Raw genomic sequence first — 71,300 nt, 5'->3', positions numbered from 1 at the left:
CGCAGACTAGTATTTTTTTATGCCACAGGTGCGCGCGAAGCACGCTTTCCCCGCTAGTTAGAATACTTGAAACCTCCTCGAAATAGAGGCTTCTCCTGCGTTCGGACTGGCGTGGCCACCAGGAGATGCCGACGCGTCACCAGGCGGGAGCTAGAGCAAATTTCACAATTTTGCATAAAAGCACTCATGTTTATTCGTATTTTGTTATAGGTCTCTCATGGAACTTTTTCTGGTTTTGTGCTCTTGTGTTTAGGCCCCCGACTTCCTACAATATCCTATGTGAAGAAGAAAAAATTCGTAAAATAGGGCCGTGCTCTAAAAAATGGAAAGCCAGAGCCCTTTTCGAAAAATAGAGACTCCTCATGCTTTGCCGCTCTATGCCTTTTTGCCTGCTCTGTGCTTTGCCATTGGCGTGGCCTGCTCTATGCTTTTTTGCGTTTACGTTTTACTACTATGTTCCCAGATTCACGCTCTCATGATTTCAAGCTTTTACTGTTCAAATTTGCTCATATTAATCAATTTAGTGTATCGTTAATATTCTACTAGAAATTCAATTTTGATTAACTTGTGTATCATAGATACATCATAAATGTCTATATACAAATATTTCAGTAAAAAAACTTAGAATGCATCTCAGTCAACATTTTAACACCTAATAAAATTGATCTTCTGTTATTGAATATTCTTTATTTTTCTTTGCCAAGTCCGAAACAATTATCATGATACATTAATCTAATAAATCTTTCATACAACATACTACTATGTTCAAATTAGTGCCTTAATTATAGATAGTTAGGCCTAGGAACGTGAAATCTTTATCCCAGCTTACAACGTTTTTATTCTTCATACTGCTTAATTTCATGCTGTAAATTAGCCCATATATCTTGCACAACTATTAACTTATAGATCATAACAGAATATTTCTTTCTTCACCACATTAAAAAGAATAATTACGATGGCAAATTCTCCCAATGAACGTAAAACAAAAAACATTGTTTAAGCTTAAACTGTGAAAGAAACAATGTGATCTTATAGTATCTCTAGCAGATACTTCATCCCATCCTAAACAAATAGATGATCATCTATATTGGAAAGAAACTTCAAATATGGATGTTCTCTTTTCTTCCTTCATATCTCAACATCTAATTATAGGAGTAGAGAGCAATAACAACACGAAAGTAGATGGTTATAAAATATTAAGAAAATATATATGAATGATGAATATGGATGTTCCATTAGAGTGATTAAAGAGTCTATTTTAGATGGTCGTTCAAACTTTGATATTAATGATCAAATTTAGATGAGCAGTTGAAAATGCTCTCGGTCCACATAGCACTTGAGACCACTCAGTTCTTTGCTACCATAAAACAGCGGTCCGACCGTCCGTTCACCCTAATCAATAAAGCAAACCAAAAGAACACAAAAGGAGAACGTAAAAGAAATACGCATCGCACGACCGCCGCCGCATAGCCCCGGTGTTGAAGCGAGATTCGCTCAAGATGAAAAAAAAAAGGTTTTGTCTTACAGTATGAGCAACATGTGGAAGAAAGAAGGTTGCTAGAGGTATATGCATGCACTGAGGCATTTCTCCAACATCTATTTGTGATTTTAACAACATATTAGTAATGATTGTGCAAGTATTGTTTCTAAAATTTAAAGTCACAAACATATATTATTCCTTCTACAGCAAACAAAAGGGTATCACAAAGTTAATCCTGTGAGCATCAAAAATATATTTTTATGGAACAAAAGATATTCCAAAGTCAGCCCAGCGAGCATTAAAAAAGATCGTAAGTGTCATTTACAGGCAAGACAACAACTGCCTAGCTATAACAACAAAATATCTTACTCTAACCTCAAGATAGAAAGGGCAGAATAGAAACTGAGTGTGTGCTAGCCGCTTCTGAATTTGTCGAAGCAATCCAGTTGTGTGTAGCTTAATTTGTTTGATGTATCAATATCAAATGTTTTATATGTTATTATTTCTTGTTACATGTTTTAGTTATTATTTCTAAATCTTATTTCTTGTTTATATACTGGAAATAAAATTTATGCTTTCTGCTTACTATTTTCTTATCAAATATTTTTCACACTGATGTACATAGCTAGTCGAATATAATAGTACGTGTCGCGAGAGCAAGTTTAATAATATAGCTAACTATTAGTTCTAATTTATCTATAGTTAATCTAATAGTCAATAATGATTATTTATAAAACATATACTACTATGTCCCACCTTTTATACACATGCGTTGTCTTAAAGTTCGTGCTGAAACTAGCTACACATCTTTTCTCTCTCACCTACTTAAAATATATATATAACAGGACTATATTCTGTTATTTCAGCTGCTGTGAAGAAGGACGACCAATTATGCCGAACCATGTCCCCACCACCCACTACCCGACACGGAAAAATGCAAAAGGGAAAAAAATAAGAAGAAAAGAAGAGCCGCATCGGCAGACAGACGGACAGCTACCCCGGCCCGGCCGGAACGCCGTGGATTAATATGGTACTATATTCATCCACCGACGAGCGGGCCCCACCCGCTCACCTCAGCCCCAGCTCCCCACTATTCCCACTCCACCTCACTTCACTCACTCACTAGTACAAAGCCTAGCGCCGCCGCAGCCGGAGCCGGAGCTCGCCGCCGGAGCATTTGGCCAGATGGCCGGATTCGCCACCTCCCGCCCGGCCTCCCTCGCCTTCGCCGCGCTGCTCTCCTTCCTCAGCCTCTTCGCCTTCCTCCTCGCCGTCGGCGCTGAGCGCCGCCGGAGCACGGTACGCGCCCCCGCCCCTCCCCTCCCCTCCCGCGCGCACGCCCTTCCTCTTCCGGTGTGGTGGTGTCTGACTAGCTAGCGGCGCGGCCCGGCCCGGCCGTGGGGATCTTCCTGTGATGGTTTGTGTTGGCAGGGGAAGGTGGTGCCCGACGAGTACGACCTGCGCTCCTACTGCCTCTACGACACCGACGCCTCCACCGTCTACGGCGTCACCGCCTTCTTCGTGCTCCTCCTCGCGCAGCTGCTCGTCACCGCCGTCACGCGCTGCCTCTGCCTCGGCCCCGCGCTCTCCTCCCGCGGATGCGCCGTCGCCTCCTTCATCCTCTCCTGGTGCGTGCGCCCGTTAGAACCCTACTTAGCCCCCTCCCCCCCCCCCCCCCCCCCTCACACGCACACTTCCTTGATGTTTTGGCCTCGTGATTGCATGTCCAATATCAGTTAAATTTGTCAGATTCAGTTCAATTTTGAGTCTTTTTGTTAGCTGCGATTGCGAGTGCACGCTTGCAGATTAGAGCGTACGGAATTCTCAAATCTGTGCTTCTTTTGAGTTTGTGGAGGAGGTGAGGTGAGAAACTCGCCATGGTTGCTTTGTACGAGCATGATTTGGGGATGGTAAATCCGTTGGGATGATGACAAATACATGGGGACACAGCGTTTTGGGTGTTTCCTGTAGTCCTTATTCTTGCTTCATGTCAGATAAAAAATTTTCATGTCAGATTGATACAAAACTAGAAGCCATTGCTTTCAGTAATTTTATTTTGTGCCATCAGAGGCTTTTTACAAAACAGTTATTACTTCCGAGATTGGAACTTACTGTCGTAAATAGACATTAATTACTTTACTTGTTTGGGATCTTGCATTGGGAATGGTTCTACTTTTATATAAGAACGGTTAATTTACTGCCTGGCCTCCATGAACAGAGTGAAAATTTTAAGTTCACTGTCATCAATCCTGCTCTGAATTTGACAGGACTAAGGCTTATCCATTCATAACATCTGATTCCCGGTGATGTCTGAATCCAGTTTTTCTGGGAAAATCATAGCTTTCTGGTTGAATTGTATAAAGAATTTTCTGATTTGGAACATTACCTTGATGAAGTCATCCAGTTGTTCTGGACATACCAAATTTGTTCTTTCATTCATATTGTGAAGAGCAGAATGCCATGATTTGATCGAATATAGTACAACATTTGTGTGATGACTTGTGCTATTAGAGTGAAGTATGGTATTACCAACCCTCAAGTTAATCTTTAGTAAGCAGATGATTTACAGATTACCTCCATTATCAAATAAAATCTTCTAGCACCTGCCTGCAGTGATGCTTGCTTGGTGCTGCTTAATTGGTGGCTTTGTTGAGAATTTTTCGTTAGCTTCATATTTTGTTACATCGACACCATTTCTTAATCCAAGGGTTACATATTTAATTAATAGTACTGGGGTTGTCGTGTGTTTGGTTCCAACAGCTAACCAAACTGTTGTTTCCTCCAGAATTACAAACAAATCTTCCTTCCATCAATATGATCTCATGAAAAAGAAGAGAAAATTACAATGTATTAACAGTAAAACTTTAGTGTTAATTGTGGAAGTAGTCTTTTCCACAAAAATGCTGAACCCCCTTTGCTTTGTTGTAGTGCTGATTCCTGCTCATTAGAGATAGCCTTTTCTTTTCTTTTATTTATTGCATAACATTTCTGGAATTGAACAAGAAGGCAAGCAAAGGGGGATTTCTTGCTCCAGAAATTCTGCATTCAAGATTAGGATTTAGAACTGTTTACAGTTCGGCAGATCCAAAATAGCATGTGGTGACTTTTTAAATTGCACTCGTTTTGTTGTGTTATGCACAAAGCGAAAGATACACAAGGGCTCTCTGATTGCATATATAATCTTACCAAGTTACCATATTCTAGCATTTGCTAATTCTGTTAGGACTAGGCTATATGGTACTCCCACCATCCACTCTTTGGAGAGCAACACTAACTCTCCAAGTTAAAATTTTGTTAGAGTTTTACTTTTATATGTTGTCTTCAGCATGTGATGTTAGCAATAAATCATGTCTATTGTCTGCTATAGCTGAATATAGTTCAAATTCCTATACTTGATTGTAGTAATACCATCAGCAATTGACGTAATCTTGGGAAAACAATAATGTTGGATCAAATATGGTTCTTAATTTAATTCCATTATTTTGTCGGTTGGGCGCTTGGGCTTTTTAAGATATGATTAATTGCCAGGAGCACAGGGTCCTATGCTATGTATCTGTCTGGCATATCGAGGTTCTCATTGTGATAACCATTGACATCTAGATCATCTGAACAACCTTCTCAGTGTGTCCTGGGTTTTCTTGTTCGCAGGATAACATTTCTCACTGCAGAAGCTTGCCTTATTGGTGGATCTGTGAGGAATGCATACCACACCAAGTACCTTGGTTACTACATGAAGCATGACTTGGTCACATGCGCCACGCTTCGCAAGGGGGTCTTTGCAGCAGCCGCTGCAATGATGCTCATCAACCTGGTGGCATCTCTAATGTACTACTGGAGTTACTCAAAAGCCGCAACAGGTGGGTTCATCAAGCACCAAAACGAAGTTGGCATGGGCATGACGGATTACGGCCTTGACAAGGGTGGTTCTGGGCCCTGAGTACTGAGTATATCATGTGCTTTGTTCACCTGGCGGCTACGACGACTTAAACAATGTCTCGGATTATCAGTGTTCTGTGCCAGAAGCTCAGTTCTTGCTGTGCACAGTGATACGATGGGTTACACAAGAATGATGATGTCATGCGGTTGATATATATAGTGGTAGTTTTATCATGTCTCTAAATTATTACAGTGTTAAACTCTTTAGGTCCTGGTTGTATTATGGCATGTGCCTGCGTGGCATTGGGTATCACCACGTATTTCAGTGCAAATACAGGTGTAGATTGTTTGTGCTGGACAATTGAATTGACCAGTTCTTAACAAGGGTTGTTCACACCAAGAACCACTCAAATGTACCGAAAAAGGAAAACCAGGGACCAACCATTCGCTTTAACTGAGCTGCGGGAAAGATCCTAGAACATACTACCTCTGTCCTAAAAATAAACAATTTCTGGTGAATTTAAACCCCCAGTAGTCCAAATTCATTCTTGAAAGTTGTTTCTTTTCCTGGATGGAGAGTGTATGCACTAATAATTTCTATCTAAAGTACTTTTTTTTACCACTCCTTGTTTTATACTGAACTGAACTTTGTTTTAAAGTCCATGTTTTATCCTGAACTGGTTCTTTTCACCCTCAACTTTTAAAATCAGATAAAAAAAACACGACAAGGTCTTTTTTAATGGTCTTGTTTGGAATTGAGGTGTTTTTTGCTGGTTTGTACTCTTACTAATTTGCGTACTTGTTGATGCAATGTCAATTAATTAGGTCCATAACTACGACATACTAGCAAAAAAACCATTCTCGTATTGATCAAAACCACCATAAATATGGTTTAAGGTGTCGAGTGTCCGGCTTTGAAAGTTCTAATGTAACTAATCTGATATATAAAAAAAATAGTCTAGTAATTCAGAATGAAAAATAGACTTCGAGCAATGCTCAATGACAAAAAAGGACTTTACCTGTAATAATAGTTAGTTAGAAAATTCAGATATTTACAAGGAAGCATACACTACATGTTATCTTAATATTTTGTGTACACGCTCTATTATTGTTTTTTTTTCTAATTATCTATACTCCTATAAAGACTCCTATAAAGAGTAGTAGTGGTGGTGGGTGATGAATCTGCCGGCTATCCTACTACTAACTCCCTCCTATTTTTTAAAACTAATACCTATATATATCAAACCACTTTTATTAGCTCTACTTTAATGCTAATGATATTTTTTAACAAAATCCCGTTCCATCTCATGGGCAACACCGCAATATACTAGTAAATGATAATTAGATAAAAGTATTTTTTATGAAAACACTACTATAATCAATTTTACCTTTGCAATATTAATATTTTTTGTGTTTACTGGCAATTTACTATTTCTAGGTTTGACTTCACACATTTTAAAAGCCAAGAGATTGTTGCTGGGATTACTATAGCTTTATACAGATCTAACTATGGCATAATCAATATGTGAAACAGTCTCTCCACGCTTATGTAGCTGGATTGCAATGCGTGAAGAACTTTTTATTCTTTATGATCCATATGCCAGGGCTCCATATTAAAGAAGGCAAAAACTATTTTGGGTGGATTGATAAGACTGAAGTTTCTTTCTGACGAAAAATTCCAAAATTTGACAGAATTCGAACAAATCTTGTTGGGGAGGGAGAGTGCGCGAGGGGGTCAAAAGACCCAAAACTTTGGAAATCTTGGACCGAAATACAACTTGGAATTCTGAACTTGTTCTTGAGATCTTCAATGGCTTCTTCATGTACTGACCCAACTGATCACTAGAAGATCGGTCCAGTAAATACATTTCGGTAAGTTGGTAATGGCCATTAATGCAGCACATAAATGGTGAAGGACAGGAACATAAATCGCCATCAAAGTGTCATCACCAAACTTTATCAAGGTTTGTACAGCGTATGTGTGTTTGTCTTTGCAGTGCCGTGCGGCCATACCTGGTAGGGTATTCAACAGTCTTTTCAGGACATAAATTTTTAATCTTTTCTTTTTGTCCAAAACCGAATAAACTGGTCCTGCTCCATGGAGTTCAGAGAAATTCATTGAGTAATTATAATTCAAACTCGAGAAGTAGTGAAGAATTGCTTTTAAATTCTAGTACGTCCATGATCCTATTATACTTTATACCAAGTGTGAATTATGAGAGGACTAGATAGTACAAGTATCTGAGACACTTTATGTGGGTTTTGACAACGGTAATTTTGAAAATCTACTGTAAATTAAGTTGTAAGTTGTAACATGCCATCATGTATTTTATTACATCCGAAAAAACGAGACATTCATTTCTAAGAAGAGTTAGTTTATTTGGCGAGAGTAAATGGGGAAGAAAAATATAAAATAAATGTATACATATCCAAAACCATTTATATTTTAAAAAAGCTGGAAAAGATAATACTCCCTCCGTATGGATGCTAATGAACCTAGAATCATACATAAAACATATACATTCATCTATAGATAAATCTAGATAAAACTAAAAAGTCTTACAATAGGATTTTAGCTAAGAGTATGTCCGTCTAAGAATTCTCATATACAATTCAGTAAATTCATTTTAGCAAATAGGTAATAATCGTAAAATTGACAACATAGTTCAATATATATGCACTAAGTAACACATATTCTATTAAGATGAGCTTTTTCAGAAATATGTATATACAACAATATATTCCATGTATGGAATGCATGGTAGCTCCGCCCCTGCTTATGGAGGAGGGAGTGCTATTTACATTTTGAATCGATCCAAGCACAATTTGCTTCACTGTCTATTAACGATTTTGCCTTAACATTTGTGAACTGTTCCAAGAGACAGCAGACTGAGGAAGACAGAGCCAGACTGCATATCGTCGAGCCTTTTGGGATAAAGGTTGGTAGCTGCCTTGGTAGGAAGCAAACTTCTCAAATTGCTTTTACAGTGGGATCACTAGAAGTAACTATATATTAACACGAAGGTACTACTACTACTAAAAAAAATGAAATCAAACTAAATTGAGAAAATTGCCCTCGGCATTTTTTTTGGTTGTGCAATATGAGACATGCTTAACCTCATGCATAGAGTAGGCGGAAGAGGTGGTTATGGAATTTAACTCGCCTTGATTTAACGCAAGTTCATGACAGAGATGTGAGTTAGCCTTCCCATTCTGGCACTTTCTTGTAAATTTGCCCTGAAATTAGCATGTAAGTTCCAAAAATATACCTCCTTTAAGGATGAGAGAAACTTGATACCGTCAGAAACATCGGCCAATTGTTTGAGACCGTCAAGTTTTAGATACTCAAGCCTGACCAATGTTCCCTGTTCCATGTAAATCTTGCAAACTTCAACCATGTCTTTCAAGGTCATCCCCTTCAACTTCTGCAATAAGCCTGTATGGAATCTTAGTTGATGCCCATGGTCCTTGAAAATGTAAGCTTGTTAAATTTGATAATTTGGAGATATATGGGATTGGGTTTTCTGTAAGATCAGACCAGCATAAGCTTAGTCTGACAAGCGAATTTCCATTAGCTGAGAATAATGATTGAGATTTCAGCATTTTTCATGACAACTTTCTTGTCAATTGAAGTTCAGGAGGTAATATCAACGCTTTCAGCCTAAGCAACTCATCTTGGTTGCTTGCCTACACATGCAATCTCAAGAGATGTTGCATCCTTGATAAAACAAGAACACAATTCTGCGCAGTAGTTACTCCTTACATCCGAAATGTAAAGGCTCCTTAGAGCATCTTCAAGAGAGACCCTATCCCGCTCTCTAAGCCAAAATTTGGTCATTTTAATCAAAAATAGCACTCCAATAGACTTATTAGCCAGATAGCTGGCCAAACTAGCCTCCAAACTTGCCAAATTTAGCCATCCAAGCTGACTTGCCATCTGTGGGCCCCACGCGTGACCACCTCTCCATCCCTCCCCCTCCTCCCAGCCGCCCCAGCGGTCGGATCGGCCGCCCCCGCCGCCATCCGGCTCACCACCCCTCGCCACCGTCCGGCCGGCCTCCCTCGCCGCCGTCCAAGGCCGCTGCCGCCGCCCGCCAAGACCGCCGCCCTCGTCGCCGCCGTCTGCATCCTCCCCGTCGCCGCTGTCTGCACTTGGGTCGTCGCCGTCGTCGGTTCGTCGTCCGCTGCAGCCGCCGCTGCCGCCCGCGCCCGGCGCCGTCCCCGGTCGACGCGCCATCCCCTTGAGCCCATGACGTCCCCGGTCACTGCGCCGTCCACGCCCGACGCTTCCCCAGCCGACCGCCATCGTCGCTCGGGTCGTCGTTGTCGTCGATTTGTCGTCTGTCGCGGCCGCCGCTACCGCCCGCGCCCGGCGCCATCCCCAGCTGGCCGTCATCGCCGCTCGGGTTGTCGTCGTCGTCGATTTGTCGTTCGCCGTAGCCGCCGTTGCCGCCCACGCCCGGCGCCGTCCCCAGCCAACCGCCATCGCCGCTTGTGCCTTCCCCAGCCGACGCGCCCCCAGCCGGCCGCCAGCGCCGCTCACGTCGTCCGCGCCCGGCGCGCCCCTAGCCGGCCGCCGCCTACGCCATCCACCACCGCCGGCCTCTGTTGCCGCCGTGGAGAGAGAATGAGAAAGAAAGAGAAAAGGAAAGAAGGAGAGATAGATTGAGGGAGAGGGAGAGAAAAAAAAAAGAAAGAGAGGAGGATGACATGTGGGACCCAATTATCATGGACTTGGAATCGAGATCGTGAATAGAGATACTATTGAAGTAAAAAACAAATTTGAATGACTAAATGAGATGGGAAGTGGCCAAATAGATATTTGGAGAGTCTGATTTGGGCTGTCTATTAGAGATGCTCTTAGTTGGGCTAAATTTCTTAGCCTGCTAAGAAATTTTTTATTTGCCTGAATTTCATCCAAAGTTATCAATTCCTTCAAATTACAGAGGCCTTCACTTGTTGCCAAACCCAAGGAGTTACTGAAACTTGAGTGCTCATTGTACAGCAATTTCCAGACAAGTATATGCCGCAGTTTCCTCAATTCTGCAAACCCAGCTGGGAAACTTGTCACCTGAGTCCTTTCAAGACTTAAGTCTCCAAATTATGAAGCCTGGTGATAGTTTTTGGGAGTGACTTCAAATCAGTATCATTGAGGCACAAATATTTAAGATTAAACAATTCCCCAATCGAACTGCTGATGGTCTCAATTGGCAAGCCTGACAAGTCCAGCACTGCAAGATATTTCGATTTGGGTGGAGCAAAAGAAGACCATGAAGATTGCGGCATAGCTGTGTCAAATGCCAAAATAGTGCGAAGCCTTGACGAAGCTAGGCTTGATGTGATCTAAGTCTTGCACCGGATCACTGACACTCGGCGAGAATCTGACACAACCTCTCCAACTCCTGAATTATCATCATAGATTGAACAAAACTCTCCTTTTTCAAACAGTTTAATAGCCTTTTATTTTATTGAAACTTTGAGAACTTAACCCAAGTAGGAGATCTAGTCTCTCAAATATCCAATCTGAAATTTATGCTCTTATGGAGATTTGAACTTATGACCTTGGATGCTACTCAGGTCACTGTAACCACTAGGCTACGTGTCCTTTCATAGACAGTTTAATGGCTAGTTCGCGTAGAAGATCATGCATATGAAAACGTCGAATTCTGCCAAAACTGTTCTTCTCTACCACTGAAGCATGCTCCGATGGACAAGTTCTCTGAGAAGACTTTCAGCAACCTCTTCTAGGCTGCTTGATCCTCTGTGTTCAACAAAACCTTCTGCAACCCACAGTCTGATCAGCTTCTTCCTACGAAGGAGATGATCTTCTGGGAACATTGCACAGTATAAGAAACAGTTTTTCAAATAATTTGGTAGATTCCTATAACTTAAATTCAAAATCCACTCCACATGATTTATCTCTGGATTGTTTTGTAGCTCCCACATTATTTGGTCATGAAAACACTTCCATACTGCCTCAGTTTTATCTCTCAGTGATAATAAGCTCCCCAGAGCAACAATAGCTAATGGTAAACCTTCACATTTATTAACTATATTTTCACCCCACTTCTGCAATTCTGGGGGGAAAGCATGATTTTCTGTTCTCCAGAACACCTTTTTGCAAAATAAAATCCATGAGTCATGCTTGCTCAGAGGCTCAAGCTTGATCTTACAAGCATCTTCAGCAATCGCAGCTACTTCATCGATTCTAGTTGTGATGATTAATCTACTTCCCTTGCCAGTGTTAAAAAGGATGTCTCTAATTTCCAAAAGAACTGCAACTCTCCATGAGCCGACTCCGATACATATTACTTGTAGTATAATTTAATCCAGACTATTGATCTAATTTTGTTAGACGGTTGTGATTAAATTATACTACCAACAATTTTAGGTGTAGTAGAATTCTGAGAGGGCAATATCGTCTTTTTTACTGTGACAGTAAGTGGGCTTTGCTGGACTTTTTTTTGATCCGTGCATAATGTGATAAAAAAATAATAAATACAAATCTAATATTAATCAAAGTACGAAAATACCCTTTTAAATTAATGGACGAGATTAGTTCTACTGGCACAGTATTATACTATAAGTAATATGCACCGAAGCGTTGCCCGCTCTCCATACATCATGCAATGCAATTATGCACATCTTGTCCTGTAGAAACATCTTCAACTCTGCTTTTAATACCTCAATGCCCATCTTTGAAACATCAAGGGTTGCTTCGCTACGTTTGCCGCGCAGTTGATTCAACATGTTTCTCAATATATCATCCATTTTGTATGATTGTGATACAGAAATCCATGAAGAGCAATCAAAATGAGTCCTCTCTCTCTTGAAGACATTGTAAACTAGACAACTTTTGCCCAAGCCACCCATACCACAAACAGCGATGATACGCGAAGAACAATGTTCAGAGTACAACCACTCTGTGAGGGTATCTCTGTATTTATCAACACCACAAGTTCATCATCATCATCATAGTATGGCAGGCTGTGCCTGAATTGGTACTCTCCTTGTTTATCATCATAGTTTGGTATATCAACATCCAGTCCACGGACGGTTGATTGTATACAGGAGATTTGTTTCGGTCCAACAAAAAGTATCTCGAGGTACCAAATCGTTTTTCACCATTGGATCTAGCTAAGTAGGATGTGCACGATGGTACCAGTACCTCGAGATACTTTTTGTTACTTTTTATCGGACTGAAACAAATATCTGTATCCAGCGATCTCTCCTACCTGACAGTTCCTTGACCTTCTATTTTTCCTTGTCAACCTCCATAGCAATCCCATCCAATGAAAACAAGGACTTGGGTTTCTTGACAACCTTTTTAAAATTACTCCAGAATCCCTTGCCCTGATGTTCACCAACAACATAGATGAACTGATCCACAATGTCCTCAATGTCATATGCCAACCTCCTAACTTGGCTCATCCATGTTTCTAAAATTTCATCCTTGTAACCACGAGTGTTAACACTCTTGAGAAATGCATTTATAATCTCAAGTTCATCCTTCACCAATTCCATGTTAGTCGGAAGTGCTATGACTAATTCAGCATTGTTAGCAAGCATGGGTTTTGACAGGCTTAGTATTTCTCCTGCCACAGCTATGCTTATCTTCTTTATGGCTAGCAGAATCGCAGTCTCTGCCATTTTCTCGCTGTGTTTCTGCATAGGTAGTTCAAAATCAGATCATTAGAAATAACTTTCAATTATTTCCTGATAGTCACATGCATAAAATAATGTGATAGTGGAAATCTGAGGGAGAAAAAATTAGTGGTAACCTGAAAAATGGTATAGATTGAATAAATTTGTAGATAAAACATCCACGCAATCTGTTGATGATATTCAATAACCAAAACAATTTATTTTGAAGCAAACCAGACAATCTAAATCTTTCACCCACACATAGTCCATTCATGACCACAAAATAAAATGATGTTAATGTCATACAGCAGATAAAAGTATAAATGAGAAAAGGAAAATACCTCTGCCTGTGGTAGGCTTGATCAAACTGGAAATCCTGCAACGTTTGCCCGGTTGATTTGGAGTTCTGGAGCGTTTTCTCCAGAAAGAAGGGCAAGATGATATTATGCAAATTCAGCTAAGGTGAAGTCAACTCATTGGGAGAATCGTCAAAAAATAAAAAAAACTCAACGCACATAGCTCGAGGAGATTAAGAAAATGCAATGCAGAGTTGAAGAGTTTAGAACTTGCACGGTGAAGTAACCTAAATATGCGCTACTTTCAATTTCACCGAAACAAATTCCCCCGAAGAAAGAAAAGAGAAAAATTGGACCAAGTTTAATTCCTCGTATTAAAACCTTGGGGTTTGTATCGTCTGCCTTTGGGCTTGACGGCAACCTTTGGCGTTGAATCCATCCCTGCCACATATCTTACGATCAGCAATTGCATGTATTGGTCCCACCATATAGATTAATTAGGGGCCAACTGATTAGTGCAAGTACAATAAGTGACGTAAGTAAACTCTAAAAATTATCACGTTATGTTTATGCTTATGAAAAAGCGGGCTACAGATTTACAACCAGCTGCAGCACAAGTTCTAAGCCATGTTTGGTCCCCCATCTTAGTTAACTTATCTCCCTTGTTTTCTACACGTACCTTCCCGAACTGCTAAACGGTGTATTTTTTGCAAAAATTTTCTATAGAAAAGTTGTTTTAAAAAATAATATTAATCTATTTTATAATAATTAATAATTAATTAATTATATACTAATCTATTACTATGTTTTTCGCGCCGAGGTAAGTTAACTTATCGGCGCTCAATAAACGCGGCCTAAAACATTGTCTGTATATGATAGGTAAACTATTCATTAATGATGTAGCATATGGTTGTGTGTAACTATTATATATAATAAGTTAGCTCTATGTTAGCTACATGAAAAGATTTTGGAGCTAGTAATTAGGTCTTCTATTGGACTTGCTCTTAGCAGAATCAATTGTTTCTCACAAAAAAATCAATAAAATAAAATATACGGTGGCCAAGCATGCGGGAACAAAAATAGAGGGACCAAATAGAACAGAGCAAACCTGAATCACAGTATGAATTCAGAGAACAACTAGTAGCACTGAAGTACTTGAACATTAGTGTATATATTGTGCAAAAAATGAAACAAATTCATGTGACATACAAAACATTGCCATTATGCCGTACTACTACTATGTATATCCCAGATAGATAGAGTACTGTCATCCAAGAACTAGCAGCAAAACAAGGCTACAAGGTAAATCCTTTGGGATACGACTCACAGCCATCTGAATTGCCCTGAAAATGCAGAAACTGGTATAAGAGAATGTTGGTGGAACCGGACTTCCTCCCTGGAGGAGATGTACAGGGCCGGCAGTAGGGTCATCGTGTCGGAGTCCTGAACGTGGGAGGCTCCTGGGGCCTCAAGCCTCGACAATTCTCCACCATTTTTCCAAAGGAAAAGTATCAATACTCATGAAGAGGACCTAGGTAAGGCCCCCAGGGATTCCCCGATCCTAAGGGCTTGGCATCTCCCGGAGGTCACTTAAAGCACCTTGTCTAGGGAAAGGCATCACATGTAAGACAGACACCACTTAGGTTCTCAAGAAGGTGCGTCCGGTGTCGGCATCCATTTCAACGCTACGTCAGTTATGAATTCCTTAGGGTATGTACAACGGTACAGGCAACCGTTATCTATTTGATATACACAAACAACTAAACAGATAAGTTATACAATGGATAGCCTACTTACTTGACTGTACAACATTTAATACACTATTTTTTATGTCTTATATTTGTTGTATGCAACCAATGCATGATGTTTTTCTCTAGGAAATATAGTATACAACTTGGGAGCACGTACCCAAACCGTAGACGAACAAAAAGACAGTGTCAAGTTTTTCTTGAGTTAATGATGCTACGTAGGATTATTAATCTGACGTGGATGTATATAGATGGCTATCGTCTCACTGTTGTACATGTCCTTATATACAAGGTGTCATTTTCAAGGTCACGTCTATCATGAACTTTTTTATTATAAAATGGGTTCCTTGGTTGTAACATCCCGAGTTTTCCCTAGCCAAGAACTCAATTTTCTAAATTGAAATAAAAGAAATCATGTGGGTTTAGTTGAGAGTTAATTAAATAAAAGAATTTGTTTAATTAATTTGATCTAAAGGTCGAAATACACGTTTTTGTATTCGTCGTGTCAAATTCGACTAATCGGATGTACAATTGAAATTTCAAAAAAACGCATCCCTCCTTTATTTAGAGTGAGTGGATTCTTAGATGGGTTAGATTTATCTCCAAGCTACCACTATAAATAGAGGGTCCCTCCCCCTAAAATTTGCACCCCAGCCAGCCCTCCTCCCTCCTTGCGCTTGCGCGTGCCCCTGCGAAGCTCATGTTTGCACGCAGCTGCCCAGTTGAGCAGCCCTTCGACGTCAATCGCTCGCTGGCCGGCTGTTTGCCGCCGCTACAGGTGCATGCGCCGCTGCTCGCCTCCCGCTACCACTCAAAGCTCCTGTCCACAAATATAGCTGCTGGCTACTGCTAGCTGCTAAGTCACATATATATATATATCGGTGTATGTACTGCTGTTTCGTGTAGCCGTAGTTCACGTGAATCAATCTAATCTAGTATAACGCCGTTGCCGCTAAACTTCACGCGAGTCGTTAGCGGATCATCCATCTACGTTGCGAATCCTCCGTTTCGTACGAGTAAGTTGATCGTTCGTTACAAACAGAGCAAACAAAAATAGAGGGACCAAATAGAACAGAGTAACCCAGTGGGTATAGTTATGGGCAGAGATTTGCACCCATAGGTTTGCAGGCATGGAGCCTGTGAAGCTATGGGTTAGGTACGGGTTTTAGATTTAACCCGTGGGTGTCCACTGGGGCCCCAAAAAATCTAGCGACACCTTGAAATACTCGGCGGTGAGCATGCTTATTGTTTATTATTATAAGCCAGGAGCACAAGACTATTAAAACCAAGTGTGCAGACCGAGAGCAGGCTCTATCGACTCACCGTGGACCAGCACCTTGACTCTGCAACCATCATTGTGCTTTTCAATAGGGCCCAATAGCTATCAACCCAGAAGGGGAGGACCCCAGATCTGCGCACCCCTAAGCCCACTCTATCATTGCCCTTTACGCATGGCCAACTATCATCGTCCATGGGAGAGAGAAGACGAGGAAGGGTATAAAGTGAAGCGAGGATGTTTTTGGAACCTTTCTGGTGTCGTTGCCGTTGCATCTGCCTGTTTATATGGCTATGAGGAGATGGGCAAAGGAGGAGTGGTGGAGGAGCTTAGTATCAGCAACCACAATGCTCACCCCTCCTCTAAGGCCCGTTGTTGTCCTTTAGCCCTCTCCATAACCATCGTCCTCTAGTCTCTATTGTTGTCTCCAATACCTACGCTGGGGCCACCGCTGTGTAGGTACTCTCTCCCCTTATACCCAGGGTGGAGACTGGGGAGAAGCTCGCCACCAGTCCAAGGGTTGAGACCAATAGAGACACCATATTATGGTAAAGGCATTAGCCGGTAAAGAGAAGAGGGGGAGGCGGAGAAGAGTGGACACCCACTGATATATTAACCATATATATTTATTTTTATTTTTGCTCTTCATTTTTACCTAAACACCACATCAACACCATACATAGATCGAAGACTAAGTCACATGCAAATTGCCACACAACCTAAAGCGGACTTTGTCCTCCTGTAAAAAGGGAACAGAAGAACCATGTCTTGGGCCCAAAACACCCAATCAGGGTGCACTGATTTCTCAACACAAGAAATAAAAGGCCCATGAGTCCACACGTGTGAAAGCGCGCGAGTTTGACAAATTCAACCTCTCACCTCCACAACGTACTCAACTCTTCCCGCTATAACTACTCCACCACCACCACCCTCTCGTCTCTCCCCACCATCTCCCGCTCCCGCGCGCACCACGCCACGCCACCGATGGCGCCGCGCTGCAGCAACGCCGTCTTCGCGGCCTTCAACGTCGTCACGCTCCTCCTGGGCGCCGCCGTCCTCGCCGCGGGCATCTACTACGGCGCCCCGCACCACCGCGGCGGCGTCACCGAGTGCGAGCGGTTCCTCCGCGCCCCGGCGCTCGTCCTCGGCGGCGCCATCATCGCCGTCTCCCTGGCCGGGCTCGCCGGCGCGTGCTTCCGCGCGTCGGCGCTTCTGTGGGCGTACCTGCTGCTCACCGGCCTGCTCATCCTCGCCGCCGTCTGCTTCGGCGTGTTCGCGCTCGTCGTCACCAACGCCGGCGCCGGGAGGGCCGTGTCCGGGACAGGGTTCAAGGAGTACCGCCTCGGCGACTATTCGACGTGGCTCCGGCGGAGGGTGGAGGACGGCGGCAACTGGGCCAGGATCAGGAGCTGCCTCGTCGACGCCAAAGTGTGCCGGAGCTTGAAGAGCAACCAGACGCTTGACGAGTTCGTCAACTCTAACCTCTCGCCGCTGCAGGTTCGACAAGCCTCTCTATAATCCTGTCAAAACTTACTTATTAGTTCATTTATATTTTAAGATCATTGATTCAAATCTGGTGAAAATTTAATCAATCAACTAATTTTGTTGATAACTGAATACTTGATGCTAAATTGCTTAATTGGATCTGTACTAGCACAAATCAATATTATTTCAGTAAATGTCAGCTGGATGAATTGAATGATCGGACTCATCTGGATAAAGAAAATAGTTTGTTTTTTTTGCGGAATAGTGCGGAAAGATGATTTGACTAGTTATAAAAAAAAAGTTTCAACCCTCTAGATCTTATAAAATTTAATGTATTTTAATTTAGAGAATTTTTTTTGAGGATAATGGATAACCTGGCTGTTCCGTCAAATACGTACAAATTAAGCCCTTTTGGAGGAAAAAGTAATCTGCACTTCTTCATTGAATTGATAAATTATTACTATTTATGCATATCATACATGTGTAGCTAGCTTCCATTTGTTAAACTGGATTATATTTGCCCAAAAGTCAATATGACCGCTTCACCTGCATAACTGCATTGCATTCAGATATTTAGGACAAGTTTGCTTTAATTTGTTGACCCCTTCAAGTGATCCATTGATTAATGCTCAATGCAGTGCTTTTAATACTTGTGACATTTACATGATTACATCATATAGAAAACAACTAGGTTGATCACAAAAATCAGAACTGATATACCAACACTGCAATGTGTTCTTGCACGGCTCTCATGATCACTACTAAATTAGTGCTGTACCTTTTATCCCTGATGCAAAAAAAAAAAAGTACTAGTTCAGTGTTTTGTGCTTCTATCTCGTCAGTACCTTTTCAGTTTCTTACCTCACATTACCTAAAATTAGGTTTGAATATTTGGTGATAGTATTTACTCCTTTTGTTTCAGTAATTTTAGTCCTGCATTTCTTAAAAATCAGTAGGACATATGTTTTGTTGCCCCCTTCACAAATTCAGAGAGTATTATAGAAGTTCAACTTAGGAAATTGTATCCATCTTTAGATTTGTAATAGCTGCAAGGATGGTCAACACTAGTATGCATGATAATTACAACAATAAATTCTACTGCATCTGTACGTTCTAAAATATAAACGTTTTTAGGTTGTTTGCAGAGATTAAGGTTAAGTAAAAATAACTTTGATGGCCCTCAATAAATAAGGAATGAATAGAGACAGAGGGTAGTTGGGTGGTAAGATGTGAATAAATTTGAATGAGATGTTGTTTATAACACAATTATACTGTGAATAGTTCTTATATTTTGAAACAATATTGGAATCCTATAAAATGTTTATATTTTGGAACACAGGGAGCGGTAGATATACTGACCAAGCAAATACGTTTCTAACGCATCATGCATTAATCTGACGTCTAGTAACTATCAGGACTTCATCAAAGTCATTAGCCATATGCACAAGGGTTAGAATTAATTAATAGAAAGGTGCACAATTCTCTTGCGTATTCACTAAAGGGCAAGAACTAATTAATAGGCATCATAAGACGCTACCGATCGATCGACATCATAGCAGTTGATCGACATCAGCAGCGACTCGATCGTCTAATTAAACTATTCAAGACGAAGTAACAGGGGACAGTGACGGTAACAATGAATCAACTGCTCATGCAGACACCCATTGATTTGGTCTAAAACGTTCACTTCATTCACCCCTGCAAGTTGCAAGACCCTGTGTCCGTACATGCATCATCTTCGGTCTTCAGATTAACATTGGCAGAATTAATGCGATTTGGAGCTGATTAAGAACACACACACTTTGATTCAGTCTCGTGCAAATGATCACCCACTTTGAACATGAAAAAACAACATCAGACAACTGAAGAAGCAATCTTCTTGGAGATTGAAAGAAAAGAAAGTTTAATTTCAGACTTCAATTTAGAAAGAAGTTCAAGCCTGTTCATCTTATTCAGAGTTACTGTGTTTGCAGTCTGGGTGCTGCAAGCCACCGACTGAATGCAAGTTCACATACCAGAACGAGACGTACTGGGTGAAGCCTCCTGCTGCAGGATCCAGCAACTACTCGGACCCAGACTGCAACGCATGGTCGAACGACCAGTCCGAGCTCTGCTACGGCTGCCAGTCCTGCAAGGCCGGCGTGCTGGGCAACCTCAGGAGCAGCTGGAAGAAGATCGCCTTCGTCAACGCCGCCTTCGTCGCGCTGCTGCTCGTCGTCTACTCGCTCGGCTGCTGCGCGCTTCGCAACAACCGGCGCCACAAGTACTCGCTGGTCGGGAAATGATGAGCGAGCGAGTGATGACCAGATCGGAGGCTGGCTGGGTTAAGTTTTTGCTCCGGAGAAGGGGTTTTGGGGCTTCTGTGTGTGTGTGTTTGTGTTTGGTGTCTTGCTGGTTAGATACAGCAGCAGCAAATATAATGTGATGTTTCAGAAAACTGTATGCTTCACTAGTCATGTGTGGGTTATCGTTCCATGTAATGAATGATCACTAGTTGTGTACATACGTGTTTGGTGAGTTCTTGATTGAGAATCTGTCTCAGAAAAATGTGGCTGCAGTTCTCTTTGGTTAATTTTTACTCGATGCACCGCACCGGTAAGGGCCAAGGCACTTTCCGGCCGTTCCGGTACCGCATACGTATCCGCTACGGGGATACGTACCTAATACGGGGATACGCGTATCGATGGAGTGTCGATGAACAATTCACTATTATTATCAAAAGAACTTCTAGCACAACTTGTTATTTTTCACTAAATTTTTGAATAAGACGAATGGTCAGACGTTACAATAGTATTATTCTTACTCGATATGTGGGCTAGTAACCAATCGTTCAAAAACCTATTTAACGCCCACCCCAAGTACTGATACCTACCTGTATACCACCAATCCACCGTAACCCTAAACTGCTGATCCCCATCATCTGCATCACGACACTGTGCCGCGTCACGGCTTGCCCCTGCCGCCTGGCAGGAGCACCACCACTCACAGTCCGCCATGACCCATGCTATTTTGTTCCAACTTGTAACTGTAGAATACTAGGATGATAAGTAGGAGAATTCAATCTCAACCTGAAATAAAGCCAATAGTGGTAGAGCTAGTGGTGCGAATTTACACCACAAGGTGCTAATTGAGTTGTATGATTGCAAGAGTGAAAGTTTAAATATTGTTCCTTTCTTATGGTAATCCGTAATCTTACTATCTTCTTCTTCTATAGTCCTATGTATTTTACTTTTTTAAAAATAGATATATATATACTAGACGTATCGATGTATTGATGATTTTGAGCATTCACGTATCACTGTATCCATATCGCTGGACCAGTATCGCATATCCATGCAACACAGACTTTTGAGTACTTGAATAGATACAGATAAGTCTGAGCAGAGTTGTTTTTTTGCTTTCTTAGCTTGCAGAATAGGGATTGTATTATGAATTCAGACGTTTTATATTCTGAATTGCAATGGTTCACAGTAATTTGGTACTCGTTTTTTATGGTGCAGTTGTGTTCAGGCAACTGAGCTAACACCATTTACAATTTGTTCCAAATTACAAATGCAGAAATCCGCTTGCTGGTGTTCATACTTCAACATAATAATAAGTTGTTCCAAATCACATATGCAGACAATTGCTTCTTAATTGCTGGTGTTCATCTAAAATTCATACTTGTCTGAAGAATTCATAGGTGAGTGAGCTGCTGCTGCCCTTAATTCTGAAATAGGTTAGGTAGCAGAACTAGTAGAAACTTCTTAGGATGACTCAGTAAAACTACAGTTACCCCCTACTAGAGTACTCTAGAGATTGTAAAACCATAAAAGCTCCTTCCTACCTTTACACTAGCACAAGCATCTGCGAGTTGTGCTGGCATTATTGTAGCTACTACAAGACTACACATCCCCACAGCAAAGAAGTTGAAAGTGCTAGGGAACTACTCAAGTTGGGGATTTGCAAGTGAATATTCGTCAGATTGAATCATTGCCACAGCAAACTCGGTACAATGCAGCCTTGCAATAGTGCAGGGGAATCCTAGGTCTCTTGCAGCAACAGTAACTGCTGAGCTACAGGGCCTGCATCAATTGATGCAGATATAGAGCGGGGCCAATCTTTAGGTACACCAAACTTATAGTGCTGATTGATACTAATAGTTTTACAAGTATTTTTTTTCCTTTCTGCTGATGGACTTTTGCTTAACAAGTGATTGGTTTGAAAGTTTTATTCTTTTTCGTAATTTTGACATGAGCATGCGTGTCTTCCAGTTCCCTGAACCTGAAGATAAGTAGTATGTTTCTGAAATAGTCTTGAGGAAGATTAGCAGGAATCTCGCATGTCTAAGTTTTCAGGTAAAGTTCTCATAAAACAAAGGGAACAAGGACAAAGGTACACATGTAGCACCTTGAATAGCTCATTTTTAAGGGGGAAAAACCTGCATGATAACACGAAAACAGGTTCTTTTCATGAATTTTGTATCCAATTTTTAGAAAAATAGATATATATCTATGGTCAATTTTGATGAAGAATAAAGTCTTTGTTTTGTCGCAAATTTCCCTTCTGAACATGTTTTCTTCCCATCTTTTGGCAGTTTGGCCAGAAAAATACAAGCATGTAATTTTCTGCACATACCAAACCCACTGAAACTGATCCATCAGAAGATTTCCATTTCATTGAGATTTGGAGACTAAACATAACATGGAAGATATCTCCCTCCCCCAATTAAGAACATACACTAGGTAATTAATTGACATCAAAACTGCTTTTTCACCGAATGGATTATGGCTTTCTTCATCCTAGCTACTAGGAGAGATACACCTAAACCAAGATCCATCTTTGCACTGACATGTACTTGCACAATAGTTACAGTGGTACCACTAGTAGTACTAACTAACTATAGTAAGCTGGCTCCTTGAGGCCTTTGAGCTCTCTTCCATATTCCAGTCCTCTTGCTTTTCTGTGCATAAGTGTGTTAATTAGAGCTTTTCATTAACTCCACTCACACATCTCATGCAGGTCTTGCAGTCTGGCAGCAGCTGTGCCTGTCAAGTGTCATGAACAGAGAATGTTAACTGCCTGGAGAATATGTAGCTGAATTAGATGTTGAGAACCAAATAATCTTGCCAATGTAAGAAAAGCAAAACAATCTCTGGATGAACTGCTGAGGCAAATGAAGTTGTGTTGTGGGAAAATGTTCTTTTTATTTTCATGTAGTAACAAATTTGCATACTAAGGACTTCAATTTGCACTGAATTGAAATGAAATACCATGTATGGTGTTGAATGGAGACTGTAAAAAAGAAGCCACATTCCAACCTAGAAAGTCAGATCCATGTGTCAAAGGAGACAAAAATTTCAATGAACTCGAATTAATTAGGACGCATGTTTAAACTGTTAAGCAAAAAATCCAAGGAACTTTAGAAAATAAGTAAAAATGAAAGTAATGAGATCTTGAATTATGGGAAAAAAAAAAGGATGTACCGCAAGGAAAACAAAAGGGAGATCTCAAACACTCTGGAGTGAACTAATTGAACAATGACTCATGAGACGTACCATGCATGCATAAGCCAGATCATTACATTGGTGCAAAAGAGAGTGATGTACTAATGTCTCAGTCACTGGGAAAGGTTAGTACCATCATTACTATCCAGTACTCCACTGAACAGTACTACCACTCTCAGTTAACACTGAATTTCAGACCAAAAACTCAAACTAGATCATTTCATTTGCACATAACACGTTGTGATTAGGAACTAAAGAAGTAAATTAAGCAAGAGAAAAAAAATGGCAGATAATTACCAGGATGATCAGCATTTCATCCCAGCTGCAGCTGCAGCTAGTTGCAGCTTCTGCTGCTGTTGCTGGGATCCTTTGCACAGGCTCTGCATGAGCTCCACCTGCGCCTTGAGGCACACGACGTAGTCGAGCGTCTCGCTCAGCAGCGAGAAGCCGCGCAGCGCCTCGCCGCCGGGCACGAGCCGCCGGAGCAGCCGCAGCCTGCACCTCACCATCCTCCTCGCCGACAATGCGCCGGCGCCGCTCGCCATTGCCTGCAGGCTCCTCCTCTTCCTCCTGGAGCTGCACACCCTCTGCGACCTCCTCACGATCCCCCTGCTCCTCGCCTCCTTCCTGCCCCCGCCGCCCGCCGCGGCGGCGGCGGCGCGGTCGTAGCCGTCGCCGCCCATGATGCGGCGGAGGAGCGGCTCGTTGCGGCGCTCGGCGGCGTGGCGCGCCACCAGCGCGCGCGCCCACGGCGCCGCGCGGCCGCGCGCCGACGCCATGGCGACGTCGGAGGACAGCCTCACGGCGTCGCGGCGCTCGCGGAGGCCCATGGACTTGGACGTGAGCCCGGCCACCTGCAGGCTCAGCAGGAGCCGCTCCATGAAGGCCTTCTTGAACCTTCTTGGAGCATGCATTGCTTCTGCTTCCTTCCTTCCCCCAACCAACCAACCAATGGCACCACCCTCCACCTCCTTGGTGTTCTTGGTTCTTGGAAGAAGAAGAAGAAGAAGAGGAGGAGAAGGAGAAGTTGATGGGTTTGTGAAGATTGTAGGAGATGATGGGTTTAAGTAGATTATAAAGAAGAAGCAAGGGAGATATGTATGCATGTGGCATTGTGTTTTGCATGTGGCCATCTACAGCTGCTATTCATTGCAGTGTGTGCAGGGACTATTGTCTCTGTTTGAGCCATCCATTTGGGGTGGATGTGGGGCCCTGTTGGTGACATTAAAAAAAATTTGTGGGAATTTATAATGTTTACTCTCCCTTGTAAAAAAATATATGTTTTCGGTGTTTCCTAAATGTTTCAAATGGAATATGGAGCATGATCACTTTGGTCTGGATAGGGTATTCAAGTTTTGGGGGGAGTTAATTCTTGGTTAAAGTATACTACTACACAACTTATTTAATTGATGTGAACTTTAGTATCAGATGAGTAATGGTGCATTGGTCCACCATGAGGTTAATTGTTTGTATATGTGTTGTTTTCTTTCTGGGAAAAAGTATGAGAGACTTTTGGAAATATTTAATGTTAAGCAGTAGTGCTCCCTTGTCTTTGATAAATATTACTATATGTTGACTATTTTGTGTGTCAATGATTATTATTGATTTAATTTGAATGTGAGTAAAAATGGTGTGCTGCAGAAAGAGAAGAGGAAACAAAATATCTGTTAACAAAGAGGGACCCACTTTGAAATGCCTTTTTTCACTATGGAAGCAGTTATATAACTTCCAACTGATGGGTTTTATATAGATTATTTAATAATTTTAAAATAAGCTTAGAGGGTAAGAAATGGAAAGCTCTGAAGTGTGCAAGATGATTGGGAAAAAAAAGAAAAGTGGGGAAAAAGAATGCACTTTTTTAGGGACATGTTATAAGAGAGGTTGGGAAGAGGGAAGGGGATGGAAGAGGCAGACCATGCACATGCTAGCACATGGTGGACTAGCCCCCACTTGGACCCTAATAACACCTAAATAGTCCTCGTTAATGCCAAATATTGTTACAGGAGAAAAGGCTGACATTTCCATTTTCCAAAGAAGACTCCTTAATCAAGTCCTTGATTGCTTGTTTTCTGGATTGATTACAGAATCAACTCTTGTAAAAAAAAAAGGGGGATCAAGGCCAATGGGTTTTTTCTTCTATTTGCTATTTTCATGGAAGTATAATCATCCTGCAACAGATGGAAAGTAAATTATATTCTTCCACCCATAACCAGATTGTTTTTTACCTCAAGATTATTAATGTTACCTGTTTTTACCTCCCAATGTCACCAGAAATGGCTGAAATTACTCTAAAGATTCATAAGAAAATATCACTTGAAGAATCATGTGTTCCAATTATAGTGTGGTGTGGAGTCTGACGTTTTGAGTTCAGAAAGTCTGTTCTTTAAGAATATCAGTTGCCTGGTCATTAGCTTTTATTCCCTCATATACCCATTACCTTTTTTTCATTAAAATCCCTTCCTTTGAAGCATGGAAATTGCACTACATTATGGTTGATCCAACAACAATTCTTTTTCTAAGAGAATCCTACAACAATTCAGCTCAGTCCCATATCCATTCAGCAAACAAGAAGCATAAGAGAGGTACTTTTGCTATAAGCTATAACTGAATCTTCTCTGCCCTTCAATATCCAAACTAGAACTATCACATTGGGCTAAAACCAAAACTTTCAGACAATAAGGCATTAAACCCATTTATTAGTCAACTTTCTCCATGCATGCATGCCTAATTAAGCCCAATGCACATGCTTAATCAACGGTTCAAGCATGACTACATGTGCCAATTAGATGGTACAAGCATAGTGCTGCTGAAATAAGCCAGGAGATAGAGGAGCATGCTGCATGATTCTTGCACAGGCAGCTTTGCATGTGTATCCCCATTAGCAAGAGGGGTTTGCCTTGACTTTGCATAGTACTTGGTGGCCAGAGGAGCATTTGAGTGCAGTGGCAGTGAGGCAGTAACATGGAAGCATGATATTCTGTAGCTGTGGGGGCATGCTGCCCTTTCTCTTCCACACCATTCTCCTCCCTTTGAGCCAAAACTGAGAAAAAAAATATAGCCAGTCACATGGCATCCACATGGGGATTACTAGTCCCACTTTTAAAGTTGCGTATTATGCAATTCTGTCTGCCTTTATTTTTCTGTTGTTTTTACAAAAAAAAAATTCTTAAGATACTGGATAACCGCAAGACATAGGAAGGATACATACAGCCTACGCACATGTTTTAACTTTATGGAACAAGATTTTAACCAACATATTTGTGATCTGTACTATCTGCTATTTTCTTTACATTTTTTTCTTGAGATAATGGATGAGAGCAAGACACTGCCTGTGTCATCTTTTGGCTGTGCGGAGAAAAACACGAAATGACATATTTTCAAATGAAAAATAATTTATAATAAAATTTTTATAAATGTGTTTTTAGCGGTCTAAAAGCAAAGTTTGAAAAATAAACTACGATGAAAAACCTTAAAATCAATTTTACAAGCATAAGCAGAAGTGAAAAGATGGGTTCTATAAGATTACACACACCCAACACGATACACATGTTTTAAATTTATGGAACACAATATGAACCAACATATTTTTGTAATCTGTCTGGTGCTACGGGTAATGCATTTTGGGTAAATTTGTAACTAATTTTATGAAAATGGTACAGAAAGGATTCAAGCTAAGGTCAGGGTGCAACTAAATTAACTAGGTTCAGACCAGAACCTACAGAGGATGTCAATTCTAGCCAGTTTCTATTGTACAGTAGTAGCAGCTTCAAGTGATAACTATGTGCACTGATCAACTGTGTTCTACTTGCAGTTAATTGGAGTAAATTAATCCTTTTTTAAAACAGTCGTCGTGTTTCTGCCAACACCACATGATATGTTTGGACCATTTGTTTTGTTATTAAAAGAAACTATATGCGTGCTTATATTTTTCCTCCATATTCCTATGGTAGATGATTTTTTTAGTCCCTGCTAATTAAGGCAGAGTATCAAGCACCGCATAATGTTTCATTTAAACTTGAATTGCTTTATTAACTAATAATAAATTAATTTTGCATAATAATCTGCAATAACATAATTGAATTATCGCAGCGGGGCAGTCTGATCAGTTTTAGATCTATTAAACAGCATTATGTTGCAATATATAATATACATTGCAGACTACCATCAACAAGAATGTAGTAGCAACCACCAAGATGTTCAGAAACAGCACACTATGCTTTGGGAGTGTTGCCGAACACGGCCTTACTGTGTTCCTTTGAATTTTAACAAGATATAATTTAATTGTGAAGCTCATTATTTCTCCAAAGCAAGATAACATGAGTAAGTCGGCTAGGACTAATCATTGTCATAAAGGTGATAGCTTTTGTAATCGATTCTATCGCTCTATGTATTACCTCCATCCCAAAATATAAATGAGTTTAGCTACGTATTTTGATAAGTAACAGTCTACGTGCATAGCTGAAAACCCTTGTATTTCAATCCCATGTATAATGTATTTCAGGATGGAGGTAACAGTAAGTAGTAACATGGTAAAAAGGAGGGAGAGAAGATGGGAGAGATAAATTGTCAATTTCTTCGTATTAGCATCAAATCCAACTGCCAGCATAAGAGGGGGGTGGCCCCATAATTTCTGAATGGCACACAAGGCAATGCAGTGATAGCTACACACTAGTCAATACAATAGAGGGGGCTGGCAAGGACTGCTGTACTATGCTTGGTGAGGCTGTCCCCTGGAACCACATGTTGCTATTCAGGTGCCTTTGCTATGCAGACACATGGACACACATGGATGGGCTCCTCCTGTCCAGCCAAAGCAATGCATCTCTCCTTTCAAGAATTATTTAGGATGTGTTTTTTTTTAATTTTTGTGAAAATGAAGAATTTCTGTTTTTTCAGTAGCTATTTAATAGTACAATGAAATTAACTACCATAGAATTAAAAAGCTACTTTAAAAAAGTGAAATGATAACTTTATGTATCAATTTTTTTTGTAAAATCCATATTATTTAATACTTCGAAAAACATGCACGTGAAAACCCGTAGAAAAGCTAAAAAAAAAGCCGAGAGATCTGAAGAGAGCTTAGCTTAGCTAGCACCCCCTACCAGCAGGGGCCCACACCTTCTGCCATCCCCTCTCCTGCCCAAAATTTAGCATACAACTTGGGGTGATTTGGTCAAACTAATCAGATACTTTTGAGATTTTTGGTTCTTGGGCTACTACTTACTAGTAGGATGCAGTGTGTGCTGCATGCACGCTTTGCTCCTTAGTTAATCTCCACATGCCATTTGTTCCAAAAGGCTAAGATTTCTTTCCTTTCCCTGTAAAGGTTGATCATAACATTTGATTAGGGACAAAAGGCACAATTTTATTTGGAGTATCAGCTACCTAATCAAATGTTCATATTGGAATAGAGGTAGAGAATCATGTGAGGTATTGATGGTTTTAATTCCTATATTTATACCAGGATGAGTTAACAGGTGCTTTTGAAGAGATTTGACCCACCATCAAAGAATAAAAAGATAGATTTGACCCGATTTATTTACGGCGATTTTTGAGAAGAACATGTGACCCCACATGCCATATGATAGAGATGTAAAGGGCTCTAGTGGCTGCCCTACTGTGTTCTATCCTTGCCCTACTTTGGGTGAAATGGAAAATGATTGGTCACACTAATCAGATATGTCCACTTGGACTCTTGGGTAGTGGACTGCATCCATGCTTTCACTTCATCAGTAATCCTGCACATGCTTCTGATTAGGCCACCTCCAACAATAGACATAGCATATTATCTCTAAGTATTTTAAAAGACAACTTCTTCAATGGTATAGCTCTTAGCAAATAGCGCATAATACAAATGACCCTACAATTCATTCTCACTTGACATTAAAATATGTGCAAAGAGATAGCTTTTATCTCACTTCTATTAAAAAGCTATATAGTATATTTTATAGATAGCTTATAGATATCCGTTGGAGGTGGCCTTAGGGAGAAAAAAAAAAGGTAAGCTTGGTTTTATCCAAGGTAGCAACTAGGAAGGGCCAATTAGATTTGTTTGTTTAGTGTTCCCATCCCCTAATGCTTGCTCCCCTTGAAACATGGAGATGGGCTTGTCACCTCTGTCTTCTTGCTGCTGTTCTTATCCTGCTACAGATGGTGCTTAGTGGCAAACAAGGATTTGGTGATTAAAAATTTTGATGGCCATGCCAAAAGGTGACGAGTCAGCACCTATTTATGTTATGAATAATAGCATGACACTAAATCCAATTTATTCCCTATTATCCCGTGCGTGCAACTTGACCAGCTGGCAATGTGTGTATGACAAAATATCGATAATATTATTGCCTTTGCAAAACAGCGTACGGTGTACTGAACAACGTAATCAGAATCCAAACAATAAAAGTTAATTAGAGAGTAATTTTCTTGCACTAATTCATAACTTTATCTTATTGCAAAAAGGTTGCAATTTGAAAGCTCCTTTAGAAAAAAAATATTTTTGACCACATTTCTTTCCACCACACCTATGAATGCTGATTGATTCCTCACAATTCCAGATGGCTCTGATGGTTGTGCAGCATCAGCGAACACATCCTGCCAAATCAGCCTTAGTGCCCCATTTGTCTGCATCCTTTATGTCACTCAGCACTTACAGTAGTCAGCTGCAGTAGAATTGGCGAGCCACCTTCTTCTTGTTCTTTCCCATGTTTGTCACCCTCCCCCTGTAGAGAGATAACGGCCTTCGCAGAGGTACACACAAATGTCCTATTCCATTTCTGCATCCACTGAATGTGATGCGACTAGAGCTTGCTTTCTTTCTGTGAATTCTTCAGCAGGGATAACCCCAAAAAAAAAAAAGCAACAATAATAATTCAGCAGAGATGAACAAGAAAAAGATGGCCATTGGTGGCCACCATTGCAGAGGGATCCGAGGATGAACAATGTTTTTTTTTTTTTGACCCTGCGTTCTGTTTGTCGTTCCTGCGAGGTGTTATGATCAGATGCCAGCATTTGCTTCGTACTCATCTCTGAGCATCATTGGAAGGCACTGTACAATTTTTACCAGGGGATGCACTGTTGCAAGTACAGCGACAAATAGGGCTCCATCTTGCAGCAACGGTAACCGGCCGATTTACCGGCTCTCAGGATCATGATTTTGGTACACAAAATTGTTGGTTTTCTGTCTGTATGGCACCCATTTGGAGGCAGCAATTTTTGCTGGAATTCTGTCTCAAAACATGTAGGCACGAAGAGAAAAAGAGATTCACGCAAGAGTCGCCTGCACCGGTCACATCTTTTATCTTCGCCAAGGTCTGTAGATCCAGATTCCAGCGAGATGATCTCTCTCGTGTTGTTGTTTTCAACCCACTTCGTACATGTTCCCTGCGTTGAATTTCAGGCACCGACCATTTCCAGCACCAGAGCTCAATCAGCACACATGCATCTCAACTGGAAAACAAAATATAAAAAACCCTGTCTTCAGAATCCGGCTTGATTTCTGAAGAATCTGTATCCAAGCCTGCTCTCCTCATGTATGCATTCCACCATCAGATATTCTTCTGATCTGAAGTTCTGAATTGTATGGCACAGCATGCATGCATGCCCCCCTGACGATGATATTCATGCCTCTCTGAAAACAATGGCTGTGGAGGTGGTGATAATTTGGCCTGGGTTTCAGGTTCAGACAGCCCAGCCAAGGAGGAGCTGAGAAAGAGAGAGAGAGACTCGATCACCATGTGTCCATCTGAGAAAACGATCATGGAGGAGGGCAATGTAGATGCAGGGTGAAAGGGGCCTGCGTGCCATGGACTATTTGCATGAACACGACGTGCCATCATTCCCTCGGAGTCCGTGCCGCGCATGCGACCCTTCTTCTTCCTCCTCCCTCCTCCCGTCTTTGTCTTCGTACCCACCATCCATCGATGGTGAGAGACAGATTCACTGACCTGTAAGTCAAAATTTATTTATTTTTAATTGTATATTTGAAGTTGATTTGAGTTTTTTATTATAATTTATTTTTCATTTTTAGCATTTAACACGTATATAAAAGTTATGTTTATTAATTATTTTTTAAATATGACATTTGGTTCTTTTTCCTTAAAAAAACAATCCTCCCTTGGCGTGCGTCAGAAAATTTCGTGGCTCGTTTACGACCATGAATGTGCATTTTGCAGCATGTACACACATCACAACTGGGGATTAGTGACTGAGTGCAGTTGAACAGTGCAACCATGGTACGGACCCCGTTCTTTTCAGCTTCTTTATCACGGGTTATTTGCTATACGCTTCTAAAATAAGATTTCTCAAAACAAATGGTTATGATGCATTCCCTTGGACAACTTGTTCTATTCTAGTATGTCTTAAGTTTATTTGTCAAAATACTTGATTTATCCCTACAATAATTAAGTTGATAATTAAGGCGATAAACCGGCCAATAATCTATTTTGACCTACCTAGGTGCAGTGGAACAGTGCAAGATTATTATATAATGTGCATGTCAGAGATGATCATATATCCATATACAACCTGTCTGGTGCTGTTTGGTGGTCACCAAGATTATCAACCCTGGTCAACAGGATCTGATCTGCAGCATAGATATATATTTTTTTCCCTGGGTTTGGCCCAGGCATTATTTTGATGCATGATAGTACTTGAAGCAATCCTGGCCGACATATACTGCATAAGAGTAATGGTTGAATAGGGATGTTCTATGAAAATACCTGCGTATTTAGTGTGTATTTAGTTATACTTGTTTATTACAGAGAGAGAAGGAAACATTTATGCCGGTTGGTCTGATCAGGTATATAGTATATGCTCTCTCTTTTCTCAATAAACATTTTTCATCCTTGAAAAGATAACATGAGGTACCACTATTTTCTATAGGCCTGTTTGGAAGAGCTTCTCCTAGCTACAGTTTTTTCCAAATACTGGTTCTGCCAGAAGCTGCCCCAAACGATCAATAGCTTATAAGAATCTGTAGTTACAGATTCTGAAAAATGAACTAAAAATCTAGAAATTGGAGAAGCTAGGTTTATGAGTTTTTCCAGATTCTTAGAAGCTAGCTACCAAGCAGCAGCTTCTCAGAATCTAAAGATCTCCAAATAGGCTTTATGTAAAATTTGCTAGTATCTAAGGTATCAAGAGGTATTAAATTTTACATTAAAAACTATGGTACGTCTTGGTATCTTCTAAAAAATAATAAAATTACTATAGGCATGTAACTGGTTTAAAATTATCTGGGCTAAACATTTAGGATAAGATTAGACAAACAAAAATATATTCGGAAAGTGTTGACTAGTTTTCTGTGAACTTCATGTCCAAATATGTGCATATATCCACAATAGATTCTAAAGAGATGAAGGGATAAAGAACCTATCCAAGAGAATAAACTATTTATCCATAGAACGAGGCAAACACAAGCAAATACAGAAGGCAATACATAAAAAAGGTACTGTACTTGCACAAACAAATAATGAACATCAAGATCATTAGAAGCGTACGATATCAAGGGCACATGCGAACATGCGTGCATGTGCCATCACTGTGCACTCAAAAAAAATTCAGGTACGGTACCTTGTACTGCACTCTCTTTACTGCGTTGTTGGATGAGCAGCATCTTTGGGGAAACACTATTGCTCCCTGATGGTGATATTTTCGGTTTGGTAGTTTTCCGTTACATCTGTCACTTCACACAGCACAAAATTTACTAATATTTTAGATATCGGGATATTATCTCGTTCCTCCTATCTCATGTCACGTGAAAACGATTATTTTGAAAAATTAGAAAAAATTAGACGGTTTCGGTTTCTTGGTGGAGCTGTATAGTCTATTATGAATGGGTCCTTTTTCCCTATGTGCATGTGTAATTCATCGTTAGTTGTATAGGCTTATCGTAATGCAGCGCTATATTATTAGTATAACCAAACAACTTCCTCTAGGCCATTTGTATTGGGTAAACAATGGACAAATACATGTGAAGCACGAAACTTTTGTAACTCTCCTTGCTCAGTGTTTGCAAAATTTATCCAAAAAGCCCTCCTCATGGGCGCACCAAGACTTGTTCCTAATTTTGGGGCAAGACAAGCCTAAGAAAAGTCCAGATTGGTGCTCTTCCTCAAAGACAACGCCATATTACTTGAACCCAAGAAATGTCTCATTTGAACTTATGACATTCTGTTTTAAAAACAAATACACAACGTCATCTTTAGGGTGTTTTTAAAAAAAGACAAATGATATATTTGTAAACTAAAATTAGTTTACGAATAAAACTTTTATATATGTATTCATAACGATCTAAAATCCAAAGCTGAAAAATAAACTTAGGGGAAAAAACATCAAAATGATCAACTCCGAAATTAAAACTTTGGGTTATAACCCAAATCAAAGCCAAAGATAACCCTGCACTATCAAGATAAACTCAAAAAGCGATCCCTTCGAAAGAATTGAACAAGGCTAAACTGCTGAAGGTCAAGATATAATTGCAGGCAAGTTCTATATTAGAGCAGGTACAATAGCAGACTATAAGCATATTTTAAGATGATAAGAAAGGAGAGAAGAACAACGAGCTTTAGGTTTATAGCCAGCTGCAGCATAGACTTCAAAACACATGTATGTATGACAGGTAAGGTCGAATATTAATTATGTAGTATATGACTATCGTATAGATTGGCTATTAAATTGACTATAGATAAATTATAGCCAGCAATTGACTATACTATTAAACTTACTCTTATGGCCCCCACAAATCTTTGAGCTTGCACGGGATCCATGGCGGAATGGGCCCTCACAGGTTAGCCATAAATTGTGATTAAACTGAGGGGGTTGGATTAAAAGGGGTTTTGTGGATATTACTAGGTCACAGTGGTACAGGGTACAAGATGGCCCCGCACTGTCCCAGTGATCTGCAGGGAATGGCCCACTCATCAACAAATGTTACAGCTGAAGAGCCCCATCTATCAGGGCAGGGCATCCGTTGATCAATCCTTCCTTCTAGCTCTGCAGTTTCTAACTCTAGGGGCAGTACAGCACAGCCCAACAGAATATCCACAGAACACGGCTTTTTGCAGCCAGATGTCCCAGAAAGCATGACAAACAGGTAGGTGAAGGCAGTTTCTCTTGGTTTCATCATCAACAAAACCGAGGAGTAAAACGAGGAATAGAAGGAAGCCCTGCCCCTCCAATAACTAGGCTCCAGACTGGAAGAAGAATTTTTTTTATTTTTTAAACATTTTTAATACTAATTTTATTACTAAATCTCGGGGTAAAATATTTTCACCGTATAAATCTTTTGGCCACGCCACCAATATTGGCATGACAAAACAATGCTACCACGCAGTGTTTTTGGCGTGGCAGGCTTGCCACGCCATTGTCGGTGGTATGACAAGACTATCACGCCAACCAGGCCAACTAGGCTGTGTAGCAGCGATATCGACACTAGCGTAGCTAAAAGGTTCATATGGTGAAAATATTTTCTTCAAGGTTTAGTAATAAAATTATTTATTAAATATGTTTAAAAATAAAGAAAATTCCTGAAAGAAAGAACTCAGGAGTGGTCTCTTCAACTTCATGGAAGAGAGCATCCAGCTCCTCTGCATCTTTCCTTCACTGCGAGAATTTTATCGGATGCATCTGCTTACATCTCTCGATTTAATGGGTCTGCTTCTTGTTCAGTAGGATTACGGATTAATTACCTTCGTAATTTTAGCCACAAGGAGAATGGAAGGCCAATAACAGAGGGGGAAAACTGAACGGGAAATTGAACATAGAAAGAAACTTTTGTAGAAAATAGATTTTCCGTTAATCTGGCTGATTTATGAGTTGTTACGCTAAACCTTACACACAGGAAATCACAGAACACAAAATAAAAGCATCAACCGTGTTCGCAGTGTGAGAGTGGACGAAGGGGAGAATCGGATGCTCCTGTCCTGTTGCCGCACCATCACCGCCTCATGCTGATGCTGTCCATTGTCACCATCTCAAGTCTCTGATGTTGCCACCGTATTCCGAATGCCCTAGGTGGTGGTGGTGGTGCCGCTTGCGTGGCTTTACCGCACCACAGCTGTTTACTAAGAGTTTTTCTTTTATTATTTTTAAAATATATTTTAAGGTAACATAAGTTTTAGCGCAAAATTTTAATATCTCAGAAAGTCAATGTATATCATAAGTTTCAGCGCAAAATTTTAGTATCTCAAGAAGTCAAGGTACTAAATTTTTATTCACATCCTACATTCTACATAAAATATTACCTCTGTTATAAAATGGTTTGGCTTTTCCTATATTTATATAGATACTGATTAGTCTATATATATATATATAACTGATTCATAGATAAATCTAGATATAGTCAGAACATCTTATAACCTAAAACTATAAACTATCACCTATGAGGAAATACCATGAAATAAACTAGTACAACTGTGAAATTCGTTCAACAGATATGCACACAGTAACTAAGTTCTCTAAAAAATAAAATATCAAGCAATAATGCCAACAACAACATACAACTAAGTCGTTGTTTGGATCCAGGGACTTTCCTTATCATATCGGATGTTTGAATGTTAATTAGGAGTATTAAATATAGACTGATAACAAAACTAATTCTATAAATAAAGACTATTTTATTAGACAAATTTTTTAAGTCTAATTAAGCCATGATTAGCAAATGTTTACTGTAGCATCGCATTTGCTAATTATGGACTAACTAGGCTTAGTAGATTCGTTTCACGAAACAGTTCAGAATATGAGGTGAATTTTATTAATAGGCTATATTTAATATTTCTAACTAGTATCAAATATTCGATGCGACAACGACTTAAAAAATTTAAAGTCCGTACAAACCAAACAGGCCCTAAAGCAATTTTCCATGTGAAATAACAATTCCTGTCAGACTGAAACTTGGACAACTGCAAATTTATTGGTGACCAGTGAGGCTTTATTGATCCCACATGCCCATTCGATTATTTGATATTGACATGAAAAGTGCTTGAGGTTGGGTATAAACCTTGAACTTCATAAATGTATAGAAACAAAATATGATTTGCGCATATGCTCTGAGCTCACCTAATGATGAGAGTCCCAATAACACTTCAGTCTTGGTCAATAAGATGGGACCAAATTATATCTGAACTCCGAATAATAAGGCAAACCTGAAATGGCACTGTTATTCATGACGCAGCTCGATCATTATGGAGATTGTTTGGACCATGGACCATCTACTCGAGCGTTTTTCACATGGTAGTAGAGAAGAACTGAAGAAGATATCTGTATAGCACTGTTCAATGATTAGCAATTGCAGGACATTGAGTTTTTGCCAATTGTCCGCCTTCTTTTACAAAGGCATGACCAGAAAATCGGCACAACAGCCACAGATAGTGCTTAGTTGAGTATATTCCCTTGGTTCCATATTATAAGATTTTATGGTCTTCTCTAGATCCATATATGCCAATAAATTTAAACACATATACAAAACATATATATTGATACATGTATGAGTCTAGACAAACGCAGAAAGTCTTATAGTATGAAACGGAGGGAGTAGTTCTTAGTACTTTGATATAATTAAGATGAAGCTACTCAAAGAGAAACCAGTGTACCAGACCAAATTGGATCAACACATAAGAGTAAGAAAGACTGCATGTCAGAAAATTTTTACCTGGAAAGAAAATAGAATCCATAAGATGCATCGGGAAGAAGTCTTAACCATCAGCCGTCGTGCACATATACGTCTTGGGCATTGTGGCATCCTAGAGGAAGATCACATCAATAAAGGAATAAGGTATCAATAATTCATAAATGCTACAATGAGATCGAGTTGTTTACAACGCACGATAACCTGAATCTCTAGGACAGTTTCAGATAGAAAAGACAATCACGGCATGGGAAGAGAAATGCATTATTGTTGGTAAAAAAGGGAAGAGACAGGTTAGGGCTCTCCTGACATCAGCTTGCAGCTACCCAAATTAAAACTGCTATTTTGCTAAGAACAAGGACGTAAAGAATGTATATGGCTCAAGACAAACAATATCATCCATTCTTAAGCATTTGATTTGTGCATCACTCTGTTTGAAGAGGTTCATTCCCAACCTACAACCAATGCTAAAAGTTCTAGGGTCAATAATTGGGAAGTCAATTGGCACATCACATAAATGGTTATTCTCCAATTGAATTTTTTGAACCGAATTCTCCAATTGAATTGCTCCTGCTCTAAAACAAACTTTAATTATCCGTCAATTGAACAGAAAATGAAGGAATATTGATATGTTTACTGAATATGAGTTACCAGGGAGATTATCAGCTAAAAAACAAAATGTTATCTAATCATCGTCCATGACTGCCTCTGACCAGTACAAGTTCACAACAGCCAGCTGCCAGCAGGCGTGAAGATCCCTGTTTTTCATGGAGTCTATAAGGACATGAATGATGCACTTATCCTCTCCCTGTTAATCCTTGCTATCATCTCATCACTTCGTCAGTTTCTTGACCAAGAAAAAAAAATAATAATAATAATATCAAAAGCTTTCCGCTGGATCTCCACTAGAGGAATGGCTAAAACATGAGATTTTCGAAATCCACACCGGCCTGGTCACCTTCCCATTCTGTCGAACACCTTGAAGGCGCTCGAGGAGGTTCACCTGGCGGGCATCGTCGCCACACGCAACGACGCTGTGCGAGACGACCATCCGGCTGGCTGGCCAGCCGGCGTGGGCACGGAGGCATCGATCCATTCCCTCGCGTTGCGGGTGGGTGGGATCGCGGGAGGGACGCCATGGGCATGGCCATGGGAGCTAGACGGCCAGTGGCGGACAGAAAAAAAAAAGGCAAAATTTGTTATGGGGCATAAAAAAACGCATAATTAGCCGATAAACATCATGAATTTACTGTAGGGCACTATAAAAATATGACAATTAGCTGGTAGATACTTTGGCTATTATTTTATTAATTTCGGAGCCAAAATTTTTAAAAATGATGAGATTGTCCTTGGTGGCCAACCGTTATGCCGACTGGGTATGGTCGATCCAGACCCAATCGATCTCGGTGCCGCACTACAACCGAACCCTAGCCTACAGGGCGACTAAGCAGATGGGTGGGGCAGTGACCCAGGTACGGCGAGTGCAGCAGCGACCTGGCCACCAAGGGCAATATCAGCATTTTTAAAATTTTTGGCTCTGAAATAAATAAAATAATGGCCGGAGTATCTACCAGCTAATTATCATATTTTTGTGGTGTCCTATAGTAAATTCATAATCTTACGGAGCCCACCGGCTAATTACGCGTTTTTTCGATGTGCTATAGCAAATTTTGCCGAAAAAAAAAGAGGTATGGCAGAGGGAACCGGCTCCTCTGGGGTCGCGACACAGCATCCTCGTTGCTTCCGCATCGGACGGCAAGACTTGAGTTGAAGAGATGTCAGCCCTTTTCCATGGAGTATTTGGCCCAAAAAAGAGTCTGTTCCTTGGTTTGGTTCTGCTACAGAGCAAGCGAAGCGGAGGGGAGTAGAATCGATGCATGAGGTGAGCGCCTCCCGACGCTAGCACGGGTGGAGTAGAATCCTGAAGAAGATCCCTTGTCCATTGCCTCCTCGCCATGGATCCATCCCTCTCCCCTGCGGAACTTCCCGGCGTGCTCTCCTGCCCAGGAGCTCTGCTGCATTGGCATGGAGGAGAAGGCTGCACCGATGTCATCGATCAGCTTTTAGCCTATTGGTGCAGGTACAGTAGTCCTTGAAGAAGGCCGTGGTTGCATCCTACCTTTCATGTGAGTTCATCAGCCCATCGCTGGCTCACTGCTTGAGGAAGGCAAGGGCAGCAACTTCAGAAGCTTGGTTTCTTTTTTCAATGGTAGCTTCAGGATTTGATATTTTAGACAGAATGGATATGACATGATTTTAAATTTATGTGAATTGAGATTGTGACACAATATTGAATGTGATCTTGTCAATTTAAGACTGATTTCTGTATAAATTTGAGAATATGAAATTATAATTATAATTGTGTCAATCTTTTGATGCCAATTCAGTATAGCAAAAGAGATTGTGAGAACTGAGTACGACTGCTGTCATTTTACTTCATTGAACATGAAAGGGCTGAACATTTCTGCTGGCTGTTGTCCCAGGATATATGTTTGCTTGCAAAATAGCAAAAGGAAGCTAGAAATGTATACATCACAAGTGTTGCTAATTTTGATAGAAGAACTGACTGTTGTCAAACTGAGAGCAAAAGAAAGCTATATGTATGTACTGTGTAATTGCAAAATGGTAAAAGAGAGCGCAGCTCTTGACAGATTGTTCAGATGTTTTTTGCTTGCACAGGATTGCCAAAAAACACAAGTACTTCACCAAGACACGTTGTCCGTAGTAAGAAGATCATATGTGATTGGTCCCTGTAAATTACATAAACAGTGAGATTTTCACTTGATTATCAAGTCTATACTTGTAAACTAACTATGTGAGAAAGATTACCGTTAGCAATTGAGTGAAGCTATTAATGGACTTATAATCTTCAGACTCATTCAGTTTGTCTCTAGAAGCATCATCTGTACCTTGTGCTTGTGCACCACCACTGCCTTCCTCTTCCACAACCTCCTGCATCTTACAATAAAATAAACCTAAAGAGTTCAAAGAAATAATGGACACAGTGACAATACTTCCTGGAAACATAGTTGTTCTTTAGCGACATACCACCAATGCATCAGTAACTTCTGCTTGTGCTCCATCACTATTGGCTTCTTTCTCAATCTGAGATTTTTTGGCTAGTCTCTTTTTCCTAGCCTTTATCTTTTTCTCGAGCCAACATCTCCCTCGTTTTGAACTTCTTATTCTTACATCCTTTTTCTTCAGCCGTGCAGCACTCAATAACTCATCTGGTGGATTAATATCTGCATAATCTACAAATGGATCCCCAGAAATACTTGTGCATGCATTAATTTTGTCTTCAATTTGTTTTCCAAGGATGTCAAGGGCATTGTCTACTAATGTTGTGCATTCTGGAAAGTTTGCTGCTCGATGTGCCAAACTGAGAAATTTCTGTGACATAAATCTGTAGCGAAGCATAGCATCCATCTTTGGATTTTCGATTATATTTCTTCCCTGGTTATCTTGTATAGTTCCACTTTGTGCTTCCCGCGTCCATCGCTTCAACACATATTGTGGTGATAGAGATTTTATATTCATCAAATCAAGCACTTTAAGAGCATGGCCGCACAATATTCCTATTCTATCAAATTGCCCACAACTACATACAACCATTTGCTTCAAAGGATCACCTACAACTTTGTGGTCATCCTCGCATGTAAAATCTCCTACTAGATATTCATTATTGTCATCCAATGCCTTGCTGCAAGCTGCCAATGATATTTCATATTCACCTTCAAAAGCTTCAAATATCCTGGGTGTATACAACTTGCTAGCTTCCACCAACATAGGTGGTGGTCTCCTCGTACAAATTTTAGGTAACTTTTTCCTTGATTCAAATTCTGATTTCAGCTCAGTATTTCTCTTTCCTTGCAGCACCTTTTCAAAATGCTTAAAGAATCGGATGATATCAAAGTTATATTTAAAATGAATTTTCAACTCATTGTATAGACTTTCACTCAATTGTGTAATTCTCATTCCTAATGTGAACGCATCCCTCATATGACATTGAGCCCATTTTTCTTTCAACTTATATGCTATCTAACCAAGTTTGCTTGCTCACCTTCTTCCTCATGATGTCAAAGTTATGTTCAAATTCTTCTATATCCTCATATTCAAACATGCATGCACTAAAAACTGACAGAACCCTTGTGTCTTCATCCTTCTCTACATTCTTTGGTTCATGTAGATGTTTGATAGCATTCTGCATTATGTGAAATGTGCACGATCTATGCCATGCTTTTGATAACACCTCTTCAACTGCCTTTCCCATTGATACATCTTGATCGGTATAGAATGTTTTAGGCTGCTTTCCATTATGAGTTTTCAGAATTGTCTCAAACAGCCATTGAAAGACTCAAATGTTTCATCATACATGAGAGTAGCACCAAAAACTATAGTTTCTCTAAAATGATTGAATCCGACAAAGACACCAAAAGCCTGCTCTCATTGTTCGTTCCAAACGTGGTGTCAAAACTAACAACATCACCGAAATGTGCATAGTTCACGATCATTTTAGCATCAGCCCAGAATACATTTGCTATTTTCTCTTCACAATCCATTTGCAACACATATTGGAATGATGGGTTCTCGGCAATTTTGTCTTGAAAATACTTAAGCATGCTACCTGCTTGGCCATATGTCATCTCCCTTTGCCGCTTGCTTTGCAAATAGTTCTTGTGATCTCGAAGGGTGTAGCTAAGATTGAAGGCTCCACCAACTTGGCGAGTAGCTAACTCATGTGCCGCTTTAGGACCAATTCCTGCATCATCAGCCGTTTCAATTTCTAAAGCTTGTAAATCTGAAATTTTCCTTTGCGATGCCATTAGATGTAAAGTTTCTGGCAGGTGTATTATGTGATTGTGTTCCAATACCACATCAGACACTTTATAAATGCCCTTCTTTCCACCCATTTTAAGATTAATGTGGACTTGACAATCGGTTCTAGTTTCAGCTCGACGACACTTTGTTAAGTGATCCCTTTTGTCTTGCGGTCGATGCCCCTCATTTGCACAAACAAATCTACATGATGTAATCTTGCCATCATATTGTCTTTTGTTTGAATATCTTTTTCTAACCTCAAAACCTTTTTTCCCACCATAGCTAAGCCAAAATGCCCAAGCTTCATCCGGATTTCTAAATTCCATGCCAACTTCAGGTGACAAGCCAGGAATCAAATTGGCTCTATATAAAACAAAAGAGCACCAAGTATGAGATTACTGCATTAATTACATATGACCACACATATTCATATAGCAATCATGGTAATGTATTACACACCTATGTTCTTCCATTGCAGGACTGTTAGGTTTGTTTTGATGTCAAGCTACAAGATCGTCAACTAGCTGCTTCTTTCCATGAGAAAAAGATTAAGTTCAAACCAACCCTAATGGAAGTTTGATCCATTATGGTGAGCTAATTATCAAAAAGAAGGGAGATGGGAGATAGATTGGTAGTACTTACTCACAAGATTAAAATACAGGGAAGCCTCGTCAGGTGATCGCCTCCTGTGCTTCTTGCGTCAGAACGCCCGCACCGCCGCACGTGGTGTCTTTTCTCGCGCTCTTTTCTGTATTTTCTCTCGCCGACGAGGGATTGCTCCTGAGATGGGCCAAACCAAGCTATTCGACACCTGGTCCATCGTGTTTTGGGCTAACATCTCTTGAGCTCAAGTGTTGCCGTCCGACGCGGAAGCAACGACGATGCGGCGTCGCATGTCCCTCTAACGTAGATTCATCTACGTCAGAGGGGCCGGTTCCATGGCGGAGAGCTAAGTGTGATGCTAAGTGCATAATAAAAATTTCTCATTTACATGTTAATACAAATACATGTCACGCCCAGAAATTCCTCACACGAATTTCTGAACTTAATTGTGTATTAAAATCCCTGTCCAGGACCAGCCAGGATAAAAAAAGACAATGTTGATTACATAACCATCGTTCTTAGAAACAACTAAAAATAACACTTATTCTAACGAAAAAATGTGGCGGAAAGAAAGGTAGACTAGCTCCAGCGGGTATGGCTCCGGTCCACAGGCAAAACTTCAACGGCAGACTAGCTCACTCCTGAGAGTCACCTCCATCGGACTCCACTTCTAAGTCTGGAGGGGAAAAATTGGGCAAGGCTGAGTACAAACCACCGTACTCAACAAGTAACACGGAAAATGGCAATAAATGATGTATAGGGATCATCAAGGACAGGCTAGGGTTAGTTGCAATAAAGCAGCAGTTAACAAATAACAGAGATTAAAGTGAATAAAGGTAATTGAATACATTAAAGGATAAGTAAATAATAATTGTAAAATACTACAACACTGTCCAACGTTACACCACGTTGCGACAGGCCCAACCCGTACTCAACGTTACACCACGTTGCAGTAGTCCCGAGTGAAAACCAGTTTACTCAAGTTGGTTCACTAATCACAGTGAAGCTGGGAGTTCGCCCGTAACCGTGGGCACGGCTATTCGAATAGATTATACTTTGATCAGAGGTGTACTACTGTACCCACAAGACACGACTCCACTACACTTGAACGTGCGCCGACATACCAACATGGTATACCGGAAAGGAGACCGTGATAGGACCCGTCACATAACCCTCCCTATTTAATCGCACCGCACTTCAGGTTTTACCCCCTCCTTTACACCAAGTCGGGCAATCCCCTCTTGTGCCTTGGTAGATCCGGAAGCAGCAGAGGCTTTCGTTACACCACGATTGCCCGTCCATACTCCATCGCGCCTACCCTTGCCTTGGTACGTCAAATAGTTCGAAGCCATGCTTCAAATCCGACCTTACCCATTTCGGTATGTGGTTAGCACTTAATTACTTCCAGGGTTTCCCGTGAACCGGTCCTTAATTGCCATGGGTGCGACTCTCAAAACCATGCACCCACAGCCCACCATTATCAATATTTTAGTTGACGTTAACCCGAACCGGGTAATAAATCAATATTACAGCTATTCAGAACTAAGCATGGTTAAATGTGATCCCATGAGCTACTTGTTCTAAGCACGGCTAAGCATTAACCTAGGCCTAACTCTAATCAAGTTACCCCGGGTCTAGTATGAATAAAGTTGGATAATCAACGGCATAATAATAAGGTTTACCCGAAAAAATAAATACAGTAAATACTTTAATTAAAACGATGCATGTTTGAATAAACAAAGCAGGGAATTTGCAATAATGGGTTCAATATGATCAAAGATGAGTGCCGCTTGCTTTGCTCTGGCCCCTGGGGAACTTCGACGACGATCTCGAAGTAAAACGGCTCTTCGGCGGGGTCCGAATCTAAGCGACAAAGCACAAAAATAAATAAAACAGGCACAAAATCTACTGAAACAGCAAAAGAAAGTATTTTTAATGGATTCTTAACAATTTTATGAATTTAATGAAATTTGAATGGACCTAAACGGAGACTAGATGAATTACTTATGAATTTTAGAAGTTTTCTGGATCTTTAAACTAAACAGAAAAGTTCTAAATCAATTATTGCGCAATTAATGGGGCTGCTGACGTCAGCGAGGAGAGAGGAGGCGGCGCTGATGGGTGGGGTCCACCTGTCGGTGAGAGAGAGGGGAGGATGAGGGGCTGACAGGTGGGGCCCGGGGAAAAGAGAGAGGAGGGAAGGGGCGGTCGACGGCTGACAAGTGGGACCCACTCATGAGTGGCCCAGAGCAGAGGAGGAGGGGGAGGCGGCCTCGGCCGAGAGGGGAAGGCGACGCCGGCGACGAGCGAGCGGCGGTGGCAGGCGGCGACGGCGCGGCTCGGCGACGGCCACGACGCGATGAGCGCGGCGGCGATGGCGCGACCGGCGGCGACGACGGAGACGTCGGCCGCACCAAGAGGAGGGCAACGGAGGACGGCGCCGGCACGGGGAGGAGGCGGCGACAACGCGCCGGGCCCGGCGGCGCTTCGACGGCGGCGGGGCCACCACGGCGACGACGACGAGCGACGCAAGGCGACGGGCGGCATCACATGGCCCGGGGCGATGGCGATGGCGCCTGGAGGTGGAGGCGAGGGCGGGCGCCGGCAGCGACGGCTTGGCGACCGCGTGGCGACGACGACGTCGGGCGGAGATGCGGCGACGAGCGCCGGCAGCGCATGGCACCTGGCAACGACGCGGCGGCGAGGAGACCCAACGACGGCGGAAAAAGAGAGGAAGAGAGGAGGGGAGGGCTCACCGACGGCGTCGGAGGGCTGCAGCAAGTCGGCGTTGAGGAGGAACGGGTGATGGCGGACGAAGCGAGGGCGGCGTCGATCCGAGCGCAATCGGCGACGCGCGGACGGCGAAGTCGGGCACGATGGCGAAAAGGGCGAGGAGGTGGCGAGGGTGCTCGAACGTCCTCCAGCGGCGGTGAAGATGGCGGAAAGTCGGCGAAGCCGAGGCGGAGGTGGTGACGCGGGTGGGCGGCAAGGTCCGACGGTCAACGGCGAGATCGGTCGACGGCGGCAAGGAAGCGGCGGTGTACGGGTGAGGCAAAAAGTGGCAGCGAGGCGGAGAGCTGGGGGTTTTATAGGGTGGCAGCGCCGGCTAGGGCGGGGCGGCGGTTGCAGAGGAGACCGAGTCGGCGACGAGCCGGATTCGGCGGCGGCGGTTGCGGCAGAGGAGTGGGAGTCAGCGGCGGCGCGGCGCGGGCTCGGACTCGGCCGGCGCGGGCGCAGGCGCGGTCGTTGACAGGCGGGCCCCGCCTGTCAGTGGCACGAGGGAGGAGGGAGGCAAGGCGGACTTCGGCGGTGCGCGGGCACTGGGTCGAGGCGGGGCGAGCGAGCTGGGCCAAGTGGCCAGCGGCCTAGGCGGAGGGGGAAGGCGCGCGGGAGAGGGGAGGAGGAAGCAGGCCAGGCAGCGGGAAGAGGCCGGCTCGGCTGGGCCGGCCTGGAGGGAGAGGTGGGCCAGCTCGGCTGGGCCGGCCCAGGAAGGAAGAGGGGAAAAAGAAAAAAGGAAAAAGAAAAAGAGAGAGGAGGAAAATTGGACTTCGGCCCAATTTAAGAAGAAAGGGAAAAAGAAAGGAAATAGGAGGAAAAAAGGAAAGCCCCACTTTTGCCGAGTTTTAAATTAATTTGTTTGGCCAAATTTTATACTTCTTTAATTTAAGTTTAAATCCTGTTAATTGATTTGCGAACCTCGATTAAATTAGATTAAGTTCTTTTAGAGGGATTTTTCCTGAGTTAATTAAGCCAATTATTATTTACGGATTCTTTTTTTACAATTTTAGACTTGGGACAAAACTCTGGGTGTGACACTACAAGTACATGAAGTCTAGCATTTAAATTGAAAACGCATAAGCAGGCATTGAAATTAAATTTAGATTTGACGCTAGAGCATGGGGCCATAGTGCATACATGATATGAATAATTTGCTATTGCCCTCTGCAAAACAAAAATCAACAAAAAATTAGTAATTGACAATGGAGATAGATAGATACATTGATGTAGAGAAATAGAAAGAGAATGTAAAGCCGTACCAAAAACATGTTCTATTCTTCCATTTTCCTTTCCTATCCATCTTCTATTCAAACTAATATTCAATCACTCACAGCTGTGCCATGCTCTGCTCTGCTGCACGTCGCTAGACTGAGCCCTCCGCCACTAGACGACGGAATGTAAGCAGTTAAAACTGCTTGGCCTTCAATGGTGCCCAAATGCCCCATAAACAGAGCAATATTGGAGATCAGTGTTCGGAACCCATTACCCTCTCTACGCACAATTCTCACACTAAACTCACCTTGTATGCTCCAATGGACCATCTTTTCGTGCATTTTGTTAGGCCACTCTAAGTCGGGTTTCATGAGAGTTTCAATATCATTAAATGATATGTTATATATGCAAAACTAGCGGTGTGACGTAGGATTTATGATGACAAGAGAGAGGTTCATTAAATTAGATCGAAACATTCACAATGAGTAATTTTGCATTGAGAACACTTGTTTCATTTATCCACTTAAATATGCCTGGATGATATGACACTATTAAAAATCATATAATAAAATACTACACTAAGATACGCATAGTCTGTCAGTACGAGCACACATAGTTTTGCGAGTCCTTTAGTAATCTAATGACATACTATGTGTCATGCGTGCATGTATTGATAAACTATATTGTAATTATGATTTCACCAAATTTATAACTTAAGTCATCAAACTGAGTTACATGAAAAATACCAAACACTTATCTAAAAATACAGTTTCTCATAATATCTTTGAGTGATTCAGGCTATGAAAGTGAACTACCGAATAGGTTTGTCCCATAGATTCCTAATCTAAACTTCGATTGGAACAAATAAATAGAGATGCTTAAAGAAAAATTACTTTATAATGGGATAAACGAGCTTACATATGGTTTTCCCTTTTGGAAACCCTGAAAGAAGATACAAGAGTTCTGCTCACCTTACAAAAACTTATGTTAGTCCGTGCTCCAATATACTAGCAATTTAGACTGAACAGGGTAATGGTACTAAGGATGAAATGTTTTTATGAACCCTGACTGCACTATCGCTTTCTCGATGTCCCTCTTGGCATGGCAGCTCCTCCCTTTATAGATGCTTGAGGAGAAGCTCCTCACGCTTCAACATTATCTCCACCATCCCTGGTGGTTCACGAGCTAGCATACACAAGATGGTGGAGCTTCTTATCTTGCTCACCGGTGTTGGACACACATCTGTACTTATGTCTTAATTTGTTTTTCTCCGAAATCTATATTTTTCACAACATTCTTGGTAGTGATATGTCATTCACTAAAAATATTTTTGGATAATTAATAGGCTATAGGTAATTAGGTTAGGCTTACCACTCCCAAATGATTGTTAATTCTTTATCAATTTAATATTCATTACATTTTAGCTATAATGCCTTTTATGGCTGCCCATGATGACAAATATCCATTGTATCCGCCTTGAACAAGGATGCATCAATTTTTTTTATTATATGCCTTTTCCATTTTCCCAAAATTTTTATTTATATACTGCTTTAGTTATTTAAATATTTTTCTTTTAATCATTTCTTCTATTGTGGTGAATCTTATTCAAATTTTATGATATGTTCACAATCTAGGTAGTCCACTCACTTGTTTAAGTATACTTTATATGTAGAGTTTGTTAGAGGACCACTCTTCTTTTATATTTGCATAATATACAGACTATGAAGCTTTCTTATTTCTAACCCTCTTGTATTTTTGTATATATTCTTTTGCAATGGGCTCCATGTAGTAATTTGTCCCCAAATTTTTTCTAGCTTTGCTTAGTGCTTCATAAATATTTTAATATTTTTCATGATATTCATTCCATTAACTTTTCATCTATTTATTGGGCACTTATTTCTTCAATGATGTATAAACTCCTGGGAGCTTTCCATTAAACACCACATACATGGGCTTTCGTACTTAAGGGTCTTTTGTAACTGGCATTAATTCATTCAGAAGGTGAAAATATTCAACAAAGCTATTTAGTATCGTCTCTTTTATTATTGTTATATTGGTATAAAAAACATTCCTACACTTCATTAAAGATTAAGTGTTTTTGTTTAAATTTATAGTAATTTGGTGGCAATATTTTGAGCTTGTTGTCTAGTCTTCTCCAAAAGTGAAGAATTCAACTCTATTATAATTCATAGACTTCTGCATCCCTGCAAAATAGGTAAACCAGAGAGTAGATATCAGGTAAACAATTATCTTTTCCCTTAACACACTCAAATATAACAGTAATAATATCCTCAAATAAGTTCCACCTCCTATTGTAACTCTTTTTCGTATTAAGTAGGTCGTAATATCTGCATATTGCTTTGCCTTGTGTTCTTACTGTAAATTCTTACAAACCTAGATAAATCCCAAAAACATTATCACTTAATTATTGCAAGTATCTCCCGATCCTAAGTTATAGCTTTTAGAGATATAACTGCATATTTTCTCTTCTATTAGTAGATCTTTGTTTTAACACAGCACCCCAACCTTATTGAGATGCATCAGTTTCATTAATGAAATAGTTATTGTCTAACGGTGATTCCAAAGGTTTTAATCCTTTTACCCTTTTCTTTATTATTCTTACTAACCTAATGGTTATAGAATTAAAGATCTTTGGTCATCTTTCTTAATTTCAAATATAAATTTCCTGCTAGTTTTGCTAAATTGTCTATATGATTTCTAGCATAATTTACTATTTCTAAGAATTGTTGTTGTTTTTTTATCCTTCATGACATCAGTAAATTCTAAGATTTTCTTAGCGATATGCTCTTGCAAGTGTATTTTTCTTCATGACCAAGGAAATTGATTTTATCTTTACAAATTTCTAATGTTTCCTTAGATAAAATTAACCTGTTTTGTTCTACCTTTCTAAAAAATATTTCCAAATGAGCAATATGCTCCTGATATGTTTTTGAGAGTACTAGCATGTCGTTTATATAGACTAATACAAATCTTGATTTCATTAAATATATTATGCATTTTTCTTTCGAATAGGGTCGGTGCAGTTTTAAACCCTAATGGCATAACATGCCATTCATAATAACCTTGTGGGCAGGTGAATGCAGTCGAATCTATAGACTCTTCTGCTATTTTTACTCGCCCAAATTCATTTTACTTTGAATATCTGAATATCCTCCAATCTTTGGATTATTCTTTCATTATATTTTTATCAGGATTTCTCCTATTATCTGAATATTCTCCAATCTTCGGATTATACTCTCAATATATTTTAGACTTAATATCTCTATACCAATTTGGTACAAATGAATGTAATCCTATACACTCTATATTATATAAAAGTCATCTATATTTTCACTAAGCTCATCATCTATATTAGTATTTGATATAGAAAATCTAAAAAATATCATTGACAAACGTCTAAGTCTAAGAAATATCATTGACGAATGCGAGTTCTAAGAAATGCCATCGAGAAATGCCATCGCCGTTAGGACTCCGTCCATTTCCGCCGTTAAATACACTGATCACACTATAGCACTTAATGAAAAAAAGTTAGCGGAACCCTAACGGTGATGGTATTTCTTAGACAAATTCGTTTATACGATTGCATTTTTTAGAACTCACACTTGTCAATGGTATTTCTTAGAATTAAGTGTTTGTCCGTGGTATTTGTTAGATTTTCTCTTTCTGTAGGGTAACCGCTGGATTCATCAATGATCGACAAACTGTATTGTCATTATGATTTTACTTGTTACAGCTTACAAGTATTTTCTTGTATTATATTTTTAATTTATTTGAAATTGGTGGGTTTACCGTGCCATTTTCATTGCCATACCCCGGTGATAAACGCACATTAACGAGTGGTTTGGTTAACCCTGATGACACGTTCAAAAAGAAATGTTGTATACGAAAATATTATTCAAGAATTTTGAAAATGTCATCAAATCATGGGTTTTGTCATATGCTAAATTATTAGTACTACCTCCATCCTAGAAAGAATTTATTTTTTAGTTTCTTTGTTTAGCGTTTGACCATCCGTCTTATTTAAAAAATTTATACAGAACTCAAAAAATTAGTCACACGTAAAGTACTATTTATGTTTTGTCATCTAATAACAATAAAAATATTAATCATAAAAAATATTCAAATCAGATGAAGAGTCAAAAATTGCATGCAACAACTTAAAAAATAGACTTATTTTGGGACAGAGAGAGTAGTAATATTTGATCCTTGCAAATTATCATAGCTTTGTACTTTCTTCATAGTCCATAATTCTGTTCTGGTCCGATTGCTCAAAGAACAGGAGTTGTACTCTAGAATCTGAACGAACTGAGTAGCTTGTGCAGAACAAGCAAACAACACACGAGAAAGAGAGAAGGGATCATTTCACTTTGACATCAGTCACTTTTCTTAATCAATTTGACATCAGGAAGTGAAAAACAATATATGAATTAATATATATTATGGGAAGGACATAACTATAAACAATGATATTTACACGTAAAATCACACATGGTCTTTCTTCATATCGAGCCACAGAAGCAGCCTTCGAGGCCGCCCAAGGAACCTAGCCTTCCATGCAGGCTCCTCACTCTCATACACAAATCCACATTTGTTATACAACTTCTGTGCTGCTTCATTGTTGATGGCAACATGCACATACAAATCAGTTATACCTGCCAAAGTTTTTCACATACAAGCAAATTGAACATTGGTGAACGACATAGAAATAAGGGAAAAGCACTGGTGCTACTTTTATGGTCAATTAGCCCTCCTAAATCGCGGAAACATTTGGTACAACTCTGTCAACAGAAAGCAATCAGATGTCTTATTGTCTTGTGACTTGTGAGTAGCAGTTACTGTCTGTGTTTTGGATATTTCTGATTCAATAGTTAGAACAAGTCTGCTAATCGATGATTCAAGCTCATCAGAAATGAATAGGATTTTATAAAACTAACCGATTGAACGCTCAGTTTCTAAAAGGTATTGTTGTGCTGGATATTGACAAGTTAATTACCAATGCATTTGCCATGATAAGTATATATCATCATCAAAATAAATGAAAGCAAATGGGTTAAGCAAGCTAAGTGAAATAGATTTACCCCATTCACGAGCCAGTTTCTTAGACTTATCAACCAATGCATAACCCAATCCATTTCTTTGAAGCTCCTTAGCAACACAAACATTGCTCAGATAAGCCCTTGTATGGCTGGATTCATTTACCTATTCATGTGTATGACAAAAGACAATACTATAATTCTTTGAAAAATGAAAAAATGTTCTTTTAATTCATAAAAACCAGCATTTTGGATCATATTCTCACCTATGCAATAAAAATATCCAAGCATACCACAGGATATTCCAAATGCAACTCATATTTACTTGATAACGTAATGAGAAAATATGTAAGTAAAACAAGTGTGTGTCATCTGCACGCAAGTATTGAATATTTGAACTATAAATTAGCTAAGTATGCTTGAAACTAATAGAAACTCAATTGATTAAAGCAAAGCAATTAATTTAAGTTACAACATTAATCAATATTCATCCTTAGTTCCATGATTTTTTTACTAGAATATAATTCAAAAGAAATAAACAACCTTACCCCAGGCCTCTTTCCAGTGAGTTCATCTGGCAGCCAAAGACACTGATTAAGGTCTAAACTACCAACTACAATTCTTTCTTCTCCATCTTCCATAAACTGAAAGTGCAAATGAAATATAACAAGACATCAGGTTTCAGTGGAAAATTCTAGCATCCACGGATTATCCTGTTAGAAATGAGTACTAGATGCATATGTGCTCTAAAAACAACATCTGGGCCAAGAGAGGTGAAGTTGCAAAAAGTCACACAATGAAGAATAAATAACAAGAGAGGTGAAGTTGCGTTGTATCCGCGAGTAGTCCGCATGCTGTAACCGCTTGGGGGGGGGGGGGGGGGTGGCCTCCATCTCTCCGACTGTGAGACACCTCACGGCACCCTTGTAAAACTTCTGTAAATTCTCCTCTTAATGAAATTTGGTTGGCCTTTCTTTCGGCTAACCCAGCAAAAACAAGTACCACCATACTATTGTGAGAAAGAAAAAGTATTGCCAAACTCCACAGCACAAATTTGGCATTTTCAATGCTCTGTTTTTGTGATAAAAATGAATTACAGTGACCCCAGGAAATATCCTTTCCCAAATGTCTTCCTGTTGTAAGCTTGGGCCATAGGGGCCCCGGGCTGTGCATGTTCCCACGCTGTTCATGCAAACAGAACTTACACCCTTCAGTTAGATTCCTTACTTAAGTATAAGACTAATATTAGTTTGGTTTGTTATCTATTTTGGCATATTTTCTCAACAGTTAAACCATCCTATTTATATGTATAACTACAAGGTTGCCAACTAGACCCCTTTCCATTAAGAATGAACAAAGTCTTATACCAGGTCTCTTCTCTTCTTCAGCCAAGCCTCAGATCTAGATTGAACCCTATCAATGTCTAGATTAGGGCGAGTCCCCTACTCTCAGTTCTCAGAAGAGCCATATGCAATGTACAAAACACATGCCACATAACACTTCTTTGTTTTAAGTATTATATACAAATGGAATACATGAAAATTCCTTCATCACTGTATACTTTAGTTACATTAAACGGAGAAGAGTTTTGTGCAAAAAAAAAATCAATTTGATGGCATGATATATAACATTATACCTTACATGTAGAGCAAAGCTCCTCTGCCGATGCCAAGGAAGGCAGCAGTGGGACTGTCCCATTTATACATGAAACTCTTTGAAAATTGATCATCTTCCCAGAAATTCGATCTTGCAATGCTTCATACTCCCGGTCTGCCAGAGATTTTCTGAGATCCTAATAGAACTTAAGATGGTTCACAGCTGAGCCCAGGTAAAACAAGGAAAAAGAAAGACACTGGGATTAAAGAAGGAAGTTTTATTAAAAATGCTTTATGATTCATACAAATGTGGCATTATTTTGCAACTAAAATGGTCATTTACATATACTGACAGTTAAATGTACTCATTCAAAAGGAGTGGTTTCGAACAAACATAAAAACCAAACAAAAAAGACAATGGCCCATGTCCAAATTATATTTCTCAATCATCAATGGTGCATTTGCATCTTGTGCAAAAGATAGAGTTGAATGGCATAATAACTAGGGAAACTGTGTTCTATTGCCTGATCTGCTCATGATTGGGAATTGAGGAGCTAATTCGTTACTTGTAACTTATTCCCTGCTACCCAAATCTAACATAACTCAAAGAAAGTCAGAATGCTTGCAAAAGTGGTATACTTTGTTAATCGCAAACCACAATGCTGTGTAATATTCTTATGCAATATCTTCTCATCACTATTCAGAGACAGTGGAAAAAATCTCGCCAAATTTGCGGCCGCCTCGGCCATCCCACCTAGCAAACGATCGAGCAGGAAAGGGAATCAAATCAAATCAATCACCTCGGCGCCGTAGGAGTCGGTGGCGTACTCGTAGAACGTGCGGATGCGGAGGCGCACGGCGGCGCGGAGCTCGTCGAGCGTCACGAACTCCCGCACGGCCACCCCGGCGGCGCCGCCGGGGCCGCCCCCCTCCAGCACCAGCGCTCCGTCTCCACCGGTGGCGGTGGCGGTGGCCGCGGCGGCTGCGAAGCGGCACCCGCGGAGGCGCCGCCGCGGATGGGTCTGGCGGGCGGCGGGCGACGGGAGGGGCGTCGCCTGGGCGTGGGCGTGGTGGAACGGGGAGGGCGCCGGCGGCGGCAGCAGCCGCGACGCGGACGCCATGGTGGTGGCGGCGGTGGTGGTGGTGGGTGGGGTTCAACGGCTCAGGGAGAGCGGAGGCGTCTCCGCCACAGCTGCCGCTGTTGCTGCCGGCTAAAATAACCAACTAACGGACTAGTTTGCTAACGACTCGAGCGGAGCTGCTGCTAAGCTGGGCTATCATATATACTACTATCTTTACTTATTCAAAAAAATTATAAAAATATCATTTATTTTACTTATGACTTTATTATCAAAAGAATTTGAAGCATGATTTGTCATTTTTTTATATTTGTACTAAATTTTTAAGAAGACGAATGATCAAACGTTAAAAAAAAATCAAACATCTTATATTATGTAACGGAGGTAGCAGTTAAATACCCGTGCTTTGCTACAGATTTAATAATGTGTTATCAAATTTTCTTATATGAAATGGTCACCTTAATTTAAATTTATATGTAGATATCGATCTATATTTAACTGGTTTTTAATATTAAGAAATTTGAGAGTTAAATTGTAAAACTGTAGTGAGGGTACCACTACTTCTTTTATAGGAGTATAGGTTGCTTCCACATTTTAATTTATTTGATAAGGTTAACTTTTGAATCCATTGTTCATCTTATTTAAAAAATATATAATTATTAGTTATTCTGTTGTTATTGATTTACTAGTAAATATATTTTAAAAATGATTTATAATTTTATATATTTACATAAAAAATTGAATAAGACAAATAGTCAAACGTATACCCGAAAGTCAACGACGTCAAACGAATCAACGATGTATATATATATATTAAAATTTAGTTCTAACATAATATTGATTTTTGAAATTTTATGATCAGCTTAAACAATTCTCAACAATGAATATTTTTGATAGAAAGGAGTGCTGCTCAATAGTATGTAGCATTACTTTTCCATCATCAATCTGTTTACAATTACCCTGAATCACGCTTCCTTCAATTTTTTTTTAACTCATGCACTTTATTTGGTATAAAGAAAAATACACATATCATGAGTATTCCTTAACACCAAGAATTAAACTACAAGTAGCTATAGACTTTATTTAGCAAGGTGGACCCTTGAAGATGGCCAAATTAACCTAAGCTCAAAACTTTTACAACAAAGAACTTCAGAAGATCCAAGAAAAAGTAATTAGGCCCTTCGCTGTTTCTCCGCCTAGACGAAGATACCTATGGCGATGACGATGATTTGATGACCACAAGTAGCTATAGATGAACGCCAAGAAGAAAACCCAAACGGGCCTCTAATGGAGGTTGAAGCTTCATTGACTGCAATAAGAAAGTTCAGCCACACCTTGAAGATCCATCTCCGTAGACAAAGAAGGTCGACGTTCTTGTCGATGTATCGCTAGAGATGAAGCTGAAGGCCAGCATAACCTGCTAAAAGCAAACTTGTAGCACATCCAGTTTGAAGACGCCATGGAAAAACTCGAAGCTACCACCACGAGAGATCAACAATCATGGTTTTGCACCGAAACAAGAGGACACGACGCCGGTAACCTCTTGAGCTTCACAGAAAAAAAAACATAAACAAAGCAAAATAATTAACCCTACTACGGGATATACTGACTACCTAGACCCCCTCCTAGCCCCGGTGATGGAAGCCGCTAGAATTGGAGGGGAAAGAGGGCTAGACGAACTCCGCTCTTCCTCTAGCCTGTCACGAGCTCGGGCACGCGGGCGAGCCGGTAGCGCCGGCGGCACGGCGTACGGGCGCTCAGGCTGTGGGCGGCGGAACGACTCGCCTTGCTGCCTCTGCCTCCGCCTCCGCCTCCGCCCCTCTACCAGAGACTTCGAGATGAAGCTCTACTTATCTACCCACGCTTCCTTCCTTAATGCACATTTTGTTCTTCTTAAACTTAATCTCTGTTAATCCAATATATATTTATTTTTGAATGGAGGAAGTATTCTACATATACATATGACAGAACACGAATTTTTTAAACGAGCGAACTGAAAAATGCGGATGGTTTAACTAAACTATTGGAAAACTATGTAGTTAAAATGGTGTGTATATATATATATACACACCAAACGTGTCATGTTTTATGAGAACTACGCACGTATTGTAAAACTATAGATTTATTAAAAACAATTACCCCAGTGCTATATATTTTAGAGTTCAAATTACTACTATTACTACTTATAAATATTGTGGTTTGATGATTTATGTAGTTTATGAACCCATAGTTTTGTTAATCTGTAGTTTTGTGATCTTACATTTAAATATGTAGTTTTATGATAAATTAGATGCTAAATTTGTATTTTGTGATAGAACATCTTAAATATCTAGTTTAGTTTTATGGTAGTTTTATTAAAGTACAGATATATTTATGAAATTTACTCTTTAAAATCGATGGACCATAACACCAAAACTAGAATCTGAAACACCGTTAGGGCCAAGTTCACAGCCGCGCCATCTACCTTCTGACGATAGGCCAGCTTCCAGGCAGTGTGGTACTTGTGTTTCAAACAAATTCTCATGCTTTAAAGTTATGTACCTTCAAATTACTTGCGCAATGAGGCAAGTATCTATTTTAGATGCCATGTTTCTTTCCTTTTACTTTTGTTAAAGTGGGATGCCATTGGCATGTGCAAATGAACTTTACTTGAAGGGAAGGGAACACATAATACTAGAAGCATTCAACCAGTAGGTGCTAAGGCCGTGTTCATCTGAGACACACGGAAAACATGATAATAGATTAGTACATGATTAATTAATTATTAAAAAAATATAAAATAGATTAATATAATTTTTTAAAACAACTTTTTTATCGAAATTTTTTGCAAAAAATATACCGTTTAGCAGTTCAGTAAGTGTGCACGTGGAAAACGAGGGGGATAAATTAACTTATAGGGGACAACGAAAGCGGTCTAAGGGTATCAATGTATCATCAATGTTTATGTCATTGGCACGATGGTTAAAGCAAGAAAGATATTAATATGGGTCCCACATCTATATGTGAAATCCTAATTTTACCTCTAGCAAATAAACTAGCTGTCATGTGCATGTATTTATTTTATTATTTTATTTCTTAAGTTAAAGCTCTAAGCTTAACGTCACTTTTTGCCACCATTGTTTTACTACTAAAGTTCACGATGTATATTTCTAGCCATAAGGGCTTATGGCTCGTTCTTATGCCACATTGTGCTTGCCCATACACGTACAACTGCCTACGGAATGTGTTCACAAATATTTTATTTTAAGATAAAATTTAATTAAACTTTTAAAATTTTGACCATAAATTTTATATTGGGATAAGTCTATACATAAAATTTAATAAGCCATCATATTATAATAGTATGTGTTGAGGTAAATTTATTTTTATTAAACTAAATATTTGAGAAATTAATAATGGTCGAATATGAGAGTTTGACCTAATTTTACCCTACACAGCAAATATTTGCAAACAGTATATGGTACTAGTACGGTATTACCATTGAAATGGATTTTGTCATAATTAAGCCAACATGCATGCGTACTGAGCGCAGGAGAATAACTAATTCTATGGTATAATATGAAATAAGTAGAACCAATCTCTTCTTCTTAAATCCAGTCTCGTAAAAATGAGCTAAATTTATTTATATTACCACCCTTTACTACTGGTAGTTGAACAACTTTAGGACTTATAATTCAATGGTTTGGATCATTCTTCTAGGTCATTTATTGGCTTTGGGTTTGGTTTATAACCGAAATGTAAACTTTCGACCTTAAATTTAAAATTGATTTTAAGAGTTTTTCATCGATGTTTATTTTTAAGCTTTAAATTTTAGATCGCTACGATAAACACGCATATAAAAGTTTTCGGCCCCCACCGTGCATCCCTGCCACCGTCAAGCCGGCTGCCCCGGCGGCGGCGGCGACTGCTACCGTCGACCGCACCTCCGCCTCCGCCCCAACTAAGGGCCAGCGAACGACAGAAACAGACAGGGAATGGGAGGCAGCAGGGGAAGGAAGAGACTGCAAGCGCAGGAAGCCTCCACACCAAAGAGAGCACCTCCGCGGCTCCGCCGTACCGCCATCGTTAAGAGGAGAAGAAAAATACAAAGCCCAAGGGCATTTTCGACACAAAAAAGAAGGTAAATCATTAGCCCTATATTAAAGAAAATGGCAAAGTATCAAACTGCCCTCCGTTGAGGATGGTGTTTCAGCCAAGCCCATTTTATTAATTGTATTATGACGAAGCCATTTTTATGCGATGATAGATATGTAGTTTTCTCCAACGCGAGAGGAAAAAGAGGGTGGAGATGGCTTTTGGTCTCCGCGCCGTCCACCAACTCATCCCTCCATGGACATGACTCCATCGATCGGATCTAGCAAACCGGAGCTCGTGTGCATCTGATCGAGCAACTCGATAGATGACTGATAGGCTCGTAGAGACAAAGCTCGCGCCTAGGACTCAGACGCCTCTAGATCCGTTGGATAGGAAGATGGTTCCACTTCTACAAGGAGCATGACATCGAGGAGAAGGCCGCACATCCATGGCATTGGGCCTGTTTAGGGAGCTTCTTCCCGCTGTAGTTTTTTTTTTAAAGCTGCTTCTGCCAGAAACTGTCATAAACGGTCCACAGCTTCTGAGTTACAGATTCTAAAAAATGAACGAAGAATCCAAAAGCTGGAGAAACTGGGTTATGAGTTTTTCCAGATTCTTAGAAACTAGCTATCAAGCAGCTGCTTATCAGAATCTAAACTTCCTCCAACATGTCCATGGTCACCGTAGCGGCCATGTTCCTAGTTCAGACCAGACACGTACGGGCATGCGCGGTTGTCCCTCTAATCACCATCTGCTAACGTTGAGTGTGATGTTGCATCTCTTCTTGTCTGTTACTAGTCCAACTGAATTAGCAAGTTCCACTTCTTAATTATGTTTTTTTTATTTTGTTTGACTTTGACAATGGTGTTCTGAGCTCATGTATTCACCACCACCTGCACTCGCTCTCTAGACTTCGGACTTTATAACATATCATTATTTTGCAATTTTTTTCTCTTTTGGTTTTTGACATGGCCAGCCAAACTGCTTCAATGAATTTCTGAAATGCAGGAAAATTTTGCTTGTTTTTTTATTCTGGTATTTTGTTGGACTAGATATTTCTTGTTCAGTTTGCAAGGAAACTCTTGATTTTGTTGAAGTTTTCTGGATGTGATATGCTAGCAGTTTTCTGGTTCAGCACAACAGCGGGCACGGATTATTCTGAAGTTTCTAACCAGATTGGTTCCTTCCTTAGTCCATACTGAGTTCACACCGGATTTATTCAAAATGTTTAATGCTACTATTTATCTTTTTCTAGCACCTCGGAATAAAAAAAAATCATATCCTGAGTGTTTCTGTTGACATGCACAAAATCTGAGATATATTCATGACGTATGGTATGTTTAAAGCATGTGTACAAGCATAATTGTATTCCAGTTTGAAATATGTCTAGACAAAATTGATACATGTTGCAAGTGTGTAAAGAAAAATGAGATATGTCCTAACTCATAACCATGTATTGATATTTTCCATGTGTGAATATTAGTGTTTGAGATATGTCCCTCTGTAATACCTCTGTTCCAAAGTAAGTGCACTTGCACTTACTTTGAGATGGAGGGAATATATATTCCTTCAGATTTGAGATGTTGGGCATAAGAATTTGAATTTGGGATATGTTTTAATATATCATTATATCTAGTATGTCATGTGTGAAATTTGTTTAGAAAATGACATATGTGGAATGGCTTACAAATTTTTAAATATGTTCCTGAACAAATGCCAAATTTAGAACTTGAGACATGTCTACATTTTTTAAGATATGTTTCTGATTATATGTCTATATCACAGAATAAGTATCATCGCATGGATTCAAAACACAACTTAAAAATGTATCGAATTTACACACGTACATATTTCCTATAAAAAGATGTCCACCTTACAATATTATTGCAAGGCATACTTGTATTGATCGACTCATTATGCACGGCAGAGTTATTCATGAAGATCAAGACCAAACATATCACAACTTCAAGAGATTTATAGGAATTCAAGACGGAACATCTCCACACTAACTGGGCAACTCTCCGGTGCATACTTAGACAAATGGTATTTTTGTAATTTGTTAATTTAGCAGTATTTTGTAATTTTGCTTTTTGCAATAAAGATCACAATAAAAAGGACAATATTATCCCTTTAAATTTCTACTACATATAGTATTGTTGGTAGTATAATTTAATCGCAACCGTTGGATAAAAATAGATCAACAGAAAAGATTAAATTCTACTACCAGTAAAATACACCAGAGTCCGCCACTATTGTAAAATGTTCTAGAGAACTTGATGGTGTCTCTGAGCATCCGAGGTAGAGTTTAGTGTAGTATCTAGACAAACATTTTTTTTAAGTTCTATTTAGTGGGTTTCAACTGTAGTTACTTCCACTACGCTACAAGGGATTGTTGACTTCTCAATAAGAGGGTCCACCTGAGGAATGAACCATCGTCATGTAATCCACCTCAAAAGCAGAATATTTGGTTTGCCGCGATCTCTTCACTTCATATTCTTTCTCTGAAAAAATGGATTACATTGTTAATTGTCAATTTAATTATTTTAGAGATCATATTAATTTGTGAAACATGCAGACATATGCATCCAACAGTTTTATTGTTACTATTCCATCACAAAAATCACAAACTAACCTGCATAAACATAAACTTCCACGAAATCTTTGATTATGTAGCTACTATGCTGTTCACATGACGTTACTAGCTCCTCATTATGCATGCATGTGGGGTTGTGTGTGTTGGGGGTGCATGTGTTGTGCGGAGATTACAGGCTCTGTGGATATCCTTACACAGTCATGGTACAGTGCACAATTTAGTGGTTGCAAACTTTAAAAAAAAAGACATGATTAGGTTTACATATATTAGCATCGATTTTGTGACACTAAACATTATGGAAGAAATAGAACAGGTAGCTTATATTTGACCTAGAAGTAAACAAAAGTTGGCCATGTACTCTCTAATGTACAACGTGATGATCGGTTCTTTCGTAAATGTTGATGGATAATGCTTCTAGGGAATGGTATTCTTTTTGTTAAATGTAAAAGGGCCAACTACTTATCATAATACTGATTACTAAACATAATGGAATCTAAATGATGCAATCAATCAAGACAAGAAGTTGTGCTATAATGATTCAAGATTAAATTAAATAACCATGGTCCATACCTTGTGATAATTTTGTCATGAAATTGGGCATCTCTCGATCCCTACGCCATGTGTAGACATCTAGATCTTCACGGTGAAGACGGAGACGTTGGTCACGCAGCTAAGGCACCCACTGTGAAGACATCCCTTGCATATCTTTGGTCTTCAGCAGTAGACCTAAATTATTCAAATCATCAACGATGCACAAATTTGGGCAAACACCAACATACAACTTTCTCAAATGTGGAAGATTTGAGACCCTCTCAAGGCCTTCACATCGACGAACTGAAAGACAATCTGAAAGGAATGGAAGGTCCTCCACCACCCTCAAGCGGTTTGCTCCTCTTATATGGAGCTCCTTGAATCTAGTGGCTGCTTGTCCAAGTTGTTGTGGGAGGGCCCTTAGCTTGGGGCAGCCATAAATGTACAACTTCTCTAGACAAGGTAGAAGCTACAACTTTGGAGGTGGAGATTTTCCTTTTTGCCTCACATTATCCCCATCTTGTTCCCCATCTTGAATTGGTGTAGCTTCTTCGACAAAGGACCACTCCTCCTAGTTGGACATATCAGTGATGACTAGACATTCAAGCTTGGGGAAAGCAATTACCTCTACGGATTCTGGATTATCCACTCCAAAGCCAAGAACTTATGATCCGATCTTTGCAATGTTTGTCCCCAAAATTTTCAGATATTTCAAGTAAGGTAGACGCCCAATTGGTGGAAGATGCATGCAAGATTTGCATCCTAAGAGTTCTAGGTGTTTTAGCGAAGACAAAATGGTACTGTTAAGCCAAGAGGGATACCTACGACCAAAGAACTTCACAATAGATAGATCTTCCAGGTTGCGCGGAGGGGTCAGTTGTTCAAATATCATCTCATTATTGATAACTTCTCCATCAGAATGCACTTCATTAGTCAATCCATTGCAGCAAAGATACAAAACTTTAAGATGCCTCTTGGATGTTAGCAATAAATCTGTACCAGAAAAGAGAGTTGCTCTTTCCAATTTGATCATATCAAGGCGCCTCAGTTGTGAAAGAGGGCCCAACTCGTCCATGTTCCATCCATCTTGTCTTTTAGTATTCCCACTTCCACCACCAATAGAAAATCCTCCTAAATCATTTAGGAATTTCAACCCGCTTATCCACTTTGTAACCTCATTTATTGGTGTATGGGAAAGACCAAGACGCCTTAAATTACACAATTGAGTAATCGCCATAGGGAGTCTATGTAAAGCAACACACCGATCCAAGTTTAGTATTTGCAGGTTTTTCAGTGAACCGATGGACTCTGGGAGGCAATATATGTTAGTGTTATCAAGATCAAGTAATCTTAGATGGATCAAATCACCAATACAATGTGGAATTTTTTCTATTGGAGAACCAGTCAGGTTTAAAACTCTAAGGCATGGAAATCTGTTTAAAATTGTATTTTCAACTACTGATGATTTGTTGCATTGAATATTCAAAGTCCTTGCTCTTGTGTGTTCCTTGTCCACATGAGAGAACACCGTAGAATCATTCTTAGTATAAATTGAAGCACGTCGTAATTTGGACAATGTTTTAGCCTCCAATGCTTGTGGTTCTCCGTAAAAAAATTTCATCTCCTGATAAATGCAATGCTAGTTGCTTTAGAAGATCATGAATTGTGCACATAATATTGTTAAAATATGTACGCTCTGGTTGAAGGAGATTCCTATATATTAACTCATAGTAATATTCTTCGGCTGTATCTTCTAGAAGTTGTCCTTCTTGCTCTTCCACAAAACCTTCAGCAATCCAATACCCGATAAGATCATCACAAAGGATGAACCAATCTTCTGGATGCAAGGCACAATAAAGAAAACATCGTTTCAAATGGTGTGGTAGCTCTTCGAATTCGTAACTCAGATATAATGCTCCACTTAGGTCAATAGGAAGCTTTCTCATAGACCAAGCACTTCTATTTATAAACTTTGTCCACTCGTTCTTAGATTTATCTTTAGAGCATAGAGCACTAGCAATAACCTTGATTGCAAGAGGAAGGCGGCCACATTTATGAACAATCTCTATCCCTATATTTTTCAAATATTCAACTTCTTTCTCTTCAATATTCATACTCTTCCAAAGAAGTTCCCATCCTACGGATGACGACATTGGTTCAACCCGATGCATATATTCTACACCAATTGCACATGCAATTGTTTCTTGTCGAGTAGTTATTACTATGATTGCAGTTGCAACACTAAGCAATGGAGTTCTCAGTAGATGGGTCCACACCTCAGGCTTCCAAACATCATCCAAAACTAGAAATAAACTTGAACCTTTAACGGTTTCTGCAAGCTTGCTCTTTAGCTCTGTGACAGTTCCTCCTTGCTCTTGATACACTACAAAATTTCGAAGAATTTCTTTCAAAAGGTCTACTTCAGAGTAATCCTGGGTAACACAAATCCATGCTCGTTTGCTAAAGATTTCTACTATTTGTGATTGTTATAAACGATTTGAGCCACCGTTGTTTTTCCGATTCCTCCAGTTCAACAATAGCAAGCTTGTATAGCTTTTTATCCTTGTGTGCAAGCACTTGTTGCACCAATCTTGTGCAAGCATGAGAAGTTTCCTTGCCAACTAGATTAGGTTCCATAAGGTGGCATGTTTTCATTGGTTTCACTGCTGAAACTATCACCGTAGGCTGCATATTTTGGAGCTTTAAATAGCGTTTGCCCATCTTTAAAATCTTCTCAAGTTCAGAGTTGAAGTTTTTTATTCGAATTGCAATCTCATGACGCCTACGGATATTAGGAATGCAGGAGAGAACATTATTAAAACCAGCACATCTAGTGAAGTTTATCGATGATGAAGATGGCAATGAAGGATTCTGTGCTAGCAACTTGCTTCCTTCAAAACTAGCCAAGTCCATAATATCTTCAGCTTCATACATAGCATCTTTCAATTCACCAAGCCAATCGTTAACTTTTGACTCTTCGAACCTCCTTTGCTCAGCACTATTAAGAAAACATTGCAATTGGGCCATTGTTCGTCCGAGTGTTCTAAGCTCTTCTTTTATGCCTAAAATAAGAATTGCTTCCTCCATAACGATATTGTGCAACTTTCTGACACATGATCCAACCAGAGACTCCATAAGAAAACTTGCCGAGGGAGAGATCCAATAGGAGCAGCAAGTGACTTGTATTGAGGATAGAAAACCTGCAGGGTAGTAACAGATACAAATATTGTGTTAAGGACGGTTCAAGAGTAAGTAACATTTAGTACGATTTGCACATACTAAAACTGGACTTTTTTTATGGTGCTCCATCTTTGTTTTAGACCATGCACAGAATGTTGATCCAACAAATAGTATTTTTCTTACCTCTAACGAGGTAAGAGATCATAAATTAGGAAAAAGCCATTTTTTCAACCTGCTATCAAAATATCATTACATATAATGTGAGTAATTAATGTAAAAGTTGCCATAACATGCCTTGCCATATTATCGAATTTGAATAATAATGCTCAAAGAAACTGAATTTAAATTTTGAGTATCATATGTATTACAAACTACACAGAAATATTTAGAACTGTGATTAAATCATGTAGATTTCAAGGCATATAATGAATATTTTGAAATGTTCCTAAATATTATATGTATTTGATTTCATTTCATTTAACCCGATTTGGTATTTTAAAACATCAGCTATATGTTTTATAAAAAAACATAAATTTGTTGTAATAATTTTCAACATCTTAATTCATACTTTATCCTTCATTTCTAAGGAACTTTCAAAAGAAATAATATTGGAGTCATCCAAGGACATACATGTAGGTCCATTCTACATACCAGTCAAAGTTGAGTTTAACCAAACCCATAATTTTGTCATGGTTAATCTGGAAGGAGAATTATATGTACTAATGATTCCCTATTGATCAGAAATTCTTTATACGAGTTAAAGAATATATTATCACTATATAAAACTAATAAATATTCAAAGGCTAGGCTTCATCCTTAGCTCTTGGCAATCTATAGGTAAGAAGGAGCACCTTTAAATTGTTCACTAAAACTTGATTTATTATTGCTAGTCAACAAACCGGTGTGATGTAACTACAAATGTGGTTTTTGCTTTGTAGTGCTTTTTGCCCCCGATACGCGAAACCACAAATTTTAGTACTAATTTATAGTATCCTAATAGTTACCAAAATTTACACTATAGAATATTATACCTCCTAGTTAGTACTTCCTAAAAAACTACGAAGGTCTTAGTATCATGCATGTACTCCCTATAATATGTTTTGGTATTACCTAGAATTATTTATGGAGTAATATATATGTTTTAATTAAATATGTATTTAGATTTATTAGCATTCATATAAATCTAGTAAGAAACTATCAAAACATCTTATAATGTAAAACATATGTAATATTAAGTTGGTAGGTGCTAGTAAAACTCGACGTAGTTTTTGCTTGCATATAGCTTCTCTGGCATGATTGAAATTATTAGGTTCTTTTCTAAGCATCTGATTAGCTTTTAAATCATCGGAATGATTGAAATCATGAGAATCAATGCAGAAATGTTTATGTTATGGCATAAAATTTGAATCCTAGACATGCTTATATTTTAGAGTGGAGGGAATAGGTGATAAGAGTGGCAAAAAAACTGATGTAGTTTGACAAATCTATCATATTATTCCAACAAGGTGAAAAGATGCCTCGGTATTTGGGTGAAAAAAGATGGAACAATATCAGTTAGAGAAGAGCAATTTGACGGTCATCAAGAGGTACCAAATTTACTAGAAAAAAGTGGTGTCTCCTGGTATACTGTAAAATTGCTCGTTAGAGAAAGTATCCCCTAGGGAGCTTTACACATATACTGCTTGTTGTATTGTGGATTTATTAGATTATAATATAATAATGGTCTAGAACATAACTCACTAAAAGTTTGGTACAACTAAAATAAAATAGGATCATCTGTTTAATTTTTTATAGTGAATCTTAGGTTCCATCTTTTCTCTTCTACTTATGCTTCTAAGCCAAAATTTAAATTCTTTATCTAAAATTTGGTGTTAATTTTAGAATTTTTTTATTACAGTTTATTTTTACTTTTAGATCATCGAGAACACGTATATAAATATTTTATTTATAAATTATTCTTTGTTTGCCAATATGTCATGTTGTTTTTTGCACGAAAAAGCCAAGTGGCAACCCTGTTAGTTGTTTAATTCGCACATAAGTTTGAATGAAATGAAGTTCAAACTGCTTTTTAACAAATTGGTTGCCGGAAACGCTGGGAATATCATTTAGCTTTCCAGAATGGTAGACCTCGTGGCATAGGTTCAAGCGTATGTATACTTCTTTTGATTTTTTTTATTTATATTTTTATAAAAAAACGATTTGAGACTTATTTTAAGAGCCCTTTTTGGGTGCTACATCTTACCTCTTGAGTGGTAAGACCAAACACCAAACCCTAGCCATTGATTGTTTATTTGATTAAAAATTATTTTCACCTCATTATTAAAAAGTTAGAGCAAGAAGGGAAAGAAATAATTACCATAAATAGTCTCCCACGTATATTATGGTAATTATGGTAATTTATTTGAATATGACTACAGGCAGAAGTTCCGAAATTCAAAGTAAATTTATTATATTTTATACTTAAAACAAATACATGATTGGTTTAAACTTTCAAATTATGGATATGTGAAAGAAAATGAAATACAATTCAAAACTTTAAATCTTTATAGCTTTTAAAATGCTTTATATCTGAATTCTGAAATTGTAATATTAAAAATGAATTTTATGAGATTTTGAGCATAGATTTATTTAATTCATATTCAGTATATATGTAGTAGATCGATATGTATAGCTACTGAATTTAAAGTTGTAATTCAAATACGAAAATAAGGCAAGTAAATTTTTTTTCATTCATACTTTTTTATAAGCAGCAATCGATGTATAGAAGGTTCAATAGAATTCATTTATTTCCTATTTTGTGATCTATTACCTCTAAGACAAAAGTATAATGGTAGGCTATAAGTTTACTGTAAGCTGACATGGAGGAAAGAGGTAATGAAAAAAAGGTGGGGTTGGCTCTCATGCAAGAGACAACTATTCACCAACTCTAAAAAACAAATACATTAAATGGAAAGATAAGAGAAAAATATAAGACATAAAAATTATAGCCAACCTTATAGCCAACATATTATATGTGTTAACTATAATACAAGCTTATAGCTACTAAGTTGGCTTTACTATTAAACTTGCTCTAATGAGGTAAGATAAATGTCAATCACAGGATTGATGGGCAATGAACGGACAAAACAGAACGTGAAGTACTCTAAAATTTCCCTTATTTTAAAATTTGAACTTACGAGTACAAACATCTTTTTACACAAAAGCAAGCTTCCCACAAGTCATGATGTCACACGTCGTTTTTTTTTAACCTCGTACAAACATCATCCTTAGTTCCTTAGTACTATGTAAAAACAACAGAAACAGCGGTGTAAAAGTAATGGAAAGCTTACCTTACCGACCAGTTATCTTCTTGCAAGAAATGAACAACTGATACCGGAAAAAAAAAATCAATTGCAACCGCCTTACAGAAACATTTCTTGAAAACTGGAACAGTTTGTTTTCATGATCTCTACTTAATTTAGATAATGAGTCCAATTGCGATCAGAGAATTAAACCACATTTCTCTCCCTGTATATATGATTTGTTCCCTCCAATGATGATATGTCTTCAATTAGGAATGTCCAGCAGAAACAAATCAAAATAGGCACCACCGATCTTGAAATTCCGCTGCTTCTGCGTGGTCAGAAATTCAGAATACACAAGCATAAATTTGGGTAAATTTAGAAGAAGTAATTTGGATTTTGGGCCTCTCTTTTTGACTAATGGACGCAACCGAGCTTACCAATTTTTGCCAGGTTACCACAACGAAGAGCATATGATGATCGTGTTGGTGAAGAAGCAGGGGAGACAGATTGGAAACTGAATAGCAGCTCCTACGTACTTAAAAATTCCTCTTGGCGTCTCAGAACTCAGAACAGCAGTTGGTGAAAGCCGCGATGCTCGTTTAAATACGAAACTAGATTAGCACTGTGAACAGAATGTCATCAATATTTTTCTCTTCCGCTGGAGCTGACTTTTGATGGTGCTTTTTTCTTAAAACCAAGTTGACTTTGATGAATCTATTACTCCCTCTTGTGCAGAATTTTTTTAAAAAAATATTTTTAATAAATAATTTTATTACTAAATCTCAAGAAAAAATATGTTCACTGTATAAACCTTTTGGCCACGCTAATTGGTGGCATGGCAAAACAACGCTATCACGTAAGTTGATGGCATGTTCACTGTATAAACCTTTTAGGGATTTAGCAATAAAATTATTTACTAAAACTTTTTAAAAAATTAAAAAAATATATCTTGCGCCACTGTTAATTTTTGATACAATATATGCATTCATGTTATTCAAATTTTTTATATAAATATACATAAAAGTATGCTTAAAGTACTTGTAACGAAAAAAATCTCAGTAAAATAAATGGTGTTTATTTTTTTACGATAAGATGAATAGTTAAACGTGTATCAAAAATAAAAACCTTGAACATTAAAAACCAAAAAGAGTGATTAGCAAACTATAGGATGGTCAAATGAGGATATGGATCTAATATATTGGTACGACTAGATGCGGCGGATACTCTTACATTCACTACGCACATTGACACTACATATCTGCGCTCTAGTTTTTCTAGATAATGGAAATTTATATTTCTATCTGTGTGCGCTTGAGTTATTTTTAGGTAATGGTAAAGTTTATTCCTGTGCGCGCTTCAGATTGCTTGAGTTAACTTTTTTCGTTTTGTTTAATCAGGTATGCAAGTTGCATAATTCACATTTACGCAGTACCATTACACTAACCATATGCATGCAGCCAGCCAGGCAGAGACGAACCTTGTGCCGCCTCTCAAAACTATGCATGGTTTTCTTCCACAGACAAACCGCCATCTTCTAGAACTAAGGCCATTTTGACTGGAATGTTTTGTTTTTTATGTTCCTTAAGAGTGTCATATAAGAAACGTACTTGTTCCGTACTGAAATGAGTGATCACTTTATAATTCAAACTTGTCTCGAGCTTTAATAAATTCACTTTATAACGTCCTTGTTCCGTACCACTTTTGAGTACTCTTTCTCCTGCTTACCACCTCTCCTTCAAATTTCTATTTATTTTTCCCTAACTATACTCTACGGTCTCCATCCGTCCCATAAAAAAATCAACTTTTGGTTTTTGTGTTAAGCAGTTGACCATCTATTTTATTTAAAAAAATTTTAAGAAATTTGTAAAAAATTAGTCACATATAAAGTATTATTCATGTTTTATCATCTAATAAAAATAAAATTATTAAACGTAAAGTTTTTTTAATAAAACGAAAAGTTAAACATTGTATCTAAAAACTAAAAAGTTGATTTATTTTAGGACGAAGGGAGTTGATAAGCATTTTCCATTTAATGAGTATGTCTCTTATCCTAAATTGTCCCCTCTTTCATTCTCTCTCCACTGCAATGGCTTTATACATAAGATAGAACATCTGGAATATCCTCCTCTAGAGAGAAATTTGTTATTTAGGCCACAAAACTAAGCGGTTTTGCTCAAATAACCTTCAAACCGAGAGCTTCTCTATAAAGGACGTGTATCCGGCGCCTATCCTCTAAAATGGCCTTTTCGAATTTGGAAAAAGAATTGTCAACCGGTCAATAACATTTAGGACCGAACTACCCCGTGCAAAAATGACGTTTCACCTTCATCCTCGCGCTTGTTCTTTCTCTCTCTCGTCAGGCAGAGGCCAACGCCGGCGCTCATGGCCGGAGTGCCGCCAGCAGCGGGCGGCCCGGCCGGAGAGCCCCCTCGCCGCCCTACCCCGCCGCCTACCGGACTCATCCCCACCCTCTCGCTGAGCGACGCCTCCGCCGCCGCCATCTCCAAGCCGGCCGGCTGCCCTCCACCGGGCGCCACGGATGTGGCGCGCTCCAGGTCGGCGTCCCCCCACCGGCGACGCTTGCGCTGGCTTGAGCCTACAGCTTCCTCCCCCGACGCCCGCTTCCTCCATGCCGACGATTGCTGCACGGGCCGACGGCAACTTCATGAAAAATTAGCAACATTACTACAGCCAAGTTTAAGCACTTGCCTACTGGAATCTGTGTGGCTACAGAGAGGATGAGCTCTCTTGTAGTACCAAGCTGTACATCTTCTCTGTAGCATCTGGGCTCTGTTGTAGTATTCCATTTGAGTTGTCCTGCTGCAGTTAATTTACTTATAAACACTATGCAAGCTAAAGCTGGTGTTGTTGCTGCAGATCAATGCACTTCCAATTCATACTAGCTTGTATACTTGTTGTATAAAAAGTCCGTTTTTATTATCTGAGTGCTTGCAAACATGTGTATTTATTTTTCACAATGGAGCATTAGTTGTTGCCTTTCTTCTATTTTGCTTTGTTGTTCAGCAATAGCATGTAACAGCTATCAAGTATGACAGTGATTCAGGCTGAAAACTTCCCACTTTTCAGTTATATCGTGCATTCGTGTCGTGCTAATTTTTCATGAAGGTGCCGGCATGGAGGACGCGGGCGTCGGGGGAGGAAGCTGCAGGCTCGGCGTCGTCGCGGGGGTCGGGGCAAGACGCGGCCGGCGCGATCGTCGCCGGCGAGGGGACGCCGGCCTGGAGCGCGCCAGATCCGCGGCGCCCGGCTGAGGGCAGCCGGCCGGCTTGGAGATGGCTGTGGCGGAGGCGTCGCTCGCCGAGGGGGTGGGGAGGAGTCCGGTAGGCTGCGGGATGGGGAGGCGAGGGGGCTCTCTGGCCGGGGCGTGCGCTGCCTGCGGCGCGCCGGCCATGAGCGCCGGCGCCGGCCTCGGCCTCTGCCTAACGAGAGAGAACGATGGCTGTGAAACGTGATTTTTGAATAGGGGTAGTTCAGTCCCAAATATTGTTGACCGGTTGATAATCTTTTTTCCTGAGTTAAGAAATTCGAAAAGGCCATTTTAGAGGAGAGACCTCGGATACCAG

The 71,300-nt window shown here is 39.7% G+C and overlaps 6 protein-coding genes, 1 long non-coding RNA gene and 1 pseudogene across 9 annotated transcripts; 2 read left to right on the top strand and 6 right to left on the bottom strand.

The window, feature by feature from the left end:
- Window positions 1-2,547: 2,547 nt before the first annotated feature.
- On the top strand, window positions 2,548-5,669 carry LOC102707700. The gene is made up of 3 exons (XM_006659191.3): window positions 2,548-2,779; window positions 2,912-3,108; window positions 5,129-5,669. Exons 1-3 carry the CDS (start codon window positions 2,666-2,668, stop codon window positions 5,415-5,417), a joined length of 600 nt encoding a protein of 199 aa, XP_006659254.1. The 5' UTR covers window positions 2,548-2,665; the 3' UTR covers window positions 5,418-5,669.
- A 3,212-nt stretch (window positions 5,670-8,881) lies between these two features.
- On the bottom strand, window positions 8,882-13,426 carry LOC102720731 (annotated as a pseudogene).
- Window positions 13,427-17,253: 3,827 nt separating this feature from the next.
- On the top strand, window positions 17,254-20,101 carry LOC102720452 (tetraspanin-8-like). Its single transcript, XM_040526858.1, has 2 exons — window positions 17,254-17,817; window positions 19,779-20,101. Exons 1-2 carry the CDS (start codon window positions 17,305-17,307, stop codon window positions 20,088-20,090), a joined length of 825 nt encoding a protein of 274 aa, XP_040382792.1. The 5' UTR covers window positions 17,254-17,304; the 3' UTR covers window positions 20,091-20,101.
- Window positions 20,102-22,437: 2,336 nt separating this feature from the next.
- On the bottom strand, window positions 22,438-24,378 carry LOC102720171 (transcription factor IBH1-like 1). Its single transcript, XM_040526938.1, has 2 exons — window positions 23,589-24,378; window positions 22,438-22,832 (listed from the first exon to the last, which is right to left on the bottom strand). The coding sequence occupies exon 1, from the start codon at window positions 24,203-24,205 to the stop codon at window positions 23,597-23,599; it is 609 nt and encodes a 202-aa protein (XP_040382872.1). The 5' UTR covers window positions 24,206-24,378; the 3' UTR covers window positions 22,438-22,832; window positions 23,589-23,596.
- Window positions 24,379-36,035: 11,657 nt separating this feature from the next.
- LOC107304788 lies at window positions 36,036-38,080 on the bottom strand. 3 transcript variants are annotated; one of them, XR_001550842.1, is made up of 3 exons: window positions 37,871-38,080; window positions 36,937-37,027; window positions 36,036-36,545 (listed from the first exon to the last, which is right to left on the bottom strand). It is a non-coding gene; the product is annotated as an uncharacterized LOC107304788 (long non-coding RNA). The 3 variants fall into 3 exon arrangements; XR_001550841.1 differs by having other exon boundaries at window positions 37,916-38,080; XR_001550843.1 differs by having other exon boundaries at window positions 37,859-37,933.
- A 1,534-nt stretch (window positions 38,081-39,614) lies between these two features.
- Window positions 39,615-41,185, bottom strand: LOC102719889 (protein FAR1-RELATED SEQUENCE 1-like). Its single transcript, XM_015840060.2, has 4 exons — window positions 40,976-41,185; window positions 39,961-40,803; window positions 39,742-39,864; window positions 39,615-39,662 (listed from the first exon to the last, which is right to left on the bottom strand). Exons 1-4 carry the CDS (start codon window positions 41,183-41,185, stop codon window positions 39,615-39,617), a joined length of 1,224 nt encoding a protein of 407 aa, XP_015695546.2.
- A 9,353-nt stretch (window positions 41,186-50,538) lies between these two features.
- Window positions 50,539-54,209, bottom strand: LOC102719609. Its single transcript, XM_006659915.3, has 5 exons — window positions 53,776-54,209; window positions 53,017-53,172; window positions 51,929-52,024; window positions 51,426-51,546; window positions 50,539-50,999 (listed from the first exon to the last, which is right to left on the bottom strand). Exons 1-5 carry the CDS (start codon window positions 54,094-54,096, stop codon window positions 50,830-50,832), a joined length of 864 nt encoding a protein of 287 aa, XP_006659978.2. The 5' UTR covers window positions 54,097-54,209; the 3' UTR covers window positions 50,539-50,829.
- Window positions 54,210-61,391: 7,182 nt separating this feature from the next.
- Window positions 61,392-64,387, bottom strand: LOC102719318 (putative disease resistance protein At1g50180). Its single transcript, XM_040526740.1, is given in 7 exon segments — window positions 61,392-61,705; window positions 62,078-62,883; window positions 62,930-63,089; window positions 63,156-63,167; window positions 63,267-63,734; window positions 63,737-63,784; window positions 63,787-64,387. Coding segments are annotated over 7 exon segments (2,409 nt in total).
- Between the last annotated feature and the right edge of the window lie 6,913 nt (window positions 64,388-71,300).

Source organism: Oryza brachyantha, chromosome 8 (genome assembly GCF_000231095.2).
Source record: "Oryza brachyantha chromosome 8, ObraRS2, whole genome shotgun sequence".
Lineage (NCBI taxonomy): Eukaryota > Viridiplantae > Streptophyta > Magnoliopsida > Poales > Poaceae > Oryza > Oryza brachyantha.
Note: the sequence above shows the minus strand (reverse complement) of the source record. Positions and strands in the feature narration are given on the sequence as shown.

What these genes read in the sequence shown, in the direction of transcription:
- LOC102707700 (XM_006659191.3), top strand. Translation starts at nt 2,666, where the DNA reads ATGGCCGGATTCGCCACCTCCCGCCCGGCCTCCCTCGCCTTCGCCGCG. An exon ending in CTGAGCGCCGCCGGAGCACG is followed by an intron (nt 2,780 to 2,911) that starts GTACGCGCCCCC and finishes TTGTGTTGGCAG; the next exon opens with GGGAAGGTGGTGCCCGACGA. An exon ending in GCCTCCTTCATCCTCTCCTG is followed by an intron (nt 3,109 to 5,128) that starts GTGCGTGCGCCC and finishes TCTTGTTCGCAG; the next exon opens with GATAACATTTCTCACTGCAG.
- LOC102720452 (XM_040526858.1), top strand. Translation starts at nt 17,305, where the DNA reads ATGGCGCCGCGCTGCAGCAACGCCGTCTTCGCGGCCTTCAACGTCGTC. An exon ending in CTAACCTCTCGCCGCTGCAG is followed by an intron (nt 17,818 to 19,778) that starts GTTCGACAAGCC and finishes CTGTGTTTGCAG; the next exon opens with TCTGGGTGCTGCAAGCCACC.
- LOC102720171 (XM_040526938.1), bottom strand. Translation starts at nt 24,205, where the DNA reads ATGCATGCTCCAAGAAGGTTCAAGAAGGCCTTCATGGAGCGGCTCCTG.
- LOC102719889 (XM_015840060.2), bottom strand. Translation starts at nt 41,185, where the DNA reads ATGGGAAAGGCAGTTGAAGAGGTGTTATCAAAAGCATGGCATAGATCG. An exon ending in TTGACATCATGAGGAAGAAG is followed by an intron (nt 40,804 to 40,975) that starts GTGAGCAAGCAA and finishes CGATTCTTTAAG; the next exon opens with CATTTTGAAAAGGTGCTGCA. An exon ending in AAGTTACTGATGCATTGGTG is followed by an intron (nt 39,865 to 39,960) that starts GTATGTCGCTAA and finishes TGTAAGATGCAG; the next exon opens with GAGGTTGTGGAAGAGGAAGG.
- LOC102719609 (XM_006659915.3), bottom strand. Translation starts at nt 54,096, where the DNA reads ATGGCGTCCGCGTCGCGGCTGCTGCCGCCGCCGGCGCCCTCCCCGTTC. An exon ending in AGCTTTGCTCTACATGTAAG is followed by an intron (nt 52,025 to 53,016) that starts GTATAATGTTAT and finishes TTGCACTTTCAG; the next exon opens with TTTATGGAAGATGGAGAAGA. An exon ending in TCACTGGAAAGAGGCCTGGG is followed by an intron (nt 51,547 to 51,928) that starts GTAAGGTTGTTT and finishes ACACATGAATAG; the next exon opens with GTAAATGAATCCAGCCATAC.